The sequence below is a fragment of the Oryzias latipes genome, chromosome 3 (genome assembly GCF_053564925.1).
Source record: "Oryzias latipes strain Hd-rR chromosome 3, Olatipes_Hd-rR_3.1".
Lineage (NCBI taxonomy): Eukaryota > Metazoa > Chordata > Actinopteri > Beloniformes > Adrianichthyidae > Oryzias > Oryzias latipes.
In genome coordinates this window covers 11,948,172-12,020,260 of record NC_136239.1, presented here as the reverse complement: position 1 = coordinate 12,020,260, position 72,089 = coordinate 11,948,172, and the positions used below count along the sequence as shown (strand labels likewise).

At 40.8% G+C, this 72,089-nt stretch overlaps 1 protein-coding gene and 2 long non-coding RNA genes across 4 annotated transcripts; 1 reads left to right on the top strand and 2 right to left on the bottom strand.

Moving 5' to 3' along the window:
• Positions 1-13,453: 13,453 nt before the first annotated feature.
• LOC144991177 (uncharacterized) lies at positions 13,454-17,058 on the bottom strand. The gene is made up of 2 exons (XR_013655139.1): positions 16,636-17,058; positions 13,454-14,167 (listed from the first exon to the last, which is right to left on the bottom strand). It is a non-coding gene; the product is annotated as an uncharacterized LOC144991177 (long non-coding RNA).
• Positions 17,059-24,154: 7,096 nt separating this feature from the next.
• On the top strand, positions 24,155-69,012 carry hsd17b12b (hydroxysteroid (17-beta) dehydrogenase 12b). 2 transcript variants are annotated; one of them, XM_004066848.5, is made up of 11 exons: positions 24,155-24,478; positions 42,804-42,850; positions 43,439-43,514; positions 43,960-44,064; positions 47,273-47,337; positions 47,922-47,966; positions 51,879-51,913; positions 55,110-55,191; positions 55,701-55,766; positions 59,859-60,008; positions 68,095-69,012. In XM_004066848.5, the coding sequence occupies exons 1-11, from the start codon at positions 24,301-24,303 to the stop codon at positions 68,200-68,202; spliced, it is 957 nt and encodes a 318-aa protein (XP_004066896.1). In that variant the 5' UTR covers positions 24,155-24,300; the 3' UTR covers positions 68,203-69,012. The 2 variants fall into 2 exon arrangements, with proteins under 2 accessions (XP_004066896.1, XP_011485867.1); XM_011487565.4 differs by having other exon boundaries at positions 24,156-24,478; positions 43,957-44,064.
• Positions 30,745-32,853, bottom strand: LOC144991179 (uncharacterized). Its single transcript, XR_013655140.1, has 4 exons — positions 32,714-32,853; positions 31,806-31,986; positions 31,601-31,731; positions 30,745-31,424 (listed from the first exon to the last, which is right to left on the bottom strand). It is a non-coding gene; the product is annotated as an uncharacterized LOC144991179 (long non-coding RNA).
• Positions 69,013-72,089: the final 3,077 nt, after the last annotated feature.

Sequence of the window (72,089 nt, the reverse complement as noted above, 5' to 3'; positions counted from 1 at the left end):
GAACATAGCAACCTCCCTGAACAGAATCCAGTAACCATCACAGTGGCAGACATCCAAGAAAGAGTCTCAGGTATGAAGAATTGGACAGCACCGGGCCCTGACATGATACATGCCTACTGGCTAAAGAAACTCACTGCATTCCACGAGGGCCTGGCAGCACAAATGAACCAGCTGCTAAGAGATGGGACTCACCCCGAATGGCTAATGGAAGGGCGAACGATCATAATCCAGAAGGATCCCTCAAAGGATGCAGTCCCATCCAACTACCGGCCAATAACCTGTCTGTCCACAACATGGAAGCTCATGTCAGGCATCATTGCAACCAAGATAAATAGGCACATGGATCAATACATGAGCAACACACAGAAGGGCATTGGTAGAGAGTCCAGAGGAGCCAAACACCAACTCCTGTTTGACAGAACAGTCGCTCAAGACTGCAGGTCACGACACACCATCCTGTGCACAGCCTGGATTGATTACAAGAAAGCCTATGACTCAATGCCACACACGTGGATCACTGAATGCTTGGAGCTGTACAACATCAACAGGACTCTAAGAGCCTTCATAGGAAACTCAATGAAACTGTGGAAAACCACCCTTGAAGCCAATGGGAAGCCACTTGCACAAGTGTCCATCAAATGTGGGATATACCAAGGTGATGCTCTGTCCCCACTGCTGTTCTGCATAGGTCTGAACCCCCACAGCCAAATAATCAACAAGACTGGCTATGGATACCGACTCAGAAATGGGGCCAACATCAGTCACCTCCTCTACATGGATGACATCAAGCTATATGCTAAGAGGGAGCGTGACATTGACTCCCTGATCCACAACACCGCGATCTAAAAAATTGCATTATAGCTTTTTATTTGATCCTCACATTTTTTACATCTTGTTTAACATGTTCCAATTCAATTCAATTTCATTTATATAGCCCAAAATCACAACATTAGTCATCTCAACTGGCTTCATACCGATTGTATAGTAAACATAAAATCATAAGGATCATGAATACATACAATTCAATAGGAAAATACTAAACTGAGCTAACTAAACAGACTATACTAAACTGGGCATCCCTCCCCTTAAACCCTCCTTCACGGTAAGGAAAAACTCCTTAAAAAACGGATTCCAGAAAAAATGAAGAAACCTCAGGAGTGTCCACATGAAGGAGGGATCCTCCCCCAGGACGGACAGGCGATGTACCAGAGCGCTTAGAGAAGAATGAACTTATCTGATTCTACAACTACATGTTTAAATAGTCCAGCAGATGAGCATCATCCAGATGAAGTTGAGGGACGGCTGGGGGCGCGAGTCGAGCCAGAGGTGAGTAGACACAGCCAAGTGTAGGAACAGTAGTAGAGGCATGCCAGAGACGAGGTACACGGTCAGGTACAGGAGCACAGACAAGCCAGAGGCAGGATACACAGCTAAGTGTAGGAGCAGGAGCAGAGACAGGGTACATGGTCAGCTATAGGAGCACAGATGAGCCAACTGCAATATGGAATCGCTTACCTTCTGGGGTAGTGGGAATAAGGGACAATACATGAAGCGCACTGCACCCAACAGAGGCATGGAGAACTAAATGATAAAACATAATGATCAAGATGTCATGGTGCCTCTTTCAGTCTCCTCCCCCTCCCTCCTCTGCTCTGTTCCTGACGTGACCAGCTGACTCCACTCACCTCATCAAGCCGCTGCTTCTTAAGGAGATCCAGTGCCAGTATTCAAAGCCAGTTTGTTGTTCCTCTACGGTGCATAGTCTGGTCAACTCTAGTATCTTGTTCATGTCTAGTTGCCTTTCGCTAATTCTTCCTTCGCCTCGCCTACAGGATTATTCATCCACGAGTACTCACCTGGTCACTGTCGTCATCTCTGGTTCCACGTCTCATCTCCTGCACAAGAAATGGCTTGCTGTCTGTACCTGGATGGAAATCTATGCCAAGTCTTTCATGTATTGTAATAGAGCTGTGAATTAAAAAGCCTGGAGCAAGATTCACCAAATTTACACCACTTCGACATTTCACACCAAACCTCTTCCAACTGTAGGTGGCAAACATGTGCTGGTAAAGGGTAGCAAAAGAAGTAGAAGTTCACTTTTTACATTGTGCATATACTTTTAGATGGTTTCTTTTTTCAAACGTGACACAAACACACTTTTGTTTGGTTGAACATAAAATGTGTTAACACATTTCGGTGTTCTTCTTCTTATTACAATTTGCTTCACTGATTTATTGTTGTGCTTTTAGAGTTACTGGTGCTGAGGGGTACATTGCTGCTTCTGCTGCCATCTGCTGCTGGAACCACCAAGTCAGGCCTGACACAAGAAAGCATTCCAGTCAGCAGAGGCTTTATATTCAGCAGGCAGCTAATTGGACTGAACCATCGCTTGGGGGAGAAGATGTGTTGCTTTACTTTTCTATTTTGAATGTTCCTCAGTGTCATTCATTTGTGTATGTTAATTTACCACAGGATGGACATTATTTTAGTTTATTTGCTGTTTTTTGTCTTAGTCTTTTTCAGATCCTCCTTGTGTGTCGGTCTGGTCAGCCGCTGTCCATGTTCTCTTGTGTTTTCAATTAGCTAGGTCAATTTAAGTATGTTTGTTTGTCTGTTCAGTTGTCCTCCTCTGTTCAATTTAAAGCTTTAGTTATTTCTATTACTTTGACCTCTTTTAATGGCCGGTTTTGTCCATCTAAACGTTTTGAAAAACAAATTAAAATATTTTTGATATCTTTTGCTGTCCTTGACTTATGCTGCTGAGTCCACCACACGTGTCTTGTGGAAACACCATGGGCTGAATGTGCATCACATGCCTAATGTGAATGTAGCATTACACTATTTCATTGCAGCAAATCTTAATATATTAATGCAATACATGACTTTAGAAACTTTAGTGTCATTTTGTGTATCTGCTGTTTCTTTTCTACCAATCTTTTTACTTCAGATTTTTTTCAATATAGCTATGGCTCTGCAGCTTTGTTTTTGGGGTTCAACATTTTTAAATTTCGTTTCTATTTTATTTCTAACAACAGAAGCATTTGACATCTGCAGAGCATTCCGAAGTTAGACTGAACTTTTGAGGAAAGTAGGCATTATTTGACTGGGAAATAAACCCTGCAATTCAAGGCTGTCTCGTTCAGTGTGGTGCTGATGCTGCATGGAACAGTGTGTTCATTCACACAAAGAGGCGCATTCTATTTGTGTGAAAAGGCACTTCCCCCCCCACCCATCCCTCCTGTTGGCTTTTCTGTTTTCCCTTGAAAATAAAAGATCTAAAAATGGCTCAGGCACAGCACAGTCTGCTATTTTTAGCATCCTGTGAAGGAACAAGATGGTTGCAGAGGAGCTAAAGTGTATACAGAGGTTTCTATAAATACAAGCACAACACATGAGAGGGCAAAATCTGCAGCTTTAGATTTCCCTCTCTGCTCTTTTAGAGGGAGCGTGCGCAAACCTGCTGCTTCATAGCTATTAAATCTTATTTACTGTCATTCACTACAGGTCTATTCTTGTAGAGCTAAACCCATTCTCCACTCTGCTTTGGAATGTTTCTCAATGAATAATTGACTAGATAGGTATTTTTGACCATGCCTCTCTTGGGCGCTGCTTATAAATAGCTCGTGTGCCGCAAAGCGTGCATGGATTTGTAAGGGGTGTTAAGCCTAGGAGTAGGAGCTCTGTTATGTAATAGACATGTGAGTTGGCACACCACAGAAACACTGCATTGAATGGGTGTGCGTGATGCTCTGTTCCCATTGAGTGTTTTCAGGGCGATAGTATTCTCACTGGGACGTCCTTTGTTAAGTCTGCTGCAGCTGAGGCAGCTAATTTTATTATTGCACTGGCAAGCCAGCTTACTGCAGATAGACTTTTAGAAATGTAAACCTAACCTAACGCAAGGATTTATGCACCATAAACTAACAACTAAACTGTTACTAAGTATTGACCACAGACAGAAAATGACCATTTCTGTTGTTTCTAAAATAAAATATAAGTGTATATGTGTGACTATTGGGATCCACTTTTATTCATTTAAAAAATATATATACATATATATATATATATATATATATATATATATATATATTATATAACTTGCACCCTTACATACACACATGCAAACAGCCAAACACAAAGTGCACTTCCCATGTTGACAAATTATATTTAGCTCACTGTGGCATGATGATGAAGTACTGAATGGGTGCCACTGCATGATATTACATAACATTAGTGAGTTTTCTTCCATGGGTGCACTGGATGTAGACTAGCACAAAGAACTGGGAGAAAAAGATTTAAAAATCATTCTTTCAGTACTTTGTTTTTTTTGCACAATACTGCAGTTATAGGAATATAGTCTGATTTTTTTAATTTTATGTAGTTTTTCAACAACAACATTCAGTTGCTGAAGCTAAAATTCAAATGTTCTGGTTGCACAATGCAGCAAAGACACTGAAATTTAGTGCAAAATAAATCCACTGGAAAGAAGTAGAAAGAGATTCATTGAGCAAAGCAGCACAAACAATGAAAATGGTTCAATAAAACCCATTGACTATGAGAAAGATGGACTGAGTGACTCCTCCCCCAATGCTCCAAACAGGAAGTACTTGATCACTCCAGGATGCCAAAATTCCATAGACCTCTATTTAGAAATAAACAGCATTATCTCAGTCATTGTATTTGTCAGAATAATTATTCTTGTTCTGCTACCTTTTTTTAGCATGTTCTTGATCATCCTATTTTTTTCATGTTATTTTAGTGTGTATTTCAAGTTATAAACTGGCCATTCAGATAACTCAATAAAAGTCTGTGGTCTGGCTTCAACATGGCTTAATATTATTATTATTTTTTTTTTTTTTTTTTTTTTTTAACTTGTCCTGTCCAACAGCTAGGCAGACAGATGAGAGCTGAGGGCCTCTTGGGTTGGACATATTTTACTTTAACAAGAGGGGTTATTAATCTTCAGACAAACCAAAGGTATGTCTCAATAAACCCCTTTTGTAATTGAGGCCAATCTTTATTAATTTCAAACATGTCTGAAAATCTTTGGTGTTGGACCGGACGGAAAAGGAAAGAGGGGAAGAAGAGAGAGGGACGTTAGAGAGAGGGGGGGTAGGGGGTGATAATAGGAGGGGAAGGGGGATAAGACCATGAAGCAGCATAAAGCAACAAGTTTACTGGTTGTTAATCATTATGGTAAGGTTCAAATGTAAAAAAAAAAACAAAAAAAAAAGGGTGGAGCCTGTCCACACACACACTCAAATGTTATAAACACACCTGTTAGTTGCAAAAATGTCCACCTGTCGACATGTACACAAAACAGATAGTTTTCACACGCATACTTATGCCTTAAAACCAACTAGTGTGAAATATTTCAGTCATTCAGTCTGTTGAGCTAACACCTGTGCTCAGGTGAGTGTTTATGTTCTTCTAAAATGGATGGTGGAACGTGAAAAGAAGGAGGGAGAGTGCCCAGCCATCCCCACCCCAAGACCCCCACCGCACCAGCAGCGGCAGCCGGATTCCCCCCAACGCCACACGGGAACCGGCAGGGAACAACCGCCGCCCGGGCGACCAAGCCCGCCACCCAGGCCAGGGCCAGCAGGACCGCCGCAAGGCCCCCAGAGCCAGAGAGCAGGGAGGCACGGAGGGAAAGAGGGCGCCGCCCCAGCCCAACCAGGAGAGCAGCCCCCCCGCCGCGCCGGGAGAACCCAACGCAGGGCCCCACCGGAGAAGGACGCCCACAGCCCCAGACGAGCACCCCACCACCACCCAGGAGTTCCGGGCATCCCCCCGCCCCAACCCCAGGTACGGGCCAGGACCCCCCAAGGGAGACCCACTCCGCACTCCAGGCAGCCACCCGCCCGGCCCACGGTTGGTCCAGGGAGGAGCGAGGCAGGGGCCCGCCGCCCCCGCCCAGAAGGGGGGAACCCCGGGGAAAAAAGAGGGCCCACAAGGGGTGTTGTAAATATGGCCCGACCAGGCTCGGCCACAGTTGGAAATTTGGCGGGGCCCAGCACTCAGGAGCAAGGACCAGAACCCACCCCCCAGGGACACGAACACCCCCGGCTCAGATGTAATGTGAACCCCCCCACCGCGCGGAGAGAGCACCGCCGGGCCCAGGAAGCCAGCACCCCGGGGACACAGCCGCCGTTGCAAAGGGGCCCGTACCCCCCACCAGGGAAGAGGCAGGGGACAGATGGTCCTAGGTCCCACCTTCCTTGCAAAATGTGTGTGCGTGTATGTGTGTTTGAGAGAGTGTGTGTGTGCATGTGTGTGTGTTTATGTTGGGATGTATATATTGAGGGGGGAGGGGTGTGTGTACACAGGGGGGTGCGGTTAAAATTGGAGGGTAGGGCACTAAGGGGACGTCTCCTGATTACTCACAGTGACGTCCCCTCACCCTCCCCACCAAGGGGCCCTAAATGTCTAAGGTGCGGTTAAAATTGGCGGGTAGGGTGCTAGGAGGACATCCGCTGCTTGCTGGCAGTGATGTCCAAGCACCCCCCCTACCAAGGGCCCTACATGTCTAAGGTGCAAATAAAACCGAAAGAGGGGGGGCCCACTCCATACGGCAACCACAGGAGGGGGGTCACTGCCTAGTAAACCCCCCCCCCCAAGGCTCATCGCAGGCTAAGCCCCCCACCCCCTCACCCTATTATGAGGTTATATGAGGAAGGGGGTAAGTTGGGGACAGATGATAGACTGTCCCCCGGTGGTCAAACAGCCGTCCCCCGCCCCCCCCCCCCCCCAGCAAGGGGGCCAGGCCCACCCAGCCCCGGGGCCCCACCCCCGGAGGCGCAGACACCCCAGGCCCAGCACCACCACCCCCACACAGAGAGAGGGGAGCCAGAAAGCGCCGGCCCCCCCCGGAGCAAGCCCAGGCCCCCACCCCCAAACGCCGGCCCTAGAAGAGCTCTGGTCAGGCCTCGACGGGACCGAGGCAGCCAACCGGCCGGGGAAACCGCCGATGGCCTCAGCGGAGACCCCGACCCGTCAACCCCCCCTGCCCCGTACCAATAGTGCCCCCCCCCCCTCCCCCAGAATGCCCCCCCACAGGACAGGGCCGACAAGACCCCCACCCCACCCCACCCCCAGACCCCGCAGCCGAAGCGGATGACACCCAGAGCGACCGGGGGCCCCAAGAGGGTTGTCCCGTCCCGCCCCAGAGCCAGGGAAGGGCCGATCCCAGCCCCAGGTGTAGACGGGAAGCCTATCCAGCGCCGCTGGGCCCCCCCCCGAGCAGCGCCCCCCGCCAACCCCCCCCAGCACAGGCAAAGGGACCACCCCCCCAAGCCAAGCCAGACCACCACCCCACCCCCCCACCACGCACCCCCACACCCAAGCCCAGAGGACCACGCAGCGCCCCAGGCCGCCCCACCCAGGCGCCGGACCCGACCCCCCGACCAACGGAGCCCCCACCACCCCCGGCCAGGCACCGGAGGCCCCGACCCCCACCCCGGCCCACGGCAGAAGGGCAAGGAGCAGCGACGACCATGCCCCCCCCACCCCCTAAGTCACGGAGTTAGCTATGGGAGACCAGAGAGACCGAATTCTTTCAAAGTTACTTGAACTTTGGGCTGACATTTTTTCCAAGCTGATATGATCAAGCAGCAGATTTCTGTGTTGACTTATATTTATATTTTTTTTGCTTTTCCAATTTATTAAAATAGTTTTTTTAGCAATGCAAAGAGTTATGAAAATGATAGAGCCTAATCCTCCTTCTACATCGATGGCACTCATGTCACCAAGCACACAAAGTGACGGTGAAGCTGTGATTGAAACCTTAAGCCAGACTGATAGATCGGCACATACCTGCTGCCAGAGAGCCTGGACAGGCGTGCAGAACCATAGTGCATGCATGTAATTGTCGGGTAGATTACTGTCACAGTGCTGACAAATGTCTGAGTTACTGAGACCCATCTTGAACATCCTCTGTCCAGTGTAGTAAATTCTGTGAAGAGTTTTGAAATGGATTAGCTGCAGATTTGGATTTTTTGTCATTTTAAAGGTGTTTAGACAAAGTTCTGACCAAAAACTTTCATCTGTGCTGATGCTCAAATCCGCATCCCATTTTGTTGTCGGAAGTGAAATATTGTTATCTAAATTACATAAAAGTTTGTATATTTTGGAGAGAGTTTTATTCATTGAGAAATTGATCAGAGTGGTAACTACATCTGGTAGCTTTAAATCGTTGTCTCTGTATTTAAACTTTTTAGTAATAATTGATTTAAGTTGCTGATATTCCAAGAAGTTATATATTCCATGTTTGTCTTGAAGTTCCTGGGGAGTTATGAATCTTCTATCAATAATTATGTGCTCTAGTTGTTTTATGCCCCCTGCTTGCCAAGCTGGGAAGTGGATAATTTTTTTGTTTATGAGGATGTCTGGGTTGTTCCAGATGGGTGTCATTTTGCACGGTTGAATTGATGATTTTGATATTTTGAGAAATTCCCACCAGGCTGTTAAAGTGGCATTTATATTAATACTTTTGAAACAATCCTGTTTTTTAACTATTTGACTAATAAATGGAAGATCTGACAGGTTGATCTTTCCACATAACGCCTGTTCCAAGTCTAACCATGAGTTGGTTTCTGGATTATTTTTTAACCATTTTAAGATGTATTGTAATCTATTTGCAAGAAAGTAATTGTGGAAGTTAGGTAATTCTAATCCTCCACAGCTTTTTGCAGATTTTAAAGTTTTTAGACTAATTCTTGCAGGTTTATTGTTCCATAGAAAGCTTGATATGGATGAGTCTAATGTTTTGAACCATTTTAATGGCGGTTGTGTGGGAATCATTGAGAAGAGATAATTAACTTTGGGTAAGATTTTCATTTTAACCGTGGCTACCTTGCCCATAAGGGACAAAGGCAGGTTGGTCCAGCGTGTTAGATCGTCCTGTATGTTTTTCAGTAATGGGGTGTAGTTTAGCAGCACCAGTTCTGATATTTTGGGGGAAAAATAAATACCTAGATATTTTATATTGCCTGATTTAACTGGTATTGTGAGTCCTTGCTCCGCATTACTGTTCAGTGGTAATAAAACAGATTTATTCCAATTAATGGAATAGTCTGATATAGAAGAGAATTCATTAATGATTGTTGCCGTTTCATTTACAGAATGTATATTACTTAAAAACAGTAATATGTCATCTGCATAGAGACTAATTTTATGATGGCTGTGTTTGGTTTTAATTCCTTTAATACTCTCATTCTGTCTTATTGCTGCAGCTAGAGGCTCGATAAATATTGCAAAAAGAGAGGGGGAGAGTGGGCAACCCTGTCTAGTTCCTCTTCCAAGAAAAAACCTGTTGGAAGTCTGTTTATTAGTTCTAACTGATGCATTGGGGTTGTGATATAATATTTTGATCCAATTGATGAATGATTCTCCAAACCCAAACTTATGGAGGGCAGCAATGAGGAACTTCCAATTTACTCTATCAAAGGCTTTTTCAGCATCCAGTGATAGTATAGTCATTTCCTGGTTTTTGATGGTGGCAAAGTCTATTATGTTAACGAGTCTGCGGACATTGTCATCCGAGTGTCTGCCTTTGATGAATCCAGTTTGATCAAAGTCAATTATGTGAGGAGTGACTTTTTCTATTCTCTGTGCTAGTGCTTTGCAGATAATTTTTACATCTGCATTAATTAAAGAAATGGGGCGATAGCTTGAAGGACTCGTGGGGTCTTTGTCTGGTTTTAGAAGAAGGATAATGTTGGCAGAGTTCATGTTAGGTGGTAGAGATTGGCTTTCATATATAAATTTTACCGTTTTATAAAACGTTGGTGCCAGTTGTTCCCAGAATTCCTTATAAAACTCTGCAGGAAAGCCGTCAGGCCCTGGTGCTTTACCATTAGGCATAAGTAACAGAGCTTCATGAAGCTCAGACAACGAGAGCGGAGAGTCTAAATTTGTGATTTGATCTTCGTTTAACTTGGGCAGGTTTATATTGTTGAGAAATGAGTTGATGCTTTGTTCTGATGGATTGATCTGTGGAGTGTATAAGTTTTGATAAAAGTCTTTAAACGCATTATTAATTTTTACCGGGTCATGGGTGACATTCCCTGTTTGGTCCATAATCGAAGTGATTGTTGATTTTTCTTTATTAATTTTAAGCTGATTAGCTAGAAATTTGCCAGATTTATTTGAGTTTTCATATCTTTCCAGTCGAAGCCTTTGTATCTGGAATTGTGTTTGTTTATTGATGATGTCATTTAACTGCAGCTTTAAATTTTTCAGGTCCCCCAGTATGTGTTCCTGTGCAGAATCAGCATAAGCAGTCTCCAGGGTTTTGATTTTATTTTCTAATTCTAATAAATCTGCTTTCTCCTTGCGTTTTTTATGCGTTGAATAAGAGATGATTTTCCCTCTCATGACTGCTTTTGCTGCTTCCCAAAGAATACTTGGTGATATTTCAGAAGTATCGTTGAATTCTAAGAAGGTTGCCCACTCTTTTTTAAAGAATTCAATAAATTCCTGGTCTTTTAACAGAGACGTATTAAACCTCCAGGTTGAACCCGAGGGTCTGGGTACTTCCCTTGAAATAGTAACAGAAACTGGTGCATGGTCACTGATAATAATTGGATGAATGTTGGAACTTTTAATTTCTTTCAAAAGGGAGTTACTGACTAATAAATAATCTAAACCAGATTGTGAATGGTGAACTGGAGAAAAAAAGGTGAACCCCTTAGTGTTTGGATGACATGAGCGCCAAGCGTCGCAGAGACCCAGATCATTCATGTACTGCTTTAGAATACTTGCAGACTGCCATGTACGCTGGTTTGCTGCTGTGCTGAGTCTGTCAAGTTCAGGGTCCAAAACAAGGTTGACGTCTCCTCCTATAATGATTGTGGAGTCAGAGTGAACTGAGAGTGAGGTGAAGAATCTGTGAAAGAAGGAAGAGTCGTCAACATTAGGACCATAGATGCTGGCTATGCAAAAGTCCTTGTTCTGAATGGATATATTAATGATTACAAATCTGCCTTCTGGGTCAGTAACTGTATCCTTATGAGTAAATGTAACATTTTTATTAATCAAAACTGCAACCCCTCTTTGTTTGGAGTTGAAACTGGCAGAATACATAGCTGGATACTGGGAACAGCACAGGAGATGACCAGCTGATAATGATAAATGGGTCTCCTGCAGCAGAGCTATATCTGCTTTAAGATCATTCAGGTGATTTAACACTTTCAATCTCTTTGGCCCAGAACCAAGTCCGTGCACATTCCAGCTAACGATGTTAAGACTGTTCATAGCTGTTCTAACCGGGAGAGTGCAAGGCTAAATAGTGCGTGTGCCCGTCCGTGTGCGCGTGCCCGCTGTGCGTACCTGCTACACTGACAAGCGCTATGGGTGAACGTGTCTTGGCTATGAGCTGCATGTTATGTGCGTCCTGTGTGAGCCTAAGTGAGGTTTTTGCAGTTTATCAACGTGTGTGTGCGGGATCGCGTGTGCATGCTCTTATGCGCGCTAGTATGCGCGCGCGCCCGTTCCGTGCATAAATAAATACTCACCGTGGTTGCGTTGACTTTACCTGATTCACATATGAGGACATGGGAAGGGGGGGGGACAAGAGAAAAGAGAGAGGGAAAGAGAAAGAACAAAAAACAAAAACAACGAAACAACAACAGAAACATGAATGTGAGAGAAAGAAAAAACACTTTTCCTGAGAGGTGTGGATTATTGATGATCCGATTATTTCCTAGTTAAATAAGTTTGCGGGTTTCTTCTGGGCAGCGCAGATGTCAGTGCGCCTCTGAAAGCCTTCAGCACAGCCAGGGTGTTACCTCTGGGTCCCGGAACAGCTTGCCATTCACAAAAAGTTTATCAACGGCAACCACCGCACGGGCTCCAGCAGACAGGTGCTTCCTCCTCAGCGGGAAGAGGATTTTCCGCCGACGGAGGATCTCGCCTGGAAACTGATCATTCACGCTGTAATGTGTGTCTTTCAGCTCTCGCCCTCTGCTTTTTACCTGCATCTTTTGTTTATAATGTTCAAATTTAGCAACAATAGGACGGGGACGCTGATTGTCCGGCCTTTTTCCTCCGAGCCGGTGAACCCTGTGGAAGGAGATCTTCTGGACCTCTTCCTTGGGGAGCTTCAGGTGGACCTCTATAAAGGACTTAACAATGTTCTCTGGGACTTCCCCTGCCTCTTCTGGAATCCCTGCGAACACTAGATTGTCCCTCATGCTCCTCGCCTGAAGATCCAGGAGGGTTTCCTTGATGGATCGGTTTTCCTCAGAGAGACGGGCGGTGTCGTGGCCCAAGGTCTTCACGGTCTCTCTGAGGGCCTGGTTCTCCGCTGCGAGCTCCTGCACCTGCTGTTGGCTGAACTCCAGAGACTCTCGCAGACCTTGGAATTCCTTATGGAGGATCTCCAGCAGATTTAAACGGCAATCAAGGCTGGAGAGCCTTTTATCAATTGAATCCAGGATATCACTCATGTTGCTGCCTGGGGAGGAGGCAGCCCCCGGGGAGTCTTCGGGACGGTTGCGTTTGGTGGACGGAGTGGCGGTGTTGGATTTCTTCATGAGGCAGGTATTGAAACACTCGTCGATGTAATTCTCCAGATCCTCCAGGTCCTCCAGGTCATCCAGGCTGGCAAATGCTTGACAAACTTTTTTAGATTTTTATTTTTTAAACTTTCTGGATTATTTAAATATGGCGGTGTAATTAAATAAATCAAAAATGTTTGTTCACAACTTACGCGCCGCCAAGTAAACTCACCACACTCCTCTCGTCGGCTCTCGCGATACTACAGCATCACGTGCTCCCCAGCATCCGTGCTCCCCAGCATGGCTTAATATTAGAAGAAACTTCAAGCACACTTATATTCTGCTGCACAACAGTGTCTTTTCTGTTCAGAGGCAAATTTCTTAATGTTTATAACTGCAGTAACCCTTGTGCTATCCTAGGCACTTTAACATTGGAAGTTGGGTCATCTAGACCCACTAGACAGTGCGCTGAACCTTTTTTCTTCAATGATTTGTGATCTTCAATGGTGTCCATGGATTACATGAAATCTTTCCACCTTTATCCACCTTTGTCATGGTAGGGAGAACACGTCAAAGTAAGGGTGGGGTCATCTAAGATAGCACCAGGGTTAAATAAATAGATTCTTCACCAATGCTGACATGTTTATATTTCTTATTAAAGTAGAAAAAGGATGAAGGCACACCAAAGTCATAATGATAGAAAATATCATGTTTGACTTTTTGGCATTTTAAATTGAGGTAAATTTGCTTAGTTTATCTGACACAGGGGAGATTTTATTTTGAAAGGAGCTGGTGTTGCTGTCAAAAATGAAATGGAATTGGGACATATAGAAAAACCACATAGAAAAATAAAATGTTAAAACATGAGCTGGAAAACCATCTACTACGGCTGGTTTCAAGCAAGTTTTCAGAGATTACTGGCAAGAAATTTAAAGATAAAATGAAACTCAAAATTGCCTTCTCTTGGTATTTCTTTATTCAAATCACTGTGAGTCAGGAGCAGACACAAAAAAAGCAGTTTTAAAAAGGTTGTATTTATGATGTAGAAACTACAATGGGCGGGGCACCAGCTCCCTGCTCCGCTGCATTCTGATGCATCCACTTGCAGACAAATAGATCCATGTATGTCTTTATTTTCCTCGTCCGAGCTGGCATCTGGATCAAAACTGTACGGCTGGATGGCTCTAACGTTGCTTGTCATTTTTGTTGCATCACTAATGTTTGGTTGGGGTTGACAGGGGCTGTAAGCTAGCAGAAGTATAAACAGAGAGCTCTCAGGAAAGGTGGGAGGAAGGGGAAGGAGTTGCTCTGTGTTGACGGTTCCGCCGACAACTCAGAGGCGAATTTCTAATGAAGTCTTGCCGCTCTGCAGAAACTAGAATTCGACACAGGTTTCTTGATTTGGGCGAAAATCATCGATGTTGGGAGTGGGACTTGTCTTCGTGGATGTCTTTGTAAGTACTCTGGCAGTGAAGTATTGGCTTTTCATTGGGTCAGAGACATAAATGCCTCCACCACCTCCTTTGAACCATCTGTCTTCCCTCTGCAGAACATGCTGACCCCAGAGGACTCTCGTCCTTGAGAAGCAGGTGAACATACTGACCCAAGCATGTCTCCTCTGTACTGAGCCGTGTGTTCTTTTAGTTTCCCATATGCAGCGGGCATTTCTGTGGAATACATCAACAACTTGTTTCAGACAATGTGCAACATTTTGAAGCCATTTGTGCACAGATAAAAGTTTTACAAGAATACTCTTTATGTAGTTTTTTGTCAAAGTTCACTCACTAACAAAGAAAGTGGCAAATAGTTTGGTGTGTCTTTTGTAAGAATATAGCATCTGAAAAATTTCAATCTTAAGCGGAGTCACATCATTAGGAACACACACACACTAAACACCAGATTGCGACAACTTTGTAGAAATATAAATGAAATAACTCAGTAAGGGTGGCATTATGTAAATTTGCTTCTTCCCACTCCTTTTCAAGATATAAATCAAACTCTACTTAACTTTAGTTCATCTTCACTATATTTAATTAATCTAATGTGACCTAAGTGTGTACCGTATGCAATACTGCAAAAGTTGTGATTACACTGTTAAGGGGATGTTCTTACCATTTCATCACTTTTTCTTTGTTTTCTAATCCATGCATTAATTTATTCCTGAAATGAGTTTGATATATCTGTGGGATTTCTTGTTGTATTTTTTTACAATAATGCTTGAAATAAAATAAAAACAATAAATCAAATCAAAAACTCCAAAACATGACCTACGTTTGTCCCTTTTTTTAACCCAACTTGGTTAAAAAGGGACTCACTTTGCTGGGTTACTGTCACTCAGGGAAAAAAGCTGAAGAAAAATTCAGGAAAATCCTAAATTGGGTTAAAATGAAACTACTATATCCCTCAAACTTTTTATTGCTTCAAAAATATATACCAACATGAGAAACCCAAGGATTGTCTGTGAAAACCTCACTATACACACTCACTGGCTACTTTATTCGGCACACGTGTCCAACTGCTCGTTAACGCAAAATTGTAATCAGCCAATCAGATGGCAGCAACTCATTGAGACATGTAGACATGGTCAAGATGGGCATCAGAATGAGGAAAAAAAGGGGATTGAAGTGACTTTGAATGTGGGATGGTTGTTGGTGCCAGACGGGCCTGAGTATTTGAGAAACTGCGGAACTGCTGAGATTTTCACCCACAAAAATATGTAGTGTTTACAGAGAATGGTCCGAAAAAAAGAAGAGAAAATATCCAGTGTTCTGTGGGGCAGAATTGTCAGAGGTCAGAGGAGAATGGACAGACTGGTTCCAACAATAACTCAAACAAGCACCAAAAGCACCATTAAGGTCTGCAGAAGAGCATCTCTGAACACACAACACGTCGATGGGGAACAGCAGCAGAAGACCACATTGGGTGCCACTCCTGTCAGCTAAGAACAAGAAACTGAGGCTATAATTCACAGACTCATCAAAACTGGACAGTAGAAGATTTGAAAAACTTTGACTGGTCTGATTAGTCTCCATTTCAGCTGCAAGATTTGGGTGGTAGGGTCAGAATTTGGCAACAACAACAACACAAAAGTCCATCCTGCCTTGTATCAACTGTGGTGTGGGGGATATTTTCTTAAAAATACTTTAGGCCCCTTAGTACTAATTGAGCATGGTTCCAAATCCACAGTCTACCTGAGTATTGTTGCTGACCATGTCCATCCCTTTCTGACCACAGCGTATCATCTTCTGATGACTACTTCCAGCCGGATAAGGCACCCTGTCATAAAGCTGGAATCATCTCAGACTGGTTTCTTGAACATGACAATAAGTTCACTGGACTCAAATGGCCTCCATGGTGACCAGATCTCCACCCAATAGAATACCTTTGGGATGTGGTGGAACAGAAGATTTTTTATCATAGATGTGCAGTCAAAAAATCTGCAGCACCTGTGTGATGCCATCATGTCAATATGAATCAAACTCTCTGAGGAATGTTTCCACTACCTCATTGAATCTACACCACCAAAGATTAAGGCAGTTCTGAGGGGCAAAACGGGCTCCAATCCGGCACTGGCAAGGTGTAACTAATAAAGTAAAAATACTGAGGCTTCTAATCCATGCCATTAAGATCTTTTATTGTGAAAGTAAAAGGCAAAAATGTTTCTAAATTAAGCTCGTGCAGATGCAGTGCCACAAAAATCCTGCAGGTTGCACCTTTAATGAATGAGAGCTTCTTAAAATCCAGATGTCTATTGTTTATTTGTGTGTCTATGTGTGTGAAGAGGAGCGCAGTATCGGAAGGTGCCCTGGGTTTGCATTTTGCTTGAGCAGGAAAAGCCGCAGCGCCAGCCAAGCATGTCGACTATGGGAGTTAAAAATAGCATCATCGGTCGGCCAAGTGCCGCTCCGTTACTACGCGTTTCAGCATTCTGCCCTGTGCTGGGGGGGAGTCTGCAGGACCGACCGCGGCAGCCCCTCCACCTTTTTTCTTTTTTAGTGCAGTTCCTCACACTGAGAGCCACTTGTGGTTCGGCTAAAAAGGAAAACCCAGCCTGAGTTATTTTGCAACACATTTATAGTAGAGAAAAAAACAACGTATGTGCAGAAAAATTGTGTTTTTCTTTCAGTTAACTCACCACTTCGCTCCCAGCTCCTAGAGCTCTTAAGAACAGGGACCGGTTGCTGTTTTCTGGGGGACATTACAGGTAAAAGAGGCTGAGGATGTGGGAGATTCTCCACCTGACGTCAATGCCTTGTGTGACTGACGCAACCCATGAGTGAGGAGGACTGTTTTCCGTGTCCATTTGTTTCGCTGTTGCACACAAAACATAGTTTATTCTTGTGATCTTTACAATAACCAAGTTGTTGAGTTTTTTGTTTTATTGTTGCCTCATTTCCATAATTTCAAAAAAAAAAAAAAAAACTGGAGTGGGTGTCTCCACGTTTACGCGTCGATAGCGCTTTCGGGAGTAGACTAATTCCTTCAGAAAATGGTCAAATCTGCAGACTTTGATCAATCCGAACGAAACCGTTTCTGTATATCATGATCGGCGTGATGCGGGGAGGGCGGGAGCTCGCGCGAGCTCACCAGCGCCGCACGCCCGAAATTCCTCCGAGGAGCTTTTCTTTTTTCATCACGCGCGCGCTAAAAATAGAAACGGGGTTGGATCGTGATCCAGAAATAGATAGGGGGCATCACTCCTATAAAAGGCACACCATTCAAGAGTAAGACTGAGAGGAGCAGAAAAACCGAAGCAGTTTTATACACAAAAAACAGCGATCCCCCCCCCCTCCCCTGTTTTGTGTTTCTTTTAGATGCAACTTGTGTTTCCAGGGAAGGTTCGGCTAAAACGGTGAGTAGCGTTGCCTTTGCTGTTGCTGCACCTTTTATGTCCCTTTAACGTTATTGTTGTTAGTGATCTTTAAAAAAAAGATGCTTGTTTTTGCAAAATGTCGGGCATCTGCAGGTGGTGAATTCTAGTGGGATGTGACTAGAAGAAAAAAAACCGCGGTGTCACGAGTGCACACAAGTGAGGATTTCTGCAGTCTGTGCAGCGTGTTTGGACGGATGTACGCTGCTCTGTGTGCGCGAGCTACAGAGGGAATCACCCTTAGTTGTGGTCACCGGGTGGATGGTGTGTTTTCTGTGTTTTAGTGGGTGAAATTGGACATTTCCTCCGAAACAGGGGCGCTTACGGACCCCGATGCTTTGCTTTAACACCGGGGCAGGGAGCTGTCCACCGTCTGTGGTGCTGAAGTGATGCAGGATTCTGCACGAAGCAGCCTCACAGTGCCACTGTGGGCACCTTGATGTTTTCACGGAAAAGGCAAATCTCCCTTATGCATATATATATATATATATATATATATATATATATATATATATATATATATATATATATATATATATATATATATATATATATATATATATATATATATAGTTGCTTATTTTTGCTTGTGAGCGCGATGAGCCTCGAGTCGTGACTGCTAAAAGTGAGTAAGACGCGTGCTGCGTCAGTGGAGTCTGGCTCCGGTGCGCTCTAGACAGATGGGGGGAATCGTGACCGGCAGGGGGACGCGGCCAAGACTGAGAGGCTAAACGGCCCAATGAAAGCGAGGCGAAGGTGGGGCCCTTCCAGCGACAGCTGCTAATGAAGAAAACTTTCTCTTTTTAATAAAGAAATCAGGTGCGCATCGACGCGTGCGTAAAATGCGCGCCCGGGAAAATCCGGATTTGCCTGTCAACGTGATTCATTTCGCTTTGGATGTGTTTTTTATTCGTTATTTTGTTGTTGTTTATAAGGCTAACAGTTTAATAATGTCCTCAGTGGAGACTCATGCAAATGCCAGGTGCGTTGGCCTCCTGCTTAAGTGCTCTTTTCCCCGGTGTAGCTATTGGTGGCTGACTCCTCGTCCCGACCAATCAGAGGACGAGCATTCCTCTGCTGCGCGTTAAAGTCTGGATCAGCAGGAAGATGCCGCCTCTCTCCACCGCCGCTCTTTTTAATAATACAGCTGCCTGTTGCTGCAAAGGTAAAAGCAGTGTAGTGGATGGCAGTTGTGCTGTTTAAAACTCCAACAGAAAAGAAGGGCGGCGTGTGCACATGGAAAAAGAAAAATGCACAAAAAGCACTTTGAGGATGACGAAGGTCGAGGACTGTGGGTCTGGGAGTGGATTTTTCTTTCTTTTTTTTTTTCAAGCAGCTGTCCGTCACGAATCTTTTTGCGGTCTGGGCTTGCTGTGCATTCATTAATCTGGGAAGCCCTTACCCCAAAAAGCATTCGTGGAGGACGTTCACGTCACTCGAGATTCACACCGAAGACTTGGCTCCGTGTTCCAAGAGTGAGATTCTGCAAAAGGGGGGCTGCATGCGCTCACGTGCAGCAGCCTGATGTTAGACCCCAACCACGCATGTGGAGATGAATTGGATGCATCCTAAGCTGCGATGCATGCATGGCGGAGAAGGAGGAAAGCACCAGAAGTCACACCTGACACGTGGACGCGTGCGCTCCCCAGCTGCCTGCAGAGCAACACAATCAGGCACCACGTTTTCCATCGAGCTCTGAAACAAAACAAATGTTTCAAGGGCTGCGGAAAATGTCTGTATTGATTAAGGGGTTATTTGGAACTACATCAGCTTACATCACCACGATCTTCTGCTTATAAAAATGCGGTTCTCTCCAATCAATGCACCTTTATGCCTAATTTTCACAGATTTTTAGTCATAAATGCCATAAAATGTCCTCAAATTCAAACTTTACTTCTTTCTTCTTCTGCTGCAACAGCTGTCATGTATAATATTGCTTGCTACAGAGAACTGGGTATGTTATGTGATTTACATGTGATTCATTATGCTTTTTCTTCACATATTTACTAGCAATCTACCTCCTTACCAGGTTGTCGGTGTCTGCAAAAATGTCTTGTAAAGAATAACATGTCTGAGGATAACATCTTTTTTGTACTTTTTCAGTTTCGCAGAAGGAATAATTAGTTTCATCCCGTTCCCCATCATCTATTTTCTATTTTTTGTCCACCTGTGTGTGTACTTGTGATCATTTTTTAAATTCAGATGTGAATGCGAGAGGGTGAAAATAATCTATGATATTAGTCCCCCCCCCCCCTTTTACTGTCAGATACATGTCAAACACAAACACACAACTTCTGAGCGAGAAGAAATATTGTAAAATATAATAAAATTATGCATTTTTTATGATTACCTGTAACAAATGATCATTTTATGTACCGAGGATGTGCTGCTGCTGCGTCTGGTGAGTCACTCATGATTTACTTTTATTTTTCTGGATTCTGGAAAAATATTCCAGGTATCAAACTGACTTTGTTTAATTTTGTTTCAGTTTTGTGGGACTTTTTACTTTTACGTTTTTTACAGATTTTATTGAAAAGTCAATTTTTTAGAGACAATTTCTTACTCCTGCTTCAATATTTAGCTGTCTGTCTTTTTACAAAATTCTGTTTACATAGTTTTATTTACCGCACATTTCATATTCAGTATTTTGGGTATTGTGCAATGAAACAACCTTCCTGAGTTGGAATTTTGATAATAAACTGTAATTGACATACGGTTACACACAATATCCCATTCAAAAGACTATTTGCTAATGTGCACAACATCAGTACAACAGACTGCTGTGAAACTGGAAATGCCTTTATAGATTGTACGGAGACATATCATGTAAATGTAAATCAAATCAAATCAACCTTTATTTGTGTAACAATTTTCCAACACATGTCACTCAAAGTGCTTTGCATAAAATATAATCAAAATTTAAAAATAAAAAAGGACAAGAAAAACAATGCAGACAACCCCCCCCCCCCTGCACACACACACACACAGAGACACACACACCATGATAAAAAGAGTGATAAAATGATGGAATGTCATCAGGCACCCTAAAACATCATGTTTGCTCCTCCCCTTGTGACTTATAGGTATATTTGGGCTCTTGAAATGAACAACAAGTTGTTTTTTTAACCAGTAAAGTGTGTCAAATCTGAATGAATAATAACTTAATGAAGTTATATGTCTGAAAGAGGCTTACAGTTTCATGCGTCTGTTAGATTATTCCAGTTCAGATGCTTCTTCTGTCTTTTTGTCAGTCCATGTGGAACTACGTGACGGTGCATCCTTTGTAAGGCACGACCCGCAGTATTTTTTTCATTGAATTGATTTATTTTTGTCTTTTTCCATGCAAGTTTATTTGCACTTTTGATGATTTGAAATGTAAAACCAATCCTTTCTTTTAAACATTTTTTTTCAGATGCAGTTTGATGTTGAAAAACAAATGAAACCTAAGAGATTTCTGAGAATTGAGCTATTGCCATTATATTCATTGAACTGGTGTGTGATTCTATTGTAGTCGTTTTCATTATTCTTTTATTCATTTAACTTTAAAGTGCTTTGGTCAATCATTTGTTTCAGTTGGTGCAAAAGAAATAAACCGGACTTGAGCTGTTTGTTTTCTTTGGAACCATAATGTTTGGTTCAGAATAAATGACGCTTCTTCTTGACAAAAGTATAAAAGCTCAGTGGGATATTAAAATGATTTCTTCCTTATTTATGTGTTTGTGAATAAATGTGTTTTTGGATTGTTTTACGTGTTTTGATGGAGATATGTATTTTCAGAAGTCAGTGGATGTGATGTATGTATCAAACTAAGCAGATGTAATAAAGGGGTTAGCATACTAAAAGGTATACTGTGGTACTTTATTAGATAGACACACAAAATCATTCCTATAATTAATAATAATTTTAACATTTTTAGTGGAATTCCAAGATTTTATTTATAACAAACTCCAGAAATCTAAATCTGCTCTTTACAGCTCCTTCTTCTTGAATCTTTTCATGACTTCATTCAAACTTTCCTCACCAACACAAAGACGGCAGATCTGCAGCGTTTCCCTGCAGGCTCTCACAGACATCAACAGGTGCTGGTCCATTTGGGTCCGAAACTGGAATTTAGATTTCATTCATGTTCCAGTCAAAACTCCCAGCAAACAGTTTGCAAGTGCTGCATTTCTATTTTTGGATGCAATGAGCCTTATGTAACGCTAACATTGTGGACCACTGCTGCCTGCTCCACTTGGCTGAACTGAGGAGTGCGTCTATACGTCATTTTGACCAACAAGCAAGAATAAGATGTATCTGTTAGTCTCCTTTGAAAAAGATAAAACAAAAAGCAAAAGCATTTAAAAAGGAACAAATGTACACACTGTCATTCAGTTTGTATTTGTGTAGAACTTTATTAATGAATTCTAGCTTATTTATACACAATGTCAGGGACATAAAAGTTATTCCTACTGGCAAAACTGTAATTTCTTTTTCTTTCTTGGTGCAACATGTGTTCCATAAATTAAGAGGGAAAGAGGACATTTCATGCTTGTTTATTATTTTGTTTTTATTTAACCTTTGTGCTATCTTAGATGACCCCACCCTTACTTTGATGAGTTATTCGTACCATGACAAAAGTGGATAAAGATTTCATGTAATCCATGGACACCAGTGAAGATCACAAATTATTGAAGAAAAAAGGTTCAGAACACTGTCTAGTGGGTCTAGATGACCCAACTCCCAATGTTAAAGTGCCTAAGATAGCACAAGGGTTAAACAGGAAGATCATTGAGAACCAATTCTCTCTTGGATGCAGTAATGACCTGAGTTAGCACCAATATAAAAACAACTGAAAGTCTATATTTTGTAAGAACCTTTGTTCCATAAATATATTAATAACATAATTTATTTGTGTGATTGTTTTCAAACTTAGTCTTCGTTTTATTTTATGTTTTTGATTGATTAAATTAGAGATTCAGAAAGAATAAACCATTGTTTTTTATAGTGCACCAGGAAGAATGAAAAAAAAATGAAAGAGTGATATTTGTTTAATATGCTGTAAAAGGAAAACAAAACAAAACAGAGAAGTTGAGCACCTATAATCGATGCAACTTCCTGCTTTTGACTAAGTGTTTGCATCCCAAACAAACACCACAGTTGGTAAAATATTTTAAAAATAAAATATTTCTGCTTAGAATTCGGTCATAAATTTAGTTATTCTTTTTTTATTTATCTGCGACAGACTGGCGACCTGTCTAGAATGTTCCCTGCCTTCGCCCAAGAGTGGCCGGGATATAGGCCCTGGCAGCCCCGTGACCTCAAAAAGGAGCAAAACGGGTTTGGAAGATGAATGAATGAACGAATGAATGAATGAATGAATGAATGAATGAATGAATGAATGAATATTTTTATTTAATGTTCTCAAAAGATGTGGGATTCTTGGACAAAGACTTCACTGCTCGGTTTAAACAGTGCTGCCACATATTTGTAATTTCCCCTTTTCAGGTGACACAGATAAAACCTAACAGACAGACTTTAGCTTACACTGTTGATTAGAAACATTTTTATATACAAATTGACAATTTGTTTCCCAATAACAATGAACATATCTGCTCCTATCACACATGTTTGACCAGTGCTGTTTCTAAACACATAGCTTATCATAGACTCTTTGACATTTGATGGTTTTTGGGGATAATAAGTCTTGCCAGTTGTAGATCACAAAGATGATTATTGATAGAGTGCTGCCAAAGAATTAAAGAAAATGAAAAAGAAAATCCTACATTCATACAATTTTTTTTCATATTCAACTCGTAATGTAACGGAAGCCACATTCAGTAAAAAAACAAACAAAAAAGAATTATCTTCATTCTATTCTTTTCATGCATTAAAAAAGAGAATGATTTTCGTACTAATTCTTTTTTAAGAACCACCAAAGCAAAGAACTACAAACAGGCTGGACACTAACCTCATCTCATCTGCTCGGTGACCTAAAATTAAACCCAGGGAAGCCACCATGTTTCCATGTCAATGACATGTTTTGTTTATGTGTTCTTCATCGCCTGACGGTTTTGTTCTTCCTACTTACTTTATCCACAAACATCAGATAAGGTTAGTGCCCATCCTGTTTGTAAGTCTTTGCTTATGTAGTTATTTAAAAATTGGAAGAAAAAAAACAAACAATTTTCTTCAATTGATACTGAGAATTCCATACTGATGTCATTGTAAATTTATTCCACTAAAATATTACTGTAAAAAATGTTATGATTTATTTTTTACATTTTAATTATTTGGTACATTGTCTTGATCATTTTCTTTTTCTTAATTTTTACTTTACAGATATATTACAAATTCTGTTTAGTTATTTAATTTTTGTTTTGCAAAATTATCAACACACCTAATAGTTGACATTTGATTGAGTTTGGCTGCAGAACACTTCTATAAAAGGAGAGATTAAATGTCTCTATATGAACAAAGAAAAAAAACTTTAATTTCATTTATAATATTTACATTATCTATAGTAAAAACTGAAAAATGTAACCGAAAATTTCAGAATTAGCCATCCTTGAGCTCGGTTGATTTGATTAAGGCTACATATATTTCTTTGGAAGTTTCTTTTTCTTTTTTTTAAATCATCTTTTTAAAATAATATACAACAATATATACAAGCTGTATATTATTTGAAAATCGGTAAATAATGTGTTTTCGATTTCCCCCCTTCGGTGAGGCGGAAGTGTATTGGAGGACGGCGCTAACGGTAGCAGTTATCTCAAATAAAACATCGAAGAAGAAAACTGTCCAATCAGAAGCACCCAAACAGTGACACGGAAGTGATCATCGCAGCATCGATCATTGTCTGCTGTACTTGGAGCATTTATTATCTTCTTTATTTAAGGATTAGCTCTTGCGCTCTCGCGGTCACTCGGTCCGGGTGTGGCTGGAACAGGCATGTCGTCGAGCGGGGAAGCCGTGTTGCGGGCCGTGGAGGTGCCGCTGTTCTGGCTCGGTGCTGTGACCGCGGTCTGGCTGTCTTTCTGCTCCGTGTACCGGCTGCTGTCCGGGCTCCGGGTGTGGGTGCTCGGTAACGGGCGCCTCGTGTCACCCAACAGACTCGGAAAGTGGGCAGGTGAGCGATTGGAACAACACTTCAGCCACATTTAGAAACCTGTTAAACAATATATGACCAAATTTGAACTACAGTTGCGGCTAAAGTAAAACCAGATAGCAAACAAACATTGAAACGGGGAAATACAATTTTAAGTTAAACAATGTTTAATAACACAATAAAAGCTAGTGCATTACGAAAGGGTTAGGGATAATGTTTATAAAGTTGTCATAAAAGTTACCTGGATGCAGTTTTTTAAAATAAATGATATTTGTGTGTGTGTATAAAATGCGTAAAATGTCAGTTTTTGAAAGAAAGTGAGTGAATTGAGCAATTACTGGCGACACTTACTTTTAAATATTTATTTAACTCATGATTACTTCTTTGTTTCTCTTTTATTTATTTTTTACACAAATCTAATAGGTCATTTCAGCCTTAAAAGTTAATTTCCAGTTTTGTCCCAGACTTGCAGGAATTCATTTCAAACATGAGTTATGCTGCTAGGCACTGACCTCTTCTGGCTGAATGTACCAGGCTGATGCAGGCACTCAAGGCCTCTGCTCGATGTTTTATCCTTCGATGCCTCAGTTTATTTCCAGCTTTGGCAAATAAATAAATACAAAATAAAATTCTCTTTTCTTTTTTTCTTTCAAATAAATGCTAAATTAAGGTATTTTTGGAGCCAAGGTGGTTTAATGCCTATTTGCAGCAGTGGTCCCAGCCAATTTTAGGCGAGAAGCTTGTAGAACAAATTTTGATTTGTACATATTCGATTTGTAGTAAAAAAAATAAATAAAAAAGGTTGCTTTTTGTGGAATCATCTTTATTTACATTGATAAACTTTACTGTTAAATCTTAAAGAGCGATGCATAAAAATGTGCATAAAATTTTTCTCAAGTGTGCTTTCAACTGAAGGCAGTCTTTTGTAACGGCATCAGTTTTCAAGTCTGGAGGACAGAAAAGACTCACTACTTGATGCTGAAAGAGTGAAGGTTTTTCAGTTTTTAACCCTCAGTAGTCCCTAAAGTCTCCGGTGAGTTTACCGATCACATCACATTACAGTGCAACGTTTTCAAAAAGGCTTTCAGCTTTGACATTTTAACAAGAGTTATGACACATTGGAATAAATGGAATGAATCGTTGGAGTAGTAGTAGTTTAGTGGAGCTTAACCTGGTTTTTAGAAATTTGTCACATTGTTTTAACCTTGTCTTTGTTTTGTTTAGGGATTTATAACTTCTTATTAATTTTTGTGAACTTTTCTAAAATTATTTTTATTTATTTGTTAATTTTTTGCAGTAAAAAAAAAAGACAACTTAATCTTGTGAATTGAATGTTTTGGACAGTGTAGGGGTCATTGTGGAATTATTCTGCAATATAGTGAAACACATCTATTTAAAAAAGAAGCTGGGGCTGTACAAAAAGATAAAAATCAAGCATTGCCACAAAAGCAGTTTCACTGATAAATGAATGGAGCAAATTGTAAAGTAGGAACAAAAATACTCAGAAAGGTCCAAGACTGTTAAGGGTTAATGAACTTCCCTCCAATCTGCTGAAGCTTGTATTGAATATGTATTCATGATTGGTTAAAAAAATGGGAATATGATATTTCTCTAAACAGATTAAAATAAACTTTTGAAATATTAAAAGGAAGTACAGTATAAATGGACTCTAAATCAAACAGAAGTCGCAAATTCCACATATTAATGCAGCACAAACATGACATGGCCATGTTTTAGGACGGTGAGAGGAAGCCGTAGACCCCAGAAAGAACCCACGCATGCACAGGGAGAACATGCAGACACCACACAGAAAGGTCCCCCATTGATGTTCTGTTTCAGGTCCCCAGCCAGGACTTGAACCGGGGGCCGGGATAGGCTCCGGCAGCCCCGTGACCCCGAAAGGGACAAAACGGAAGAAGATGAATGAATGATCCTTAATGTTAAATAACTGATTGTTTATTTATTCTAACTTTTTAAAGTGACAATTACAGTTGCATAGAACACATATGTTTGCTTATTATTCTAGCATAAATCCTTTTGAATTTGATTCTGACAGGTTAGGTTATATGGACAGTTTTTAAGTCCTAATGTATAGTTGCCCATTCCAATATTTCAAGTCTGATTCCCCCTGTAGATATGAATAAATACAAACCAATTTTTATTTTTTATTTTTTGGCAATTAAAAACTTTTATGCTCTCGCGGGCCACATAAAATGACACAGCTGGCTAAATTTGGCCCGCGTGCCTTGAGTTTGGCACATGTGCACTAGACAAAGAATGATCTTGTTATCAACGGCTGTGAACTGCAGTCCAGTGAGTGACTGGATTATGGTTCCAGCAGATTATCAAATCACGCTGAAGACTGTCCATCTGTTCATCCTGGTTGAACCTTGAACTGTCACCTCATTATTTCTTCCAACTGCAGAGTCTGATTCTCAAAGTTCACATTTCAACATAATAGTCATCCGAGTTTAAAGATTAAAGATGTCAGACGATATTGAAGCTGGAGCTTTGAACAGATAAAATGACACTTTGCTAAGCAAACTTTATTTTACTGTTGAGCTTTCCTGTTTGAGACGGCGGTGGGTAAATGCAAAGAGAGGTTTAGCTCAGTCTTCTCCTTCCTCGTGTGCACTCAGCCACATCAGTCCCCCTAGAGAAAACCAAATGTTTTGATGTTGGAGCAGAAGTTGCCCTTGATCTTTTATGCGTGCATCTAAAAATGGAAAAACGTCAGAGTGAGGGGAGAGAAGGCTCAAGTTATTTTTGGATCACACGTGCAAATGATTTCGAATGAGCAATGAGGCAAAAAGTAGGCTTTGGTTGCAGCTTTCATTGACAAATGTTGCCTTTTGTAAAGAGTGGACTTGATTCACAGGACGGCCTGGTTATATAACTGGAGCACACTCATTCACAAATGAGACTTGTATGAGATGCAGAAGTCTCAGGATCCCTGGAATGTGTGTGTGTGTGGTTGTAGCGGCATGGGACAATACCTTCCTTAAGGCGAATTTAATCATTTGATCTAAAGTTGTCTTTTAATTATGAGTCTAATGTTTTTAGCCCAAAGTTCATCAGAAATTTGCCTCTGAGTTTTGGGCGGGGCCGTTGGCGCGAAGCAACCTCGCCCCCCCCTTACCATCACTCATCTGTTTTTCATGCTCTCCCGCTAGCTTACATCTCCTCACAACTACAACCTAACATTAGGGATGCAACAAACATGGCGAGCAATATTGAAGCTATCCAGCCGTTTAGGTTTGATCCAGATTACAGTTCAAGGAAAGAGGTGTGAAAGCAGAAAAGGTAGAAGCCATGCTAAGTGCTAAGCTAAGGCTAGCGGTGTTTAGCTAAGGAAAAGCAGTTACGTTGGCGTAGTAGTAGTAGTAGTAGTAGTCTTTTTTATTTTGGACTAGTGAAACAAATGTAAAATAACAGAATAAGACAAGAACGAGACAAAACTTACAAAAACAAGAAAAAGACGAGTAAATTATACAAAACAAAACAAAACAAAATGGATAGCAAGTGGTTAACACAGTAGTGTATTCACTAGGATACTAAAGATGCTACATTCACATATGTGAATGTTAAAGCAGATAACACTAAAGTTAGGTAATGGCAATCAATCTAATACCAAACATTAGCAAAACAGTCAAACAACAATCATGCACTGGATTACGCTCACCTGGAAATTGCATCACATTTATTCAAGCGTCATTGACCATTTTAAACGTTTGCATCTCTTTTAGGAAGTTAAGGTGTTCAAGGACGGCTTTCTCCCCACAGACTATACATTGTCTTTGAACTTTGAAGGAGCTTCTTGAATTGCTAGGATGACCAAGCTTTGACCTCACAGCATGAAGCCACCTTGTCCTGAAATGTCAGATTTTCCCTTCGCCCCTGAGTCTGTTCCCCCAGCTGATGGCTTTCTAACCCCCTACCATGGCAAGAAGCCATGCTGACCTACCATCTGGGAACTTCATCACACCAGGACGTGGCCTTCGTCTATGTGGATCTGTTTCCCACTTCTGCCTCAGAGTTTTGGTTTTTGCTTGAGTTGGGAAAAGATTAGTCCAACGTTGAGATTTTCTTGTCTCTAACGCATTGCTACTCGTCACATTTGATTAAGGCTGTTTTTTTAAACTACTGGGATCCATTAGAAAGGGTAGCTTTGTACATATAATGTTATCTTACCCATAGGGGCTTGATAGCATTTAACATTAGAGGAATGGGGACTAATCATTCTATATGTGGAAAAATTCAAGCAGTGAAAAAAACAAAACAAACACTGAAAATTACCATTAACTAGTTTCAAATTGACCACCATGAGCTGTACCAGCACTACACGGTAACATCTGTAACACATCATTCTCCAACAAACTACTTTTTAATACATATTGACTAGGGGTGTAACGATAGATGTAGTTGAACTGAACCGTTACGATGCGACAGTTTCGGTTCACTTCTGTAGCGTTTCGGTACGTTTTTTTCTTTTTTTCCCCCCATATGCATAGTTAGGACCCAGCTGCTTTGTCACTCGTAGCGGGGAAACAAAAGCCGAGCTGCTAATTAACTGGCTGCGTTGGATGTCTGTACCTAATACTCCACTCACCCTCAAACAGTCTCAGAGAGAGAGTAGACAGAGAAATAGATTGTTCCATTTCCTTTCTGGCATTAAAACCCATTTATTATGAACAGACACGAACAGCGTTACAACATCATGAACCTCACTTCTCTTCATAACTCTCTCAGGTATGGTGAAGAATTCAACACACAAGATTCCACACTTCCCATGAGTCTTAGTGGCTGTAGGCGGTGCTAACCCCCAGGTCGCCACAGTAGTAACTTTGCGCCGAGGCGAAAGTAATGTAAGCTGTGAGTTTCCTCTGAGATGCTATTAGGTAATGGACAGTAAGCATGTCAACATGGCTAATGCAGACGCGAGGCCAAAGATGAGGACCCCTCCATCTCCTAACGCTCTCCTGTGTGGGAACACTTCGGCTTTGTTGACAGCAGCTTTGTTGTCAGGGCTACAGCATATCAGGACGCCAAAAATGTAATGCAAAATTGTACCAAAAATAAATCAGCGAGACTATGAAAGGTGAACTGTTATTCAGCAAGGGACCACTGTGTCCAAATGTGTGTGTGTTTTTTTTAGTTTTTTTTTTTAGATGTACCTGCATACAGTTGCCAAGTGCTCCAGAGGGACCAATTAATGAAGAGGGGGCAGCATGGCTTTCCTCAGTCCAACTGACACACTCGCCGCAGGGCTCCAGACTGCGAGCAATTGGTCGCATTTTGCGACCAAAATTTGAGAGTGTGCGACTGAATTTTACATCCAGTCGCACATGTGCGACCAGTAAATTTGCCTCCCCCACCCTTCGTATTTTTTTATACATTAAACGTGGAAGGGGCACGTCAATGATCAATGAAATAATCAATGAGACGCAAACGCACACGCACGCAGGCAGACACACACAGGCTGTGTCCGAATTACCGCCCTAACCCCTAACTACTAAAACCCTATATAGTGCGGCACTATATAGTTCTCTATATAGTTCTCTGAATTTTCAAAGCAATTCGGACACCCGTGCTCACTAGTTTTCTCTTTCGGGTGTTTTCAAATGGCGCTTGGCACGGAAACAAAGTGGCGCATTACCGCCACCACCTGGTCTGGAGGGGAACTACTTCTATTTAACGCGGAGAATGACACCGATTTGTCAAATTAAAAATATAATAAATATCAACATTTTATGAAGACTATTTATGAATCTGCTGTTTTCTGATCATGGAAAATGTGGCTGATTTATAAATAATAAATTTATAAACACATTGGTGGTGATTTTATGTATTTGTTGATAAATAAACCCCCATGTTATTACTCCATGGCAATATTTATTTTTGTGCCGCTGAACGATTTACGGGCTCTTGCGAGGAGGCATTTTTTCCTGTAGTTTTCTCTTCTACCTTACTGAAAATAGCTTTATATATGAATCTGTCCGTGTTCCTGGCAATAATTCAACCGTTTTTCATGGGATCAAACCAAAAACGAGCAGATATGCAGCATCACAGGACGGCAAGGAGAAGCAGACGTCTCAGATTTACTCTGGATGCCCTGGCCAGACATGAACAACCTGTGAGTTAAACTTAAAATTTTTTTATTAGTTCAATTTAAGCATTTGTTACTAATTGTGCTCAAGGTTACACAGTCTGCTGGGTAAGGCTTTAACATTATTTTTCAACACTGGATTATGAACTGTATAGTCTAACTACATGAAACACTTGTGAGATCAAAGTTTAGTATTTTTTATTCAGAGTCAAACCATATCACTTGTTTTAAACAAAAATACTTTAATTTTTAAATATTTATATAAAAATCCAAAAACCCAGCCATAAAAACCACGAGATTTTCCAGCATTTATAAATACGTCATAAACTAAAATGTAAGACATCAGAATAAAGTGAAACATTCAAAATAATCAGATTTAATTTTCTCAATGAAATAATTATTTTTCTATTTTACAGGGTCTTCCATGTCTCTACTGCTTTGCCAACATAAAGGTGTCTGTCGTGGCCCTTCACGCTGACGGTCAGTCCGACACAAAACCAGACCGGCAGACCCGCAGATCGGTTGACCCGCAAGACCATAGAGGATCTGGTGGAGCAGCTTCGGGTTCCTCACACTCTGGGGGGGGCACAGGAGACTGAGGTCCTGGTGTTTCTTTTCTGGCTGGCATGTGGCACATCATACAGTGTGGTAGCCAGGGCCTTTGACATGCCACGGTCCACTGTAAGTGACGTTGTCCACAGGACGGCAGACCGCATCCTCCAGCTGATGAGCAGGGTCACCCAGCATCCAGTGGGAATGAACTGCCATTAGTCACCTCTGGTTTTATAGCAGCTCGCTTGGTCTTCCACCTTCCAAAAGGTCGTGGGGAGCATTGAGGGCTGCCACTGAAGAATAAAGGCCCTAAAAGAAAATGCAGCTTGTTATTTTAACAGGAAGCTTTTTTTATTCCATTCAACTGCAGGCTGTATGTGACTCTAAGCCAAATTTAGAGATATTTTTGTTGGGAATCATGGATCAGTCCACAGTTCACAGGTTCTACGTAAAAGCCCAATTTATGTAAATCAAACATTACCCACCTGAAGGATCCTTTTGGGTGATGGTGGGTATCCCTGCATTGCACATCCCATCACGCTGCTGACACCCTACAGGGAACCCATGAGGAATGCGGTTCAGGCCCGTTACAACCAGCACCACGCCAAGGCACGCTCTGTGGTGGAGAGAGAGCATTTGGCAAATGAGGAGGAGAGCAATATTTCTGGGGGCACTGGAAGTAAAACCAACCTTTGCAATGAAAATCATTGCCTGCAGTTCAGTTCTGCACAATCTGTGCATCAGGGAAGGGGACTGCTTGGAGCCACAGATGTTGAGCCACACCAGGAACCAGTAGGACGGGTAAAGTGGCGTCCGTCTGCGAGGACAGATCTCTGCTTTCCTTTTAGCTCCAACTGTGACACACATGACTCTAGAAGACCAGAATTATTGTTAAGATGTATAAAAATAAATGTTAACATATAAAACGAAAATGTAAATATGTACATTTGATATTTATATGAAAATCCTTTTGAGATTGTTAAAAATGGCTCAGATTTAAATAATACATGTAAATAATTCATTTTTGTTCATGCATTTATTAAACAAATTGCAAAAACAACGACGACGTTACATTTTGTGAACAATATTTTAAACTCGAGGTAAGCTTAACAGACTCTCCTGTCACTCTTTGTCCCTTCGTGCTCTCTCCTCCTCTCCTCTTTCAACAACAACCTTTACCCCAACATGACAACGATTACAGTTTAATGATAAATAAATACAAATCTGATCAAGTGTCTCTTACTCCCATCCGCCGGCACGAGCTTGCCTGATAACAAACAGGCTATCTTTCTCCATCCACATATGGATCAGATTTTCCTCATCCTCGTCAGTCCCTACATATATAAACACATTTTAAAAATGTGTTAATAACTTATGACTACGGTTAGAACTCACTGCTTTTTGATGTACTATCAACAGCGTTTGTTTTTAGCCTTCAATGCTAATTCGCGCTAACGTTAGCTTTAGCATTACCGAAATTGATGAGCTTCAAAACAATGTAGATAGTCGATTGAGGAATATAACATATTAAACAAGTCATCTTACGTATTTACAAATATATTTTACAAAATATACAAGATACTTTTAAATATACTTACATTTTTAAGTCCTCTTTCTAGCGCAACCGTCCGCCATCTTTGAATAATTCAAACGCAGTGTATTGTGGGTCACACGCAATGCATTCTGGTATGAACGCAGTGCATTCTGGGCAATATTCGCCGATCGAGTGAGCATCGATCCACACTGGTTTTTCGTAGAGAATTCTGGGAAATTTCTAGTGCACATGATTTTTGAACTGTAGATTCGGACAGCACTACAAAATGGCGACCGCACTATATAGTGCACTATATAGGGGTTAGGGCGGTAATTCGGACACAGCCACACTCGCGCACATACTCATGAAACGCGAGCACACACTCGCGTGATGCCTGTGTGTGAGGCGGCCACTGCGTGTGAGAAGAATAGGGAAAGCCACTGTGAGTGGCTAAAATGCGTGTAGGGGGAGGGGCCTAGAGCTGACCAACCAATCACAGTGGGGTATATGACTCTTGGGGGCGTGACAATGACAGGGTTTGAAAGCAGGACACCTGACAGCGCCCTCCCCGGACCACATGAAGGAGTTCCTTACTTTCCTTTAGAACGTATCTTTTCGCTCGTAATTTTCTAAATACATGCAGTCCGTGCTGAACTTTTCTCTGGGCCGCACAGACCCGGAGGAAGGTTTAGGTTTTGGTTACGGTTACGGCGGCGCATCAAACGGGTTACGGCAGCACACCGCTCCCGCGGGAGTCGGGTCAGCTGAGGAGAATATGTCCCACACCTACATGCGTGACAGCTAACGGGGCTTGAACTTTAAACACGCTCGAGCAAAAACAACATTAGTTTTAGACACACTGAAAATACGTGTTGAAAATGCAACGATAGACGTTTTTTAAATGAACCAGCACCTCGCCTGGAAATGGAGTTGTCCTTAACATTCAGTTTAGTTTTAATATTCTTCTCCCCCTTAGTATGATCTGTGTTATTATATATTTTATGATTATTTAAGGTTTTGTAATGTATGTAGCCTTTTTTAATGAATTGGTATTTTAAATTATTTTGATTAATCCCTCCACTACAAAAACCATCAGGACACATGTCCCATAATGCATTGTTTTGTAGTCTGTAGGGCAGCTTTCAGTCAGTTCAGTTTCCAGCTGTGTCCGGGTAGGTTTGCCCCTTGCTCCCACCCCTTTCTCCTGAAATTTTTGTAATGATTGACAGTTGATGTTGGAGCAAAAACAAAAATATATGTCACACACCAGGTGATCTGTGCAGCGTTGAGTTCACCTGGGTGATCTCAAACACGCTTATTGTGCATCTTGGCTGCACCTATTTGGTGTCACCAAGATAAATTTCCATCAGTTTTCTTAACTATTTGTACTGTCATGACAGCAATGCTTTTGTCAGTTTACCTTCTTGGTGCATCTTCAAAAGTGCAGATTAAAATGTGACACTGAATTTGAAACAGCACATTGTAATTTCTGCATCTATTATTAAAGTATTTATTAGTAATACAGTGGAAATTAGTAGATTTGGTTAGAATTTTGATTTACGGTATGTGCCCCTAAAATTTTCAGTTAGGGGCCACTGTGCTCCTAGTGAAAAAAGTTAGTCTGGAGCCCTGCACTAACCTGCACAAGGAGAGTTCCATATAAACAGATTTGGTGTTTGACCAAGTTATCAACTATTTAGGTTATAGTACAGATTCTGTGGTTTGGTTATATTTTTCCATTTAAGCAAAGACTGCAATTAATTTATAACTTTAACGAGTAAAGTGAACCAATCTCTTTCTCTCTGCTGAACTCTTTACTTTTGAGTTTAGTTTTTCTAGTTGTGTGTGATGAAAACTCTATAATTTTTAAAGCGGAGGTTTTCAAACAGTACTTCTTTAAACCTCTTGGGACTGCCATAAAGCACCTGTTAAGCTATGTTCACACCGCCCTCAGCAATGCACTTACAAGAGACCCTTCTTAATGAAAAGTCTTTTTAGATGCTCCTAAATGCATGTACAGGGGTTTTTAGCTAGAAGAAAACCAGGTCAAAGTTTGACCAATCAAGGACTCGGATTTGTTGGTGACCAATGGGTGGCGTGGCGTCCCTTTTCATTCACGGAAGTGTCAAACATTTGAAAATTGATCACGAAGGAGAAATTAATAATTGCCGTTTGACGGAATTCTGTGATAAGTCGTTCATAAATCAGAATAGAGTGGTGAAAGAAAACGCCTGGAACAAGATTCACGGGATTTGCACCACTTTGGCATTTCACACCAAACCTCTTCCAACTGTAGGCGGCAGACGTACGCTAGTATCGGGTAGCGAGAGTCCTGTGTGAACACCATAAGCTAAACATGTGTCTCACGTGCGCGGTGTGAATGTAGCATTATAAAAAAAAATTTAAAAAATATTTTAACTGATGCCTGGTTTCTAGGAATTCCTGGTTATGGAGGTGTCATGTGGAGAAAGGCCTTTGCTTGCTCACAGTAGCATCGTTGTCGGGACACTTGGACAGTCTGGCCTAGTTTTGCAGGAGTCAACAGCATCTCTAAAAATAGCCTCTGTGTGACATGCACTCAGCTGTGAACATTCACTTTATTTTGGTTCCGACTGCAACACAGTTCATTCTTAAAAAAGGCTAAAAATAAACTCATGCCAACTTCTCTCTCCTCATTTTGCCTGCAGCCTCTCCTGTACCACCTCCACCCCCCTCCTGTGCTATTTTTAGTTGCCCCCAGGATCCCCCATGCTCTTGTTTGTCACTTTCTCTCTTTCCCTCCTCCATTCCCTCCTGCTTGCTCTGCCTCAGCCCCAGAGGATGCTCCACATCTCAACCTCCCTGGTACTCAAGATAATCACACGAGGGGGATGTAGACACAGGAAATGTTAGATTCACACATAAACCAGGGAGGAATGGAGGAGGACTGTCAAAATCTAAACTCTTTTACTAAATAAACAAACTTTTTTTTCAGGAAACACCTTTTATAGGCACCATGATCTGTCCGGTATTTATGCTTATGGCTTTAAACAAATCAGTAACAAACCATATATGAGAACTGGACTGAGTGACCCCTCTGCCCTCGCGTTCCAAACAGGAACTGGCTCCAAAAAGCCAAAATCCCATAGACTTCTATTGAGGAATAATCAGCTATTCAGTCATTTTATTTGTCAGAATAACCATTCTTGCTCAGTTTTTAACCTGTTGTTTCTAATCTTAATTTTGTTTTGATATTTTTTTCTGTAGTGCTGGTTATTATTTCCAGAGGGCAACCATTTAAACACCCGGTGTCCTGGGTGTGTGCAGTCTTTCATGATGTTGCGTGCCCTCCCAAGACAGTGAGTCCTGTAGAGGTCTTTCAGTGAGGGAAGAGGGTAGCCAATGATCTTTTGGCAGTGTTTATGACCCTCTGTAGAACCTTCTTGTGTGGCGTGGTGCAGCTTGAAAACCACACAGATGCAGTATGTTAGTACACTCTCGATGGAGCAACAATAGAAGGCAACCAGCTTTTCTCTCTTCATGTTGACCCTCCTGAGGATCCTCAGGAAGTGAAGACGCTGTTGGGCCTTTTTCATTACCTCTGTAGTGTTTGAGCTCCATTGGAGGTCTTCATCAATGTGCACACCAAGGTACTTAAAGCTTTGCACTCTCTTCACACACTCCCCATTAATGACAATGGACTGCAGATCCGACTTCTTCCTCCTGCAGACCACGATCACTTCTCTTGTTTTTGAGGTGTTTAGGACCAAATTGTTGTCTGCACACCGCCCCACCATCACCACCAGAGATGAGCCCCACCACAGTTGTGTCATCAGCAAACTTAATGGCTGCATTGTCTGGGTGTGTGCTGACACAGTCATACGTGTACAGTGTGTACAGCAGATGACTCGGCACACAGCCTTGTGGGGAACCTTAAATCAGCATAATTGAAGTCCCCAGCTATAATATGCACTGCGTCAGGATGAGAGTTCTGCTGGGTGCTTATTGTACTGTGCAGCACCTCCATGGCTATTCTAGCATTAGCATCGGGTGGTATGTATACGGCCGTTACCATGACGACGGTAAACTCACGAAGAATGTAGAAGGGTCTGCATTCAACAGTCAGATATTCCACATCTTGGGAACAGTAGCTGTCTACCGTCGTTGCATTTCTGCACCAGTTGTCGTTGTTGTAGACGCATAGCCCCCCTCCTCTGCTCTTACTGGAGTCACCGTTCCTGTCGTGGCGGTAGGCCGTGCGGCCTGCTAGCTCGATAGCCGAGTCCGGTATGGAGGGATTCAGCCGAGTCTCTGTGATTAATATGACACAGTAGTCACGGAAACACTTATTGGTTATATTGTTCAGCCTCAGTTCGTCAATTTTGTTCAAAATGGATCTGGTTTGGAAGTGGCGGCTTAAATGGTTGTCTCTTCAGCCACGCTAGCGGGTCACCCCTGCAGCCTCGTTTTTGCTTCCTTTGTTAACGCTTCCTCTTGGGCTTGTCGCTGGGGAGAACCATCCACAGAGACCCCTGGGGTCTTAATTTGCCCTCTGGAATGTGGTGAGAGCGGTGGAAGTCCGATTTAATAATCCTTAGCAGTGAGCTGCTGCGTCGGTACACAAAAATCTCAATTTGGTTCGATTCAGAATGGGCTTGGTTCGGCACATTTCGGTTTGGTACTGCTGTTTAACAAATCTGCCTGATATTAACTGCTATTTTAAAAACTAATATTTTATTGTTTATTGTGTGTGCTTTGCTGCTGGACACCTGAATTTCTCCTTTGGGAGATTTAATAAAGTTTTTATCTATCTCTCTATCTCTTTGGTATTTTTTCGGTACAAAAAAGGCAGAAAAAAATTACTTACAAAATGCACTCATTGGTTTTAACTAACCATAAATAAAATTGACCTATATAGGTGATCTGCTTAATAAAATAAGAAAAACTGTTAACTGCCAGGAACCAAAAGCTTTGGATACTTTACACTGGCCTGAAGAAAAAAAACATTTTAACGTGAACATTCCTTTACTTGTAAACCCGTTACCTGTGGCATACGCTATCTTTGTGTAATAAAGTCGACACACAGCATTCGACTTATCCAATTGTCTTTTTCCTTCATGGATGCTGACAACAAAGCTGAAGTGTTCCCACACAGGAGAGCGTTAGGAGATGGGGGGGTCCTCATCTCTGGCCTCGTGTCTGCTTTAGCCATATGTTGACATGCTTACTGTCCGTCACCTAATAGCATCTCAGAGGAAACTCACAGCTAACATTACTTTCACCTCGGCGCAAAGTTACTACTGTGGCGACCTGGGGGTTAGCACCGCCTACAGCCACTAAGACTCATGGGAAGTGTGGAATCTTGTGTGTTGAATTCTTTACCATAACTGAGAGAGCTATGAAGAGAAGTGAGGTTCATGTTGTTACGCTGTTCGTGTCTGTTCATATTTAATGGGTTTTAATACCAGAAAGGAGATGGAGCAATCTGCTTGTCTGCCTACCCCTCCTTCTTGGATGCAGACTTTTTACCCCAGAAGCCTTTGAAGTTTGAACATAGGACTCGTGGAAAAATTAAATTATTAGCAAAGATTAGGGTGTTTATTATAGTTCAAATCACACACCATAGGCAGTACTGAAATTTTTAAAAAAAGAAAAAAAAACGGAGTTTTAGGGCCACCAATGACATTTTCTTTTTAAAAAGTCATGGATTAACAAGGAGAAAACACCGAAATTGTCCGTTTATCGGAGCATCGCTTGAAAATGAAAGATGTGGAGCCTTTTGTGAAGCTTTATTTCTGGATTATTATAGGTTTAAAACAAAGAGATTCTGAACCTTTGGCGACTCAAAATCAGATTATTGTCATTAGAGGCGGCTTTCCGGGGTTCAGTGTCAGTAAAGCGGAGTTTCATATGTGGAGCTCAGAGACACGTTTTGGTGCAGAGGATCGCTGCAGCTTTTATTCTCCTTTTCATTCACAAACCCTGAAGTTCATCTGTCACCTTACGTCATGAACCTGTCATCAGATCCGAACACCAATGCGGAAGTAAACGTCCCATTATATCATTAAACAACAAAGAGGAATGAAAATAGTCTATTGTATTAGCATTAGAACGTTGAAAATGCCAAAAAAGTGATCCTCCTCCTCAGACGGAAGCGTCACACAAACGTAGAGATCTTGTTTTTGGTGGAGGAAGAAAGGATTGAAGTGGAAAGCTGCAGGGACACCGATGGCTTCATCGGGCTTCAGGGATCCTGCAAACCAACCATCAATAAATAAAACTTTAATAAATTGTAAATCAAACTAATAAGCTTCCAGATATTTGGAACGTTCAAGCTCATGCAGCTTACCTGTTCAACTGAGTTTAGTCGGTCTGCTCTGTTGCTGCGCTGTTTCACCTGCTGCTCTGCATGCTCACTTCCACTTAATATCGTAAATTTACGAGTTTTTTTCTCATAAATTTACGACTTAAAAACACTTACTTTTGGTGGCCCTAATACTCCGTCGTAGGGGGGACGTACCGAAACGGTACAGCAGTGAACCGAACTGAAACTGCCGTACCGAAACGGTTCGATTCAACCTCGTGTATCGTTACACCCCTACTAAAAAGGCTTGTTTACATTAGCAACAGTGCTAAATGTCACTGCTAAACCACTGAATCCATTCAAATTCCATCTAAATGTTTGTGATTCTATTATACAATAAAATACAAATGCACATTCCAATCAAATAATTGCGGACATGTTCAGACCTTTCTTTCACTTTATGAAGTTGCGTCTACATTTGCTTTCTGTTTATTTCAGAGATAATTCAATTGATGGATTTGCTTGGCTTTTTTAATTACATCCATTTATATGAGATCAAAGGCCGTGCTTGTGTGAGTCAGCCTGATTAGACTTGTTGAAGATGCTCACGGACAGTCTTTCCCATCCTCAGCCCCGCTTCAGACTGCAGGCCTGCATTATCTTTATTACAGCTGCAGGAAGTTCATCTCCATATTTGAGCCCACATCGCTTGAACTGTGGTCTCTCAGTGGATACATTTCAGTCAGAGATGTTTCTCAGCGTTTTTTTTTGTTATTATTGTTTGCCAGTGTTTTAAATTCATATTTGAGATGCAAATTTCTCCAGTTTCCTTTCGATCAATAAATGTTAATCTGGTTTGGTTGAAACTGTGAGCCAAGTTTTTGGCCATTTTTGAGGATCCAATCTAATCATAAAAAAAAATGATGAAGCCAAAGCTTTTTACTGTGCCAGATAAGTTATTAAACTATTGCAATCAAGTTTTACACTTAGTGTTTGGACCTGTGGTGACCATGTATACTTGACCATTCCAAACCATGCCATGCTTATCTCAGCAGTACAACATCTTTGCTCAAGTTTGGCTGGAAATAATTCCGGTACCCATTTTTGTAATTAAAAATTGAGAAGAGCTTTGACTTGGAAAATCCTTAAGACCCACTCCGACAAAAGTGGTGTTATTGACATGGTCTTATGACATATATAAAGAACATTAATTATTTAGTATTTTGTATTCAAACAATTGTGAATCCGGAGGAATTCACAATTGTGTTTGAAAAAAGATTGTATTTGTGATGTAGAAAATATGCTGGGAGTGTGAGGGACTCTAAGCTAGCAGAAGAGCATGGAAACAGAGAGCTCTCAGCAGCGAGAGGGGAAGGTTGCGCTGCGCCAACGATCACACCCACAACTCTGAGGCAAATTTTAATGAACTTCCGTTGCTCTGCAGAAATTATGTCCTAGAAAACGACACAAGCTTTTAAATTTAGGCTAAAAAAGGGATAATCGCAGTTAAAAAAAAGATCACTGGGTACTCTTTTAGAACAGATCAAAGATGATTGGAGTGGGACTTTAAGAACTTAAAACAAACTTTTGTTATTTTGACATTGAGAAAAAGTCTCAAACATCTCCAATATCTTTTTATTCCTTGCTCTTTTCAGTTCTCTTAAACGAAGACCTCAAGAGATAGCTATATTTTACGGCTTGGACCAAATCGGTTTGAAATTTTGTTTTGAATTTCTCTTCGAGTGAGTCATTGCAGATGATGCCGAGGTGTATTGTAACCCTTCCTCTGACTCTTTTTGTTATTTTTCCTCCCATTTTGTTAGAGTTGCCAGAGGTGTGAGGAATAGCTCTTTCTGAACGACGGGTGCAGCTAAAAATAGTCCCCTGCTGCTGCCGTTGCTGTTTGTGCCAGGCAGTTCCAGGGCATCTGCTGGCTCTGCTGCCACGGATGACGGAGAGGACCTCCTTCTCTTTGTCCTCCTTCATCTGCTCCGTGTGTGTGCTGTGCTCTGCAGTGCAAACGTCCGCACAGACAAGCTGCACAATCTCCTCGAAGGATGAGTGTAGTTCTGAGGCTTTTTGTGTTCGGCTATCGTTGGTTTATTCCCTCACACATCTAGTGGAGGTCAGAATAGCTCCTGTAGGTGGCACTCTTTCTCCGTGTATCGCTGCCGGTTGATTTGTGGGAACAGCTTAGCTCTTCCTGCGCTGTTACTCCAGCTTTCGACTGGTTGTCTTTTGGTTTTTCTTAATGGGAAATACAGAAGGGGGGGGAAAAAAGATTTTTCATTACTGCTAGTCCAATAGGATTATTGTCCTCAGATTTTTTAAACATTTTTTTTGTCTAATGTAGATTTTTGTTTGGGGCTTTTTTAAGGTCACAGCACATTGAAGGTTATAAAAGATTGTTTGACAGGAAGTCTAAATACAGCAGATAATCACCAAGGATGTGTCTGTGCACAAGTTTAAAGTTGAGGGTTTCAAATAACATCTTGTCCTTGATGCTTTTATAAAAATAATAATAATAATCCAATTTTGTGAAGCTTTTTTCCTTTAAGATTGTAGGAAATTGTTTCTCTTCACATTACAAGGCTCAGTGTTTAGTCTTGCTCTTCTATACAGCCACAGTGAATGAGGGACTCCCTGATCTGTGAAACGGCCAATCCTTAGAGCTCCTGCTTATCTGCTTCAGCAGAACCAATTGGACTCATTCACCTGCAAATGGGTTTCCTCTCAGACTAGCTGGACCTGACCGGGTCACGCTGGTCAGCTGATGAGTTATAGTCCATGTAAGGCAAAGAAAAGGACTGCAGTCCAGGCAAGCTTCTTATGATTCCACGACATTTTCCAGACGACTTCATCTGTGAGGTCAAGCAGAAATAAATGTTCCCCTTCGGTGTAGAACAACTTGATTGGCCTTCAGTAATTGTGAGCTTAACGCTCCCACTCTCATGGGATGAATCGGAATACTGATTTTAAGACAAAGCCAGATTAGCCATCATGAGTGACGTGTGGCAGGGTGAAAGCGAATTCTGCTGCCACAAAACCAAATCTAGTTGCCCCCCCCCCCAAAAAAAAAACAAACAAAAAAAAAACAAAAACAAAAACTGCAGTTACTGCAGCAGATTAAGATCAGGTGTTGCTCCTGCAGATGACTTTCTCTTTCATGCTCCTTTTATTATATTGTTTAGTATAGGCATGGACGACAAATCACAAATGTATCATCATCACGATATCAAGCTGTGCAATATGCATATCGCAAAAGACAGCAAAAATTGCAATAACTGAGTACCTTAAATGTGCTAAAGCAATCTAATGACAGCTTGAAGTATTTAACAAATCAAATAAATCCATTTATGCATTTGACCAATCGGATAGACGCCTTCACGTTGTTGACCATTTGGATGCAGCCCTCTTATGTTAGATGTTCGCCTTCTATGTAAACCAAAGTCATTTGGAGTATAATTTAAGTTATGTTGACTCTTATTTAAATGAATCTGTTGCAGGGAAATGGAAATGATGTATTTAGTTGTTTTGCTATTTTTTTTCATGTACCGCATGTTATATCATCACAATTTTGCTCACTAATATCGCATATCGTGAGTTTTCCTCATACCGTGCAGCCCTAGTTTAGTGCATACACTTAAACGGCATGTTTATAATGGTCCTTTACTTACGTTCAACAGAGTTGGTCACGTTTGGTCTTCTTCCTAGTTTCCCTCTCAGCCCCGTTTCTGCTCTTGCATTTAGGCTTTACTTCATTAAGCAATACAAACTGTGATTTTTGTGATATTTTTCACCACTTTTTAACTACTAATAAAAATAAAATGTATATTTCTAACTTTTTTTTGTCTTTTTCTTAAACTTTTAGTTGTGACAGGAGCCACTGATGGCATTGGGAAAGCATACGCTGAGGAGGTAAGTTTCAAACACATCAAAGGATGACTGTTCCAGACAAAAAAAAAAAAAATCCATTATTGCAGCCCATGCTCATCTTATAAATGTACAGTTGGCACTAGTTTCCTGTGCTTAATACGCATTCAGTAACGGAAATTTGATTATTAAATTTTTTTTTTATCATGCAGTCCTATTTCACTTACCTCGAAATTTTTTTAAGAACTAGAGATGCCACAATTCTTGATCGAAAACCGAACCGTTTGTTGCAGCATTTAACCAAATCGTAGGGAAAGTGTATCGTACACCAGGCTTATTATAAGCCCTACTGGGTTTTTTTCTGCATTGTTACTTGCTTATAAGCAAAAAAAAAAAAAAAGGGGGGTTTTCAAAATGTTTGGTTTTCGTTTTGTAATACACACTTCATATATCAAACAGAATCATGACCCAAAAATTGAGGTTTGAACCGGATTGTGGTTAAAGCGAATTGCTGCATTCCTAGTAAGAACCCATGTTTAGTGTGAAACCCACTTCGGAGTTCAGATGTTAGAATCACAGGGTTCTGCTGGTTCTTGAGTGTTGCATTTATACACGTGTTCATTGTACATCCAGCTCGCCCGCAGAGGCTTCTCCATCGTCCTGATCAGCCGCTCCCAGGAGAAGCTGGATGAAGTTTCCAAGGCGATCGGTGAGTTCTTTAGATCAAACTGTTTGTTTTTTGATCTACTGGAGGAAATGCAGTGTTTTCCCTTAAGCTAAACTTAATCCAAAGTCATGAATAAAGGGAAAATCAACAGCTCATGTGCTTTAAACGCAGCAAAGTAATGCAGTTCATGTTAAACATGACAGCTGTTGGACACATCCATACTGCTGTAACTGTTGTCAAAGATGCAGCTCCTTTTTCGATTCAGCTGAACTAACAAAATTCAGTTTACAAGAATTCTGAACAGTAAAAAAAAAAGAAAAGAAAAAGAAAACCCAAGAGGGAACTCCCTAAGTGCCAGTTACTTTAGGGCTTGTTCATTTTCTTTCCCAAGTTTGTCCTCCCTGTGTGACTCATGGTCTCATTCATAAACGTTATCATGTAGCTGAAAATGTTTAATATATTGAGATCATATGTTTGCCTTCAGCAGGCAAATGTGGTGTGGAGACCAAGACAATTGCAGTAGACTTCAGTTCTGTGGACATCTACCCCAAAATAGAAGCTGGACTGGCGGGGCTGGAGATTGGAGTCTTGGGTAAGTTCGAAGCAGATGCTGAGGCAATCTCACTTAAATACTGTTTCCCTTTTTTAGACGCATGTAAGGTAAAAGGACATCTCATTTTTTGACTCTACTTGTTCCTCCCTAAGCCCACAGAAGGAACTTATTTAGATTTTCACTGAATTCAACGCATCGAGTGACTTTTTCTACTTTGATGTTTCCTATTAGACATGTGGTCAAATCTGAAGTTAGGCCTTCAATCATTTTCTAGCCAAAGTGCATCAATGATGCATGAAGTGTAAAGACGTATTGATTTTTTTGTTTTTAAAAGACAAGTGTCATGCTGAAGAAGCGTTTTTAAGTAAAAGGAAAAAATATTTCTGTTTTATACAATAATTATTTCTTCAAGGATTAGTTGATTATTGCTGCATCTGACATTAAAGTCAGATTCATTTTCAACCATTTCTGACCCATCACTGAAGTTAGTGTTTTTTCCCCCCCTAATGCTATTGGTCACTTCAGTCTTTCCTGTAGACTATGTGGGTTAATGTTTGTTTTAGGAAGGCTACTGGCAAATGTGCTGCCACGCACATGAATATCTATTCAGAAATTAAGTATATAAATAATATTTGCATTTGTTTTCTAGGAATATACAGCTTTTTTTTTACAACTGTCCATCTTACAAGAACGACAAACATCTAAAGTAAAACACATTTAAGCTCTGATTCTTTAAAAGCTAATTTTGGTTTTGCCTTCTTTTTCTTTGAATGTTGCCGGTGACAGCAAAATAACACATGCTCTTTGAACTATCCTCACACGTTTTTAACGTAATTCCCATGAATGCCGATGCGGGGCAAAGCCCCTTTTCTCCTCGTCAGAGTCAGCTCATTTACATGGATTGCATAAACATTTCACTACTGTAAAGTGTTGTTTATCAGCTCAAGCCTGCTTTTCTTCGCTCCAGAATCTGCCCGAATGTTAACTGTGTAAGTGGTTAAAAAGTTACTGTAATTTAAAGAGTGTCAACAGCTCTGGTCTTAAAAAGGGTAAAAAACCATTGCTTGTAAATGAGGACTTATGAGTGACCCCATCACTGCTTGCGTTAGGAAGGGAGTGGGGCAAAAATGTATTGTCAGCCACCAATTGTGCAAGTTCTCCCACTTAAAAAGATGAGAGAGGCCTGTAATTTTCATCATAGGTATAGCTCAACAATGAGAGACAAAATGAGAACAAAAAATCCAGAAAATCACATTTGTCTGACTTTAAGAAATTATTTGTAAATTATGGTGGAAAATGAGTATTTGGTCAATAACAAAAGTTCAACTCAATGCTTTATTTTATACCATTCGTTGGCAATGACGGCAGTCAAATGTTTTTTTTTTTTTAATCTTTACAAGTTTTTTTTACAAACTCTTGCTGGTAATTTGGCCCCATTCCTCCATGCAGATCTCCTTTAGAGCAGTGATGTTTCGGGGCTGTCACTGGGCAACACAAACTTTCAACTCCCTCCAAAGATTTTCTATGGGGTTGAGATCTGGAGACTGGCGATGCCACTCCAGGACCTTGAAATGCTTCTTACAAAGCCACTCCTTCATTACCTGGGGAGTGTGTTTTTGGGATTGTTGTCATGCTGAAAGACCGAGCTACATTTCATCTTCAATGCTGTTACTGATGGAAGGAGGTTTTAACTTAAAATCTGAGGATACATGGCCCCATACATGGTCCCTTTGCTGAAAAAAAAAAACAGCCCCAAAGCATGATGTTCCCACCACCATGCTTTACAGCAGGCATGGTGTTCTTTGAATGCAGCTCAGAATTCTTTCTCCTCCAAGCATGACAAGTGGAGTTCCTACCAAACAGTTCTAATTTGGTTTCATCTGACCATAGGACATTCTCGCAATCCTCCTCTGGATCATCCAAATGTTCTCTAGCAAACTTTAGACAGACCTGCACATGTACTGGCTTTAGCAGAGGGACACGTCTGGCCCTGGGGTTTGAGTCCCTGGTGGTGTAGTGTGTTACTGATGGTGTTACTGATGGTAGCCTTTGTTATTTTGGTCCCAGCTCTCTGCAGGTCATTCACTAGGTCCCCCATGTGGTTCTGAGATTTTTGCTCACCGTTCTTGTGATCATTTTGACCCCACAGGGTGAGATTTTGCAGGGAGCCCCAGATGGAGGGAGATTATCAGTGGTCTTGTATGTCTTCCATTTCCTAATAACTTATTTCTTCACACCAAGCTGCTGACTTATTACAGATTTAGTCTTTCCAGCCTTGTGCAGGACAACAATTTGGTTTCTGGCGTCCTTAGACAGCTCTTTGGTCTTGGCCATAGTGGAGTTTGGAGTGTGACTGTTTGAGGTTAGGACAGTTGTTTTTTATCTAGATAACCAGTTCAAACAGGTGCCAGTAATGAGTGGAGGACAGAGGATCCTCTTACATAACAAGTTAAAGGTCTGTGAGAGCCAGAAATCTTGCTTGTTTGCAGGTGACCAAATACTTATCTTCCACCATAATTTACAAATAAATTCTTTACAAATCAGACTGTGATTTTCTGTAATTTTTTTTTTTCATTTTGTTTCTCATAGTTTAGCTATACCAATGAGGAAAATTACAGGCCTCTCTCATTTTTTGAAGTGGCAGAACTTGCACAACCGATGGCTGACTAAATACTTTTTTTTAGCTCCACTGAATTTGCTGGCTTCAAGAAGCTAAAATCCCACAAACGTTTGTTGAAATAAACAGTTATTACTGTCGTTATTTCTTCAAGTTATAAACAAACCATTTAGATACTTTGAATGTGGCGCCTGCTGAAAATGTTTTAGTGAGAGATTCTCCTTAGCCCTCTTTTAAGAGGAACGGGTATGGCCTACCAACAAGCTCACTCCTGATTGGCAAAAGTGGCTGTCATAGAAATAATGACTCGGCCGATTTGGACAAATTGCTGCTTACTGACGTGGTCTGGTTCCAACATGCGGCTCAAAATTGCAGCTCAATTACCTTTATTTTGTTGGAGCCGAAAGTAAACCATTTTCTATGGGTGATGTCACACTCACTTGGTCCAGTTCTCATATACAGTCAATGGTTAAAACATGGAAGTCAATGGGAAATTGTTTTCTGCAAATACAACCTCCCGTGGTCTAATATGGAACTGCTGCATCCGACTCGTATTTTAATTTTTTTTGTTTAACCTGACAATTTAATAACAATTTCTTTTCCAACTTTTTTTTCTTCTCTTGTTGACAGTAAACAATGTCGGAATATCCTATTCTCATCCCGAGTTCTTCCTCAATGTACCAAATCTGGACACTGTAAGTGTTTTAACTTATAACGTCAAACATACATATCTGAGTACATTTAACGTTAATTACGTAAGTCAATGTTTTAAAATATAAGCAACGCCAATGCCTCAGGCGCAAATGTCTTTTCTGCTTTAATAATTTTGCAAACCATCTTCATAACTGAGAACATGTGATTCCTCCTTTAATGTCTGAAGTTGTGTGTTTGGCTGGTTCACGTGTCAAATTCAAATCCCAGATTAGATCAATATTGTTCCACTTCAGAGTGAATCAATGTACCATAAGTGGACTGCTTTTCTCCCCCGTTATCAGTCTTGTGCCTCTTATAACTGTTGAAAACTTGAAAGAGCAAACTCGAGGCTCATTAAACCATTGAAGCTTGCGGGTCGTGAAGTCAGTAACGTCTGTTACACACAGTCGCTATCGACTGGGAGGAGGAGGTTAACTCCTTATAACCAGTGAATGTGATTGTTCATTTGTTGGAATTTAAAACTGCTGCTTTAAGTTGATATTAAGCTTCAATTTATTTTTAACAAAAAATACACTTAGTCTTTTATTTGTACAAACACAAAATAATGCTCTTGTTCTCATTTCAGTTTATTGATACAATGGTTAACATTAACATCACGTCAGTGTGCCAGGTGAGTGTTGCAAAACATTTTATTTTTTCTTTTATTGTCTGTGTATTGCAGTTATTAGTCTTTTTTTTGTGAAAAGTTTTGTTTCTTGGAAAAAAAGAATCAAATCTTACTATTCTAAGGAGTTTTATATAACTTATTCCCCCCGTATTCGCGGGGGTTAGGGACCAGAGATAGGGTTGTGCCGATGGACGATATCATCGTCCATCGTGATGGGTGACTGACATCCCGATGGAGAGACCACCATCGTGATGCCACGCCCCCGCCACGTTGCGCGTCGACACCATTAGCCGCGGTTACATGTGCAAAATACCTTGATGGGATCAATGGTCGGATTAGAATCCAACCGTGTACATGGGCCCAGAAAAATGTTTTCAGAATATAAAAACGTTCACTAAGGTCACACTTTCCGTCGGAATAAATCATTCGCACATGCGCAGTAGGGTTTGAAAACCGGAAGGATATAAATTCCGCCGAGCGGCTTTTTTTTTTCAAACTTTATTGAATGTAACAATTCAATACAAAACAATGTTAAACAGCGCCGAGCGGCTATATACATTGACATGCCAGCTCGGTAAAATACGAGATGATCTTCTAAACGTGCTTTTAATAATGTTACAGTTATTATGAAACACCTGTTCGCTCATCATTTGAATTTTAATCCGTGTGGTCAGTGCTTTTTCTGAACGAAGCCAGGATTAGCAGTATGCTAACACGGGCTAACAACATTAGCTTTGGGTGGTGCTGCTTGCTGGCTGCATGTAAACATGTAAGAATAACATCAGCCTTTATTTAGTCGGGACACGACTGGAAACACAAATCCGCGTGATTGTTTGAATGTTTTCTAAGGACTGAGCGACATTTCTGCTTTGAAGCTCAAACCGCTGTGTGTGCTGACGATCCGAGCTGTGCTCAGACACACACTTTTAGACCCGGTTCTGAGTTCGGTTGTTTGTACCCCTAGAGCTGCGGGACGGATCGCAGTCTTAAATCTCCCACACATAGCGCTCATGTAACAAAGCACCCCCCCCCCCCCCCCCCCTTCCCCTCAAACACAAAGCTGTAAAGCCGGTCCACTTCACTAGTGAAGTGCGGGAGCGGACTACTTCTTTTCTATTTTGTTTGTTACTTTTTTTGTTAAAGTCACTTCCCTCAGTTTATACTGGATCATCGCGGATTAGTCATTAGTTGGGAAATAAAATGAAAAAAGCAAAAAAACGAATAGCAGTTATATAAGAACGAAAAATGTAAAAATACCCCCCCCCCCGCCCCCCCCACGATGTCATCGTCCATCCCGATGGTTGACAGCAAACATCGTCAACGGCCAATTTAAGGGACATCGCCCAACCCTAACCAGAGACACCCGCCAATACGCCGAATCTGCAAATACGGAGAACCCCCCCCAACCATGCGGTCGAATAATGTCCGTCACTGTACCTTACTCATCAAAAATTCTTCGGAAACATTTCTGATGTTTTGCAAAACATAAGTCAACGAACACCGGAACATTGCTCAACATGTTTTTTTTTTGTACAGACCAATAGAATGTACCGTAGCGTACTTTATAACACACATTAAGAGTGTCTGTGTTTCCTCATGAAGTTTCATCCGTCATTCTCTCATCTGGATGATGTTTATCCTCCGTGATTATCCTCCTCAGCGTTTCAGGAAATTTTCCGCCCACTTCTGAGTCAGCTGATCCCATTTCTCCATGCAGCGACACAAACTTCGGTTATAGCGATTCAAGAACCAGTAAAAATAGCTGGAAATATTTTTTAGCAGCTGGCTAAGGAAGACGACGGGCCAGCATGCTCGTCATCTCCGCTCCCCTCCTCCCCCGCAGCACCTCCTTGTTGTTTTTGTGATGAACCGGGAGGAGTCAAAAGACTAAAAAAAAATCTGTGAATATGTGAAACCGCGAATATTAAAACGGGAATAAGCAGGGACTGCATGTGTTTTTCTTGCAGTGCTGAATTGATCTTCCAACCAAGTCCAGCTCTGATTCTGTCTTCACTATTTTGTTTTTGTGACTTTACAGTGGAGAGAACAAGTATTTGATCCTTTGTTGGTTTTGTAAGTTTGCCCACTTAAAAACAAACTGTTAATTAAAATGAACCTGTTGTTAGGATGACAATGAGAGAGTCAAGAAATCAACTTTAAAGAATTTAAATTTGTCTGCATTTCCTTGAGCTCTGAGCTTCAGCTCTCCATTGATTTTCAATAGGATCGAGGTCCACAGACTTCTTCCTCAGACATTCCTTGGTTGCTTTGGCTGCATTTTTTGGGTCATTCATTTGTTGACTCATTTATGACTCATTTTAAGCCTCCTGTTGCAGGGAAATAGGTTCTTACTCAGAATTTAACAGTACATGGCTCCGTCCATCCTACCATTGACACGGTGAAGTAGCCCTGTGCGGAAAAACGTCCCCAAAGCATAATGCTTCCACCTCCATGCTTGACATAAGCGATGACGCTCTTTGGGTCAAAGACAGCATTACTCTTCCTCCAAACACGATGAGTTGAGTTGATGCCAAAGAGCTTTATCTTGGTTTTGTCTTACCACAGCACCTCCCAATCACTCTCTAAATCATGAAGATGTTTATTGACAAACTTCAGGCAGGCACGTGTCTTCTTAAGAAGAGGTTAAAGATGTTAACCATTGTGGCGTACAGTAGTCCCAAATGTTTTTCTTGGTGAATGTGGTTCCATCCGATTTGAGATCAACAGCTAACTCCTTTTGTGTTATTTTAGGTCTATTTCTCACTGATCTCATGACCATTGAAACCACACCAGGTGAGATCCGGTTTGGAGCCCCAGACCTATAGGTGGATTGATGGTCACGTTCTTGTATTTTGGCACGACTGCACCAACAGTTGTCACCTTAGCCCAGGGGTGGGCAATTCCAGGCCTCGAGGGCCGGTGTGTCTGCATGATTTCCAGACATCCTTGCCATACTAATGGCTGATTACCTGGTTCAGGTGTGTCCAGCCAATCAGAACATGCCAGAGCATGGTATGCTGGAAAACATGCAGGAATGCGGCCCTCAGTGCCCACCTCTGCCTTAGCCCCAGCTTCCTGCTGATGGTTTTGTTGTCTATTCCAGTCTTATACAGGTCTACAGTCTTCTACATTACATCCACTAAAAGGTCTTTAGTCTTTCCCATGATGGAGAGTTTGGAGTCTGACTGATGGACTGATTCTTTGGACTTTTCTTTTCTGCAGGTGATCAGTTCAAACCGCTGTCTTTCATTCAAGTGACAGGATGATCCGAATTGTCTAACTGGTCTGTGTGAACAGAGCTTTTCATTGTTACAAGTTGCGTTAAATACTTGTTTCCATCAATGAAATTAAACAAAATTTATTAAAGTTCTTTAAAGTCAATGTCTTCACTTTTCAAATGAACCTACTGCTAAAATGACAGATTGTCAATTTCTGTTCAAGTGTGCAAACCTATCAAGGGATCAAATACTTATTTCCACCACTGTCTCTTGTGTCTCTCTGTGATATTTGGGTGGCTTTAGAGTAAATAACTTTGTATTAATGGACCCAAACAGGTGACAGTTTGTCTTATTCTGTCAGACCAACAGCTCACCATGTCAGAATGGTGACATTAGGCCTTGTTAGTCATTTTACTTTCAATTTTTTTTGTTCAGCAGTTCTCAGAGCAACTGCTAAAGCCTGTGCACATTTTTAACTTTTCATTTGTGTGATTGGATCCTGTTTCAAACACCCCCTCTGCTCTTATTACCATCTCTGTTCTTTCTTCCTCCTGACCACCTCTTCACACACCTCCCCCTCACACACTTGTTTGCAAATGTGGACACACACTTCCACGCACTGCCCACGATTCACATTCGTTTGTCTATTCCTTACTTCTTTCTTGCATCTTACTTGCTTTTTCCTTTTTTTTTCTAGATGACTCGTCTTGTTTTACCTCGTATGGTTGAGAGGTGAGTCAGAATACTGATCATTTCAATGGTAGACCAGCTTTTAAATTCTGGTCATCACTTGCTATTTTAGAACTGTGATTGTGGAAGATTCTGGTTCACTTGTCCTCATTACATTGTTGTACTTTTGCCACATTTTCCATTTCAAGGTCATTCAACATCGTCTACGTTTAGATTCAGTTTAGGAAATTGATCTGGTCCCTTCAAAGTCTTTGTTTTGTTCCTTAGACTACAACACCCTTTCATTGTCCTGCTTCAATTAGAAGCCATGAATGGAGAACTTCTCCTTTAGGATCTTTAGGAAGCAGAATTTCTGGTTCCATACACTACAGCAAGTCTTCCAATTCTTTGTGGACTTTTACATTGAGGCCTTGAACCCCTTTTAATTTAAAAAGTCCAAATTTTGGTAACAATTTTGGCTTTATCTAATATTTAAAATAGTTTAAAAAAGAATATAAACAACAAAGAAAGCTGGGTAAAACTTTATCACACTATTGTTTATGTTGGTGGGTAAAGACAACAGAAGGTTTGAGAACTTTCTTCTTTTTAACGTGTACAGTCCTACAGAGATCAACAGGCCAAATAAATGCTTGATTTATGTTGATAATGTGAAAAACAAAATTCTCTAATTTACAAAATTATACATAGGAGATAAAAAAAAGGGAAGTAAGTGTTTGCTGAAAACATTGACTGTATATGAGAACTGGAACGAGTGAATGTCACAACATCCATAGAAAATGGCTTACTTCCAGTTCCAATGAAATGAGGCACCGTTTTTTTCTCTGTACGGACGTCGTATATTGAGGCCAAATATCATCAGTAAGCAGCGATTGGTCTGAGTCGTTTCTATGGCAACCACTCACCCCCACTTGAAAGCGGGATACACGAAAACTGTCAAACTCTTGGAACATTTGCCGTGAGACCACATACTTTAATTGAAGCACCTGATTGGTCAGTTTATAAATTGAATAACAAATAACTGCTGAAAAAAATACAAAGACTTGATTCTGATTGGTTGCAGGGTTTGCATTAAAAAGTGATAATCCACAGTGATAACGCAAACTTAAAAAGAAGTTCCGGTCACATAGCTTAAATGTTCTAAATCACAGGGCTGACTTCTTTAAAGCAAGCTTTTGCTTTATCATCTGGACAAAAACAACAATCTGCACGTTTATGGTACATAAAACAACAAAAGCTTTTTGTGTTTAAAAACAAAAAACTAAAAACTCCTTGTGTAAGTAACCCGTTTTATGAAAGTGAGTTTGTTGTGAAAGCATTAATAAATAGTTGTTGCTTCTACTGCAAATTATTGGGGGGCACTGATTCTGGCAGGCTGGATCAGCAGCCTGACAGAATCCATGTTCCTGTTATTGTTTAACGTAAAATATGTTGGAAACAATTTCAAATATGACAACAAACACTCACAAGCCCCAGAACAAAGTATATCTTAAACATCCACTTTCTATTTACGCTTGTTGTGGTCAAATATGATCGCTACGAAACACATCAACGATGCCAGAATTCCTATCACGACAGGGGAAACAAATTCTGGCAGGGGAACCCAAGTGGCACCATGTCATGTTACCGTGACAACGCGCCGCACCATAAGACAAATAGTCTGCTATTGTGGAAAAAATCAATCTAAACTGAAAAGATAACAAGAATAAAGGATAAAAAACTGATTGAATATTTATTTTGTTTGTAAGTGACCACGGTATAATCAGGATGATGCCTTTGAAGTGTGCATTATCAGAAATGAACACACTTCGCAGAAGCAACCGTTCTCCGCTTAACATCTGACAGTTCAGGCTTCAACGGCGTGCATTAATTTCTGATAATGCACACTTCATTTGCCATTATCCCTTATATAGAGGTTTATGGGATTCTGGCTTCTTGGAACCAGCAGCTACCTCCTGTTTGGAACATGAGGAGGGAGGGGTCACTTGGTCCAGTTCCCATATACAGTCAATGGCTGAAAACGCATAACAGGTAGAAAATCAATATGTTGAGATTTTTTGCAATAGGTTTAGTTCTTCAAATTAACTGTTTAGCTATTTACAGCTGATAGTTTGAATCGGGTGAAGATTATAATATGAGGAACAGCAGGAGCATATTAAAAGAAAAGTCAAATTATTAAGTCAACTAAAAAAACAATTAACAAATCTTGTTTCCAGCACAGGGGTTTTTAAATAACCCCCCTCCATCTTCATCCAGTAGCCACACGTTTATGGTAGTTTAGGAGGTATCAACAGAGGTATCACACATGCTATGTGGGCTGGAGATCCAATCCACAGTCCTCCAAATGGAGAGGCGGCTGATCAACGATTCCAGTTTGTTGTTTGCAACCACATGTTAATGCAGCGCTAGTTTAATATATTTTATGAATTACTACAAGCCAGCAGCGGCTGGACAAAACCTTTTTTTTCTTTCTTTCTATGAAGCATTAAAAAGCTAAACATTTGATTTATTTCCCAGCAGACTTAAGTTGTTGGAATAATGGGCGTAATGTGTCCTTTAAATCTTCCTGCATGCTGTGACATTCCGGTACTGCTAGCTATGTGTTTTAATCAAGTGAAAACGATTGGTATGCAAAGATGAGACCAACCGAACTCCACAGGCCTCAACAAAACTTCTACGTTTGGTAAACCATAGATGGTTGTCTCTTAATGAAACTGGGAAAGAGAGCGGTGACTTAGGACTGCTCTGAAGGGGGCAGAGGAAGGTGGATTAGCTATGGCAAAATGTATTTTTTTAAAAACTTTTTTCATATTTTTAAAATTAAAATACATATACCAAATACCTTTATATACAAATAGATATTTTTTTTACAATAGGTTGTATGAATTCATCTTTTATTCCTTGAAATGTCAGAAAAAAGCAACATGTTGGCATGACTGGCTGAAGCAAAAATGTTGTCAGACTGTAAACATTTAAGTATTGATGCTGCTCCAGCTTTGATCTCGTCATTATCAACCAGCTCTACTTTGATGTACTATGAGTGTAGGTTTGGCCCAGCCTCTGAGTACTCGTACTACCCTATCCTTTTATCTTGCTGGGATTGATTTCAGGCTGAGATGTCTGTTGCGCCACCATCTCAACTCCTAACCCCCCTCTCCTGAGATCCAGTTTTTTTTTTTCCTTTTCTTTTTTAAGATGTATTTTTTATTGTATAGGATCATTACTTGTGCTTTGTTTCTAGGAAAAAAGGAGCTATTCTCAACATCTCCTCTGCCAGTGGGATGTACCCCGTTCCTCTCCTTACCATCTACTCCGCTTCGAAGGTGATTATTGAATTTGGTCACTGATCTTTTTGCTCAGTGATACTTGAGGAAGAATTTGCTTGAGAAAGAATTCAATAAAAAATTGAATTGAATAGTGCAACAAGCTTCAAAAATGGTTCCGACGTAAATATTTGCTGTAGCTGTTGAGGAGAAATCCGTATTTTGTTGTCATCTCAGAAATATTATGCTTACTCTCCCACAAGAATACAGGCAAGTGAAACCTAATCGATACACCCTGCTAACTCTTGAAGATGAATAATTCTCTGCTCTCATGACAAATTAGAAATCTCGGTGGAAGCACATGGCATTACCAGTGTTTTATCCCTCTCGTCTGTTAGTGAGCCTAAAGGCAGCCTGCTGTTCCGTTAGGCTCATTAATCTGTTGAGCTTTTAATTCCAGCCCACCTTTACATTATACATTCAATATGATTTTAAAAGACTTATTACATTTCTAGATTCTTGTTGTTCTTTCATCTTTTTCCCCCTAATGTTTTATTTACTTCAAATAGGCCTTTGTGGACTTCTTCTCAAGAGGACTGCAAGCTGAATACAAGAGCAAAGGGATAATCATTCAGGTAAAACATAGTATTTTACATACTTATTTTAACCTCTGTTGGTTCAAAAAAGTTTTTTTTTTACAAAAAAAATTCCACAGTTATATATACAGTGAATGGATGAATATGAATATGAATATATATATATATATATATATATATATATATATATATATATATATATATATATATATATATATATATATATATATATATATATATATATAATATATATATGCATAAAAATGTGAAAAACTAAAGCATTTTGTAAACACAATCCTTTCATTTCATGGGCTCGTAAGTAATTGGACAATTGAATACCATGCTCTTGCATGGGCAGGTGAGGGCAATTCCCTTGTTATGTCATTATGAGTGAAGCAGATAAAAGGCCTGGCGTTGATTATAGGACTCGTGCTTTCATTTTGAAGATTTTGCTGTGAACAGAGAACATGCGGTCAAAGGAGTCTCCATGCAGGTGAAAGGAGCCGTCATAAAGGTGAGAAAACAGAAAAAAACCATGCCACAAATTGCTACAGTATTAGGAGTGGCAAAATCAACAGTGTGGTACATCCTGAGAAAGAAAGAAAGGAAGCACTGGTGAACTCAGCAACGGAAAAAGACCTGGATGTCCACGGAAGACAACAGTGGTGGATGATGGCAGAATCATTTCCATGGTGAAGAGGAACCCGTTCACAACAGCCAACCAAGTGAACAACACTCTCCAGGAGGTAGGCGTATCAATATCCAAGTCTACCATAAAAACAAGACTGCATGAAAGTAGATCCAGAGGGTACACTGCAAGATGCAAGCCACTTATAAGCCTCAGGAATAGGAAGGCTAGATTGGACTTTGCTAAAAAGCATCTAAAAAAGCCAGCACACTTCTGGAAAAACATTCTTTGGACAGATGAAACCAAAATCAACCTCTACTAGATTGATGGCAAGAGAAAAGTATGGAGAAGGCGTGGAGAAGCTCCTGATCCAAAGCACTCTACATCATCAGTAAAACACGGTGGAGGCAGTGTGATGATCTGGGTGTGCATGGCTGCTAGTAGCACTGGGACACTAGTGTTTATTGATGACGTGATAGAAGCAGCCCAATGAATTCTGAGGTGTTCAGAGACATACTGTCTGCGCAGATCCAGGTGAATGCAGCCAAACTGATTGGGCGGCGTTTCATAATCCAGATGGACAACGACCCAAAACATACAGCCAAAGCAACTCAGGAGTTTCTTAAAGCAAAGAAGTGGAATATTCTTGAATGGCCAAGTCAGTCACCTGATCTTAACCCAATTGAGCATGCATTTCACTTGTTGAAGAATAAACTTCAGACAGAAAGGCTCACAAACAAACAGCAACTGAAAGCCGCTGCAGTAAAGGCCTGGCAGAGCATTCAGAAGGAGAAAAGCCAGCATCTGGTGATGTCCATGAGTTCAAGACTTCAGGCTGTCAATACCAACAAAGGGTTTTCAACCAAATATTAGTAATGACCATTTTGTTTTCAGTTATTTCATTTGTCTAATTACTTAGGAACCCATGAATTTAAGGGATTGTGTTTAAAAAATGCTTTAGTTTTTCACATTTTTATGCAATCGTTTTGTTCAGGCCATGGAATAAAAGCTGAAAGTCTGCACTTCAATGGCATCCGAGTTGTTTTATTTAAAATTCACTGTGGTAATGTACAGAAACACAATTACAAAGAATGTGTCTCTGTCCAAATATTTATGGTCCTGCCTGTATATGTAGTATATGAGAACTGGACTGAGTGACACCCCCCCCCCCCCCCCCCCCCCATACAGTAAAACTCAAACTTTTTTGCATATTTTAGCTGGGGGGTGTGACTTGACTGTGTTTAAAAAAAATGGCGACAACCGCTAGAGGGCACTGCAGGTGTGTATATATGGAGAGAAATTAGACTCAGTCGGATTTGTGCGTGCTTAATTCTTGATTTGTGCGTAAATTAGGATTTGTGTATATATATTCTTGCTTTGTGCGTGCGTAAATTAGGATTTGTGCAAAAATTTGGATTTGTGCGTGATTTGTTACTCACATAATACGTTTTGTGTATAAGTTAAAAAAATATAAAATGAAAAAGATACAAAATGCAATTTACGTATGCACAAATTAAGATTACAACAGTTTGAAACTACTTACACACACGTCTTTAAAAAACACGCACGAATCCCTTGTTAAGCACACACGAAGCCAAAGTTACGCACGGATCTACCGTGAGACTGTTTTCACGTCTCACAAATTCGTCCGTAAGTGCTGCGTTTAAATACCAGTGGAATGCTCGGTCATTAGAATTTTCCTATCAGCCTTCCCTTCTAAACGTATCCAGACAATGACTCAATCAATACATGAAGACAGTAGATGTTAGTGTTGAACATAGAGGCTACTTACTTCGGGGCGCTGACCACCGAGATGGGCCGCCATTCTTCCCGTGACTCTCTCAGTCTGTCTGCCATTGATTATTCCGGAAGAAAAAAAACAGTGCCCCCTACTGGTCGTTCCTGTTACGCATTTTGTATCAATTCGGTGTCTCGGAGAATAATATACTTTTAATATACATATTAGCGTTTAAAAGTGAACGTCATATTCTCAGATAATAATTTTTATTTTCCTTTAAAGTTTTTTTAAGCCCTGCTACACCCACTGAAGGAAATACGTTTAGAAGGGAAGGCTGATAGGAAAATTCTAATGACCGAGCATTCCACTGGTATTTAAACGCAGCACTTACGGACGAATTTGTGAGACGCGAAAACAGTCTCAGGGTAGATCCGTGCGTAACTTTGGCTTCCTGTGTGTGTAACAAGGGATTCGTGCGTGTTTTTTAAAGATGTGTGTGTGTGTGTAAATGCTTTCAAACTGTTGCAATCTTAATTTGTGCATACGTAAATTGCATTTTGTATTTTTTTTATTTTTTTATTTTCCTAACTTATACACAAAACATATTATGTGAGTAACAAATCACGCACAAATCCAAATTTATGCACAAATCCTAATTTACGCACACACAAAGCAAGAATATGTATACACAAATCCTAATTTACGCACAAATCAAGAATTACGCACGCACAAACCCGACTGAGTCTAATTTCTCTCCATATATATATATCTGTTTGTTAGTGACACCGAAGAAGAAGAAGAAACGCCTGGCTTGGCGGAAGTGTTCCAAAGCAATACAGACAATGAAGAATTTAATGGATTTCTTCATTTAAAGTGATAAAAAGAGTTTAGTTGACTTGTTAGCATGTTATTTGCTGAAATATTGTTCATATTTGTGCTAATATACTAAATTCTTCCTTTAAATAAACATCAGTGTGTTAGTAGCGTGCATACTTTATTATTATCTTTTCCGTTTTCACAATTTGTCTTTTAAGATGAAATTTCCATTCTTGGACCTGTGTTTTTTGTTAAATACATTTCTCTCAAAAGTGCGACTTATTTATGATTTTTTTCCCTCTTTTACTATGAATTTTATGGTTGCTGTGACTTGTACTCCAAAGCAGCTTATAGTCTGTAGAATAAGATATCTGTTCAAGTCCAAATCCCAGACTTCTTATGAGAAATAAACAGCTATTACTCAGTCATTATATTGATCAGAATAATCATTCTTGCTTTTATTTATTTATCTTGTTTATTTAACATGTTCTCACTAATCAAATATTTGTCTTCATATTTTTTTCTGGAGTTCAAGTTACTCAAGTTAGAAACTGACCAGTCAGATGCCTCAATAAAAGTGTGTGCTCTCAGTTGAACTTTCGAAACATTTGATTGACAGATTTTTCCAAGCCTCCTCTCAAGTGTTAGGGGTGTGGACTTCCAACAGGCTCACTCCTGATTGGAAAGAGTATTGACTCGGATCAACTCGGACCAATTACTACTGAACAACAATTTCTGGTTCCAACACCCATTCAAACATGCGGCGTCCATACGGCAAAAAAATATGGTTGAAGTCGGTCAAATCAAAGCATTTTGTATGAGTGACGTCACACTCACTCAGCCCAGTTCTCACACACAGTCAATGATTCCACACCGTTACTTTATCATATCTTTTTAAAGGGGCTACAACAACAGTTTTAGAGAAATAATCTTTCTTTTTCTTTTTTAGAGCGTCTTGCCGTTTTTTGTTGCAACCAAGCTGAGTAAAATCAGACGTGCTACTTTGGACAAGCCTAACCCAGATCGCTATGTGGCAGCAGAGATTAACACTGTGGGGCTGCAGACGCAGACGAATGGCTACCTGCCTCACGCCGTTATGGTAAGTCATGATATGCGACAAGAGCATAAAGACACAAACACATGTGAATCCTTAAACAGTCTTAAAGGGCCCAAATGTCATTTAAAAAGCCTTTCTTAAGCTATATCCCACATGACCTTTGCCACACTGAATAATGACTTTTTTTAATGAAATCTGAGTCACTTTGGCAGCTTATTTTCCCACCCGGAAGTAAAATGACTGCATCTCTGAGACGCCGCATTTCACTCCTTGTGAAAGGAGTGCGCCCATTTGATGACATCATCCTAGAGCCGGCCTCGGCAGAGTGTGTTCATTTCGCCCAGGGAAACAAACAACATCCAAACTTCTGCAAAGATTGGTGTGCATATTGTGTAAATAAAATGAAACTCCAAAAAAAGTTGATTTTTACAAGACACTGGCTCTTTAAAGGCCTCATAAAGAATTCAGTTGTCTTAGATACTGGTGAAAGGGTCTTAGATTTTTTTTTCTCGACAATGCAATGCGACTTCCTGTCACAAAGAAATATTTCCAGAATGCGCTGTGTCGTGAACTGGTCGTGTAAGTTGTTAAACATCAGCTAGCTAAGTGGCTCATGCTCGTCGATGAGGAAAAATGTACAAATTTATAAGGAAATTGATTGAAAACAGTGATTTTTCATGGTGGTTAAAATCGGAAAGTGGAAATCCATTTGAAGCTATCTTGACGCTTCACCAAAAAACGTTTGAACTTGGGGATCATGGCGATCAAGAAACATCCCACTGCAATTAGTTGTTTCTTTGTACATACAATCTTATACCAGATTTAAAGTGTTCTTAAAAAGGTCTTAAAACGTTTGTAAACCTATAGATACACCGACAAAACAAAATGATGAGAATCTAGGTGTTGCTCTACGTAACTTTGGATTTGAGGAAAAAGCTACAAATGCACATTTTTCAAGAATCCTTTTTTAGTTAAACCTCTGCTTCAAAATCATGTTGTTTTCAAATCCTTCACCAAAAATACACTTTGTTATCCTTCTTACTGCACCCTCAAAACTCAATGAGGGTTATTTGTCTACATCTCAAGATGAAGTGGGTCACAAAACAGGTGCAACAAAAAGATGAAAATGAGGAAATCAGCATCCTGTAATGTTCAGTACGCAGACACAAAAGCTGGTTCAAAATTTCATTTTGTTTTCATGTTTCAGAAACCAGCCACTTTACACTTTTTTTCTCATATTTTCCTTCTAAGCCTTCAGACTGATTTTTATCCTTTGTAAAACCCGAGTTGAACAATGGTTTTCCAAACTTTCTGAAGGCCTTTCAAAGTTCTGAAGAGGGGTTTTTATGTCAAATGTTTTAATTTTTTATTATCCAGGAACTTTATCTTGCAAAGACATGCCATCTAAAGTGAGTCTGTCTGTTTTGGCTGGTGTTCCATAGGTCAGTGTTAAGTGGCTCAGCAGGCAAATCCCTCTGAAGGAGGTTGGGTAAGAGGACTGAAATTGAATGTCCAGAGAAAGCTTTAGAAGTTTCTCGGAAAGCCCCGAGAGCCGTTTCTCCGGACAATGTTCAAAGTCGGCGGTAGAGTCTGACAGCAGAATGATGGTAAAGGGGAGAGCACGATGCTGTATTTTATTCCTCGATCTGTGGTTAGACGTTTTGAGATCCCAGACCAGAGTATTCCTTCTTTCAGAATTCGTTTCGCTTTCCTGTCCAAATGATTCCACCTTTTTTGTAGAAGCCAAATTGTCAGGCAGATATTTGTTCATTCACAGGAAATAGTGTCAGCGAATTATGATACAGATCAGACAAAAGGGGGAATAAATCTGAAAATGTGAAGCACAAATTAAAAATGACCACAAACTTTAGGGAACATACAGCTGTAAAGCTGCAGAGGCCTGGGGTCAGACTGCTCTAATAGCTATTTGGAGAAGAGCCAAAGCCCATTTGAAGGCTGGCTGCAGTGGCTTGAAATGCCTTTTGATCTACAGCTAGAAAGCGAGATCAAACATGGCTTGGCATTAATGATATGACCAATGTTTGAAGGCGTCATCAAACTGTTTCCTCGCTGTTCTTCAAGGTCTGTTGTGCTTTCAGACTCATGCAGCAGCAGTTTCTGACCCTGACTGATATCTGTTTCGTCAGCGGACGGGCAGATTTGCTGACCCTGAGCAGCAGTCACAGCTGGCTGCTCCGGCTGGGCTGCCGCCTCTCATAGCCCCGCAGCAGGCGCGCGCTCCATTCTGCCCGTGATTGACATTCATTTTTCCTGCTTGCTTTCGTCTGCTCCGGCCCGCCTCGGGAAGAGGAATGTCTCCGTTCCTTTGTGATTCAGTCACCTGTCACATTGTGCAGACGTGAAGTTTCATTTAGTGGCTCTTTTTATAGACGCCATATAAATCCAGTATGACCTGCTGGGACAAACGTCGTTTTTGACTTTCTCAAGTTTTCAGTCGAACACAGAAGCTGGGGAACAAAGAGGTTGTGATAAGAACAGCTTTAAATAAATCCTTAATGAGTTGGAGAATGGACAGAAGGTTTAAACGACTTCCTTTAAAGTCCTGAAAACTGGGTTTTTGGTGGTTTTAACATGTTCTTGTGCCATATTTCTGATGATGGAGGGCATATATAAAGAAATTTGAGCTCAAATTGCATTTCTGAAAATAATAATAACATATAATAAAAAGAAGAGCATGTAAAAGCTTTATCCACAAAACAGGAACAGGAAGTTGACTGTGAGTACTTCCTGTATATTCTAACTGTTTTGTCCTCATCAGCTTATATTTGCCAAATAAATGTACCCTGTAAATCTTATTTTTGTGTGTTTAAACTTGATCTAAACTCTCCTAATATTCAGGAAACCCTCATTTTTTTCTTGCAGACTAGAAGCACATCTGTTTATTGTTTTTATTTACTTTAAATATTTTGTTAAAGATGATTATTCTTGCAATCGGCTGTATTTATTGTCAGCATCAGAGTTATTTTTTATCCATGCGCCTCAGACTCCATTATTCCTGTTCCCACATGTTGTGCATGTGAGCCGTCACTGGGAGCTTGGCCATGAATTTAAGTTCCCCATTCTAGTCTATTTATATAATCTGCACGAACCCCGAGATGATGCTCATGACTGAGGGTAAAAAATGGCGGAGCACAGGTGCAGCACATAAGTGATGCAATTTCAAAGCTGGAGGGCTTTTTTTTCTGTGTGGAAGTAATGGGAACGGTGCAGCATGACACAAAGTCGAGGTATGTCATTGTCCCGGCATTGAAGCTGCATTTTGGCTTCTTACAAAGAAGCCCATTACCAGCTCATCTCCTTTTATTTAATCCATCTTGTTCCGGCGGCTGCTGCTGGCATCTGTTTGAAGGCAAACATCCTCTGAAATAATGGAGTGGGATGCTCCACTACCTTTCACTATTGTCTGCATCCTAATATTGTAATTACTCTCTTGAGAAATTACATCTTTGAGTTTCCATCTCAGAAATGAGGTGAAACTGCAAATACAGGTCGGATTTTTCAACGAGTGACCCAATTGGTATCAACGAAGACGATCGCACTTTTTATTTTTTCCTTCCTTCAAGCTACGGAGACACCAGGGATGTGACGCATGTTCGCGAATGGCGGGTTCTTGAACCAACATAAAGCCTACAGTGTTCACACTGGACGAGCAGAGAGGGGCGTCGTCTTCTTATTCTTTCATTAATGTGTACTGGCGCATGTCTGCCAGCTGCAGCTGGAAGAGGCGCTGCAAATGTTGCTTCAGGCTTTTTCATTCACAGCTCCATTCCCATATATGATTGACTTGGTGTCATCAATCCGCAATTACTTATTTCTCTTCCGTGATCAATTTTAAAATGGTTAAAGGGACGCCATCCACATGCCCCTACCAAAATCAGATACCGCTGTAGGGCAAAGTTCAACTGGTTTACCTTTCAACGCGTGCTCCATGGTTGCAGGTTTTGTACGAAGAGCACAAAACCCGTCAAAGAGTGAAGTGTGAACGCGAGACTTTTGATGGCAGAAGCCCGAACGCGCATCTGCATGCGTTTCAATAGACTTCTCATTGGAAGTGTCTCCGTGAACGCACCACAACAATCATGTTTCTTTATTATTCACATAAAAGACAGCATACAAATGCTCAATGAATGATATTCAACATAAACAAACTTGCATTAATCCTAAGTAGTCAACTGTTTTTGTGCAGATGGCATAAATTCAGCACAGATGTTGCACGGACAGACCTTGTATTTCACCAACACTCAGTGTTGTGGCGATAATCTGATAATCCCTCTTTCTTCTGCGGCGTGCCACAGATCTGCACGTTTCACTGAGAGGCTGAGCGTCTCCAGGATCTTAATTTAAACTGCTTTAAAACTGCAATCTGCAACCCTCTGAAACCGAGACATATGTTCCGTCACCATCGCTGGAGCTCACTTCTTCTTTTACAGCAAAGTAATTCATTGGAGCTAAAATAACACAAATAAAGGAATAGGGCTTGTCGCATGTGAAAAGACTCACCTGTAATTGAGTCTCGGCTGCAGTTTTTCCTAAAACATCATTAGCTATGGTGAAAGGACCTTTTTTTTAAGTATAGTTGAACACTACTGTTATTCAGGTTCTGTCTATGTAATGGATCAATTTGGATTCGTACATCTTTTTGGCTTAGAAAATCCACCATTTCAGCTGTGAAGAAAATGACCTCAAATGAGAGTAATAAAATCATTTTTTGATAGTTTAAGTGCCTTTAAAGAAAGAGTTCTTCCTTCAAGGCCAAGGACAATTTGCTCATTTGGAAGAAAAGGGATTTTTCACAATTTAATGAGTCCTCTAACTTCACCTCTCCAGGCTTTGGTGATGCTTGTATTTTAGTGTGATTACTCCAATGATCCAGAAAGTTTCAGGATTCAGATTCTTACTGATTTATCTTCACCAAAAAAAAATTAAAAAGTGATTTAAGTCCATGTAAAGATTCATTTGTGTTGCTGCATAAAACTATTTCTATCTTAAAAACAAGGAAAAACCTCAGCCTCTGCTATCTGTAAACTAAATTTTTAGTCACGCACACGTGCGGAGGGTTGACCTGTACGCCTGCGGTAGGTTTTGGGGTTTTCGGGCCTGTGGAGGGTCCTAAGGAGGAGTGGCTGCATCTTCAAAGCAGGGAAAGGCGCTTCTTGCAGTTCCCTTGAGCCTCGGTGGTGCGGTTGTACAGTCCCCTCAGGTCGCACTCTAGCCGTCGGTAATGTCTGCGCACTCGCTCTAAGGCTGCACCATGCAAGGAAAACTTACGATGTGCTTATTAGTGATCGACAAATAGCGAAAACTTAAAAACAACGAATACATAATATGCATTTTACCGCAACAGTTTTATGCAGGGATGAAAGTAGATCTTTGTTAATGTCGGTACTATAACAAATTAGGTTTACGTAAATTATTTAATAGCAGTAAATGCAGATTGGGGGTGTCACGATTAACCGATGAATTGATTTATCCAACCAGATTGATCTCTTTGATTCAGGTTGTTAATTGAATCAAATCAAAATATAACAGTAAAAAATGGTTTGAGAGTGAAATAAATGAAAGATAATAAATATTGGGAAATATTATTTGGATTGAGACACTGTAGGTTAATTTTACTGTAATGTACAAACAACCAAGTCCATCATTCCAGTCCAATGTGTGGAAACACTTTGAATTTAGCAAAGACATGTGAGAATGTTCTAATAATATTCCCTTTGGATTTTTTGGATGTGCAAAAACAACAGTGGGCTGAACTTTGGGAAACTAAAATATGATTGGATTTGACATTCATTCTTGTTTAATTCTTTGTTTGTACACACTTGAATTTACACTTGATTATCTTGCAAGAAATTTAAGGAATCTAGAAAAACGTCACCTGCACTGTTCAGTACCAGATATTTCTCTCTGAGTCAGACTGATTGACGTTTTGGATAAAGATGTCCTGGATCCATTATAGGTCAGTGAATTATAATGTGAATACGTGATAAAATGAATCGTAACAGATAAATGCAGTTAAGTATAAAAATGTAGACGAGGCTTCATGGAAAAAATATCTTCATCAATTATTGTACTAAAGAGCTTGATAAATGTAGGAAATGCACTTCCTCCTTCTCCTCTACTAATGTCAGCTTGTACATCTTCGTCCTCACTTGAAATCTCCATTACATTGTTCTATTTTCTATGACTTTTTCTAATATAAATGAATTTTTTGCTGCTTGTTTCACTTCCACCATTGCATTAGGTTTTATCTTGAGCTAACAATTGCAAAAGTGTTCAGAAAACTAGGAATGATTGGTTTTTCTTGTCACTTTGCAAGCAAACCAACCTCCAGCTTGCACATAAATATGCCTCCTTGACTGTGAATGAATTTAGCGTCCCCCGCACGACAAATCAAAAGGTACCCTGTAAAGTCGCACATGCTCAATGTGTTTGTTTAGGGAAGTGAGAGAATTGGCGGGTATCGTGAGCAGAGAGAGGGACGTAGATCCCATTTTGTAGCGATGACAAGACACTAAAAACCACAGAGATGCTGAAATGATTGCAGTGCTGCCTGGTTCACGGTTTTAGCGGCATCCGCCTGCAGCTGCTTTTGAATAAGTGTTAAAGCAGCAAATACCAAACATCTTCCAGCCGCTACGGCGTACCTCCGCCGGATCTCATACCTGAACATAGTACCGGACTGTACCGGCTTGCTTTCAGCCCTGGTTTTATCAAAATAAAAGTCAGTAACTTAAATTATACTCCAAATGACCCATGTCAATATAGGAGCATCTAAAAACATTTTCCATCTCCAGGATATCAGCACTTTGTTCATCCAAACAGGCCCTGATAAAACACTGAGTAGTTATAAATATAAAAGATCATAAAATTATTTTTTCTTTGTGTTTATTTGATTCTATTAAAGACATTTTGATAAGAACGACGGTACAGCGATTTAGCCGCAGCTTTAGCTGTTTGCGGAAAAGTCCCGCCCCTTTAACTGTCTCCACCAATCATTCTTGAAGGCTCAATCACACGTCATCAGTCTGACCAATCAGAAGTGGTTAAAGTCTTCACTTCCTTGTTCTGATTTAGCTCATAAAGTCTCTCAGTTCCAACAAAAATACCAGCTAAAGCTCATATTTAGCAGTGTAGCTTTCCACAGAATCCGGTGTCAGACCGTGGAACAAGTGAACAAAACAATGAAGCTCAGAGAAGCGAGTCTGTCTGGCATCTGCGGCAGTTTCGCACTACATCTCCCATGATGCATTGTGTTAAAGTGAGAGCATCTCAGCGCACAATGAGTCTTCCCTGTTAAATGTCTTGAAACCACAACGAACACACATCAAACAGTTTTTAAAATCTTTTAACTTAACTTTTATTACATCTTTTAGAAAAAACAGCTGCAGCTTCCTGCTTTTTCTGCCACAATTATCACAAAAATGCACGTGAGATTGCAGGGGGGGGGGCTGTAGATCAATACAGATTGAGTTTCTCCTTTTTTGTTTTTATTTTTTTGGGATTCTGGTGTGCCGCGGGATTTTTGTCATGGTTAAAGTGTGCCGTGGCTCAAAAAAGGTTGAAAAACACTGCTTTAAGTGTTCGCTACAAGCTGTTGCCTGCAGCAGGCCCTAGCAGAACATGTGCATGACCATTTTCTCTTTACGGGCACACCGAGAGCTCTATGATCTCGGTATTCCTATATAGGGTTGCAAATTTTTCACCTGTATCCACCCGTAAGGGCAGTTATAACTAAGGCATTACTGACTGAGTCTAGGGGATTTCAGGATTGTAAACTGAAGCGCATTATTGCACCTTTTTTAAATTGAAAACAAATCAAAAGACTTTATCCTCGGACCCCCGGGAGACCCACCATCTGACGATAGGACCTTTCAGAATGTTTGCTTAGTTATTTTAGAGCAGCACTGTGTGAATGTGTATTTACTTTCTAAAACCGTTCAGACGTGATCCCAAAGGTCATTGGCTCTGGAATGACACAGTTGCTTGAATTTTCCTTTCTACAAACATGTTTGCCACAGTTCTTTATCCTCTGGGTTGGAGATTAATAATGAATGCTAATCTGTTATTTGGAAATGCCACCAGCTGACCATGTAATTTCCCTCCGTAGGGTTGGGTGACTACAGCTCTGCTCCCAGCCAAGATGCTCACCAGCTACATGATGGGGATGGGCCTGTCCCAGCGCGCCCGTTACCTCAAGAAGCAGAAGCAGGGATAGGACGCTGGGGGGAGGGGCTGCAGACAGAGGGGGACCAGCTGTGTTGATGACTCGTCCAACTCTCCTCATCTTCATCACAGAGCAAGCGGAGAAAATGCGACACTTTCTGGGCAACATTTCAGTCTTCCTCCTCCTGGTAGCGAGACGCGACACGAGCCAGTTAACTTAGCACACTACAAGTGTTCAACCCAAACAGTTGTGTAAAAACAATTGGACCAAGTGGAGCTTTTTGTTGTTGAGTAAACGGCTTTAATGAAAAGCAGGAAAAAAACTAAAGCCCACTCCAAAAACCCACCATCTGTCTGCAAATTGTAATGAGACAGGAAGCCCATGGGAGGAGGGAGGATATGGATTCACATGTTTGTTTTTTTCACTGCACTCTGATGATGATTCCAAAACAAAAGTCGTTTTTTGTTAACAGTTCCTGTCAAAGGTATTAACGTTCTTTGTTCTAACTCTTCATGTGACGCTTGATTTGTCTCGACTCCATTGTCATCTGTTGGTAATATTTCAATTCCTACTGAGCTAATTTTGTCCCTAACATTTCACTGAGTTTGCAGTGCATCGTCCTGGGATAGGTTTGATTTAGTAAAGTTCACGCTTCGCTCTGGAGTTGGGGCGTTGCCTTAGAACTCTTCAGATGTCAGTCTTCCTGGGCAAATCGTTTTAAAGACGGGTTTTCCTCTGAAAGGACGACCCGCTTTCTTCGTGTTTGTCTGCCATTCGGTTGTCTAGGAAATCGAGGTCATTCCAAAATATGTGTTTTCATTAACGCTTCTGTCATCAATAAAAATGCTTTTCAAAAAACAACTTTGTTTTGATTGTTTATTTGGTCTGTGTGTGAACTTGAGGTCCTGCCAAAATAAAGACATCAATTTCAAATTTTAGAACTGCATTTATGGAAGAATTTTAGGGCTGGACAGTCATTTTTTCTCTCAAATGTTCGAATTGCTGGGATCTTTATATTGTCATGTTTTGAATAAAATACTTAATGTTATCTCCTCTCTTTTGAAACATTCCCAGTAACCTGCTGTGATTTTTAATTTCTCAGTTTGTGAAGCTTTTGGTGTCATTTCAAAAGTGGAGCGCTACCATCTTTATAAGGCTTTATTTCATTCCACATTCTACTTATCAGTTCATCCTTTATTCTGAACCAAGAGCTGAATTGGCAACCAATCACAATCTTATGCTTTTCAATTTCATAGATGTTTATTTCTCTATAATTGCACTTTTTTTCCTGGCCCTTGACCTCATTTTGATATAGTCTGCCCCTTAAAAACCAATGAAAACTTTGTTCTTGTCGAGGACAAAAGTAAGCTCAAAATTAATTACATTTCTGAGTATTTATTTATTCAAATAGTTTTGAATCAGGAGCAGACAAAAAAATTCAGTTGGAAAAAGATAACATAAGGTAGAAAATGCTAGATGAATGGTAGAAAGTGCTGGGTGGTCCACAAGTTCCTTGCTCTGCTCCATTCTGATGCATCCACAAATCGATCCATGTACGTCTTTTGTTTTCCTCGTCTGAGCTGGCATCTGGCTCTAAATTGTACGGCTGGATAGCTCCAAAATTGCTCGCCATTTTGTTGCCCCAGTAATGTTATGTTGGGTGTGTGAGGAGCTTGAAGCTAGCGGGAGAGCGTGTATGCAGATTGGAAGTGAGGGCGGGCTTACTCCACGCCAACATTCCTGCCCACTACCAAGTTTCTGATGAACTACTCCTGCACTGCAAAAACTATGTCCCATGTCCAAAAATTGTGTCATCTCCCCTTAGTGAAACGCCTTCAGAACTCACTGAATCCCTTTTGGGGACCCAGAGCTGCTGGAGCCGACCCAGCAACTGTTGGACGAAGGCAAGATGGACCCTGAGCAGATCGCCGGTCTTCCACAGTGCAACAAATTCACACAGTCGGTTCTGAACCATATATGATGAAAGCCTCAATAGAAGTCTGTATTTGATTACTGATTCTTCCAAGCTTGTTTTAATTTTTTTACCCTTGTGCCATCCTAGGCACTTTAACATTGACAGTGGGGTCATCTAGACCCACTAGACAGTGCGCTGAACCTTTTTTCTTCAATGATTTGTGATCTTCACTATGGATTACATGAAATCTTTCCACCTTTATCCACCTTTGTCATGGTAGGAATAACACGTCAATGTGAGTCATCTAAGATAGCACAAGGGTTACAAAAAAAGTGACTGAGTTGACTTCTATTTGTTGACTCTTTTAATCTATTATTGAATTGAAAAGAGCAAAAACTTTAAACTTATGGTATTTGGAGCAATGATAAACTGTATGTATTTCTGACATCAAGCAAAGAAATATGTACATCTTTATTCTATGGCCTCTTGACATTGTACGTCCTTTTGTCAAAGTTTAATGTTGTTTTTCAACTGTGCAGTTAGATAGATGATGCAAAACAGATGATATTCCTGAAAAAAAAATATTTGTGACTTCTCAAATCTCTTAATCCTTGTGCTATCCTAAGCACTTTAACATTGGGAGTTAGGTCATCTAGACCCACTAGACAGTGTTCTGAACCTTTTTTCTTCAATGATTTGTGATCTTCACTGGTGTCCATGGATTACATGAAATCTTTCCACCTTTATCCACCTTTTCATGGTAGGGAGAACACGTCAATGTGAGGGTGGGGTCATCTAAGATAACACAAGGGTTAAATTTAAGCACAAATATCTCAGATAAACTTTTATACCTTATCCGCTGAGTGGAAAATCTATTGCATCTGATACGATTGCGCAAAACCCCTTTATTATAGGAATCTTCATAATCCGATTGTACCGTCATCATTCATCATCCTCACAGTCCATGTAAATGTGTTGCTTTTTCACTCTGTCTCCTCCATCCCAAATATCACCTTCCGGTTCCCATGCCAACAGTTTCTGTGAGATTATTCCGGTGCACTGGTATGGTAGCTGCGGAAATGTGTCATCGGCGAGGATGTAGGAAGGGAGGGGAGCTCTGTGCGTGGTGGGATGCCCAAAAGGAAGGAGCGAGTGGGCTGCTGAATTGTATTTAAAGACGAGCTTATGGGTAGTCAGGCTCAACAGCCCGCTCACATTTGTACTCTCCGTCTTCAAAGCGAGCTGGCGGATCTCTGGGGTCATCTTATCAGGCAGAACCCTGAGGGACTTGTCTTTCAGCTCTCACTGATCAGAACATACTTAACATTTTGTCTTTTTTTTCTTGACCAGAGTAGTCAAGGAAGGCAGCTAATCACACACAGAGGATTTTCCACCAAAAGTTGGAAGTCTGTCATCCTCCAGTGCTCTTCTTAAACTCCACCGTTCCACAGCATCTCACATTCGGGCCCCTGTTCGCCATGGCGACCAGCATGGACACCCTGCCCGCCCATCTGCTGCCTTTAGTGATGGAGGAGTTCCCCCAGTCGCTGGCCACGGCTTGCGTCTGCAGGGCTGGCCGACGCGAGCCACGCCTCCGCTGCGTGCAGTGCGGCATCATCGAGGAGGAGGAGGAGGACGCCTCCACGCTGGAGGAGGACCAGGCCCAGCGTTCCTTCCTGCAGACGTTGGAGAGCTTGAGGAGGAGCACCAGATGAGCACCTCGGGACAAACTTTTTGTATGACAGGCTTGACTGCTCCTCGACCAGTTTGGAAGTCAGCAGATGTCTAAAGGAGGACTCTGTGGGACGTGACTTTCTGTTAGAATTAACTGTAATCACTCGTGTGGAACACACCTAAGTGGTTGGAGATTGCAGTGGATTGAGACTGTGAAGGATTTTAAAGAGCTGCTTGGAAGGTGGTGTAAGGACAGTAATGTTTTGACTTTTTTTTTTTTACTTTCCTTTATTACACAAGGAATCATCTGCAAAGCACAAATTTCATCTTTTTTGCCAAAGCTTGCATT

Coding starts and splice junctions, on each gene's coding strand:
- hsd17b12b (XM_011487565.4), top strand. CDS start 24,301: ATGTCGTCGAGCGGGGAAGCCGTGTTGCGGGCCGTGGAGGTGCCGCTG. Junction 44,065..47,272: donor GCTGGAGATTGGAGTCTTGG/GTAAGTTCGAAG, acceptor TCTTGTTGACAG/TAAACAATGTCGGAATATCC. Junction 60,009..68,094: donor ACCTGCCTCACGCCGTTATG/GTAAGTCATGAT, acceptor TTCCCTCCGTAG/GGTTGGGTGACTACAGCTCT.